This window comes from Malurus melanocephalus, unplaced genomic scaffold (assembly GCF_030028575.1).
Source record: "Malurus melanocephalus ecotype Western Australia unplaced genomic scaffold, MMel_1.1 scaffold_195, whole genome shotgun sequence".
Lineage (NCBI taxonomy): Eukaryota > Metazoa > Chordata > Aves > Passeriformes > Maluridae > Malurus > Malurus melanocephalus.
In genome coordinates, this window is record NW_026623427.1 from 561998 (window position 1) to 634086 (window position 72089).

Below are 72089 nucleotides of genomic sequence, written 5' to 3' on the forward strand. Positions count from 1 at the left end.
ATACAGAATGTGTAAAACTACTAACCTTAAATTTTGACAAAATCTTGAAATCACTAGGAAACTCCTTATAGGCAGCAGAGAACCTGCCAATGCCAGTGAAGATTCTTACCACACATGTAAGTTGTTTCCTCAAGGCAGGCAACCTTCCAGTTTTGCAAAATAATCTGAAACTGTAATTCTAGGCATTTTTGTGTTTGCTTATGCCCTTTTTGCATTATTTTATTACCTGCAAAAGCCTAAAGGGTGGTCTGTAGGAGACCTTTGTCTCTTTTACTGCCATACTTAACATGCAGCTTTACTAATGGCAAGTGCTGTTATTTTTAATTTAGAAAATGCACATTAGACTGTGAACCCCAGTGCAGTAGGAGAATTTCCCTTTCTAGTGTTCCCTGTGTAAATTCCAGCCGTGAGAAAAACATACAGCCAGGATGGTCATCCCTGCTTCAGCCATTTCAACCTGTCYCACTTTCAAGCATTCCCCATGCAAACCTGAGTCCTAATTTTTAACTCCCTGAAAGGCTGTTTTGGTTTTGAAGGGTGCTGAATTCTAAGGCTCTCTGTACTACACCCTAATCATAAGCAGTTCTCTGTTTCTTTCATTAATGAAATTTAGCTTTTCAATACAAAAAAAAAGTCTTCTAAGTCATGAGTTATTTGCCTCTGCAGATTTTCTGAAAAGTGTAAAATSACATTATTAAAGAATCACCCAGGTGTGGAAGTGCTAGATATTGCTTGTATTTTATATCCCTGTCTTAAAACAGAAGATAAGCTTTGAGAAAATTGTCTGCCACCTTATTGTTTTTGTWTGAAATTGTAAGAAGTGGCTTAAATATGTGGGCATATACGGGTGAAGCATTTAAAACACTGAAAATGGGTCTAGGCAAGCTAACTTAATTTGTCTTGCAGTTGTAAAAACTATCAAGTGCTATTAAAAGCAATGATCTAAAAAAAATACAGATATGAGTCAGGAGACAAGACAGTGAAATTGTCTTCTGAAGTAACTTATTTGTGTTCTGATTTCCATTAAGGAAACAGAATTATTATTYCCTTTCTGCTTATTCAGGAGTTGGTAAATGTCTTAACATACTTTTYCCTAGTGCCATGAAAGAATACTCAGTTTCAAAGTGTTTTGTACATACCCTCTTCTATGATTTTTTTTTTTCCTGGACTGATGCTTTTAAGTAGAATTAATCAGAAGTTAAAATGGAAAGTAAAATAGTTCTGCATTGCATTGTTTTAATAACAAGAGTARAAAAAAAAGTTATTTTATTCTACTCTGGATGTGCTGAAAGAAATGTCTAGTTTTAAAATATCTGCATATATTCAGATTATCTGAATATTTTAAAGGCATCTATTTCTTGGAATTGCTTAATAGCTCAGTACAATCAGATGTTTAAAAATAAAAMGTACTGGTGTAAAAATATTTGCATCAGACACAAGGATTAGCAAACTTCTAAAATTGCCTGGAAACATTGTGGTGTCTGCAATTTATTTTTATGTTTGTGGGGCTGTGAGAATCACTTTAGGTCCATGGTTGGACATGTGCCTAAATGTTGTTTCCAGTATTGCTGCTTTCTGATCTGACATATGCAGCACAATCTTTAAAACACTGTGAAGATACATTTCTACATGAGAACACGTTTCATACTTTTGTGCATACCTTGTGAAGGAGATGTATTCTCAGTAAGTTATTCATGAAGGATATGCTTTGCATTGCCACTTGAAATAATCATGTATCTTGTTTGATAGTCATATCCTTCCTGCTGGATTTTTTTTCACCCTTTTGTTCTTGGTATCAAGTATCCAGTGGGATAAAATTAATCCCTCAACTATATGTGTTATGCAGCTCAGAGATCATTATATGATTTTTTTTTTTCAAAGTAACTTTGAWATTTTTTCTTGATATACTCATGATTTAGTTAGCATATGATAGTTGAAGTCCTACCACTTTTCTTTTTGAGTAATTTTAAAAATGATTTCACCCTTCTTATGAYCAAAAATATGAGAGATTCTGAGAGATATTTGAAAATTATTTATTCCTTAGCAGAATTTTTAAGTAATAGCATGAGTTAATTTCACATCTTCAAGATATATTGTTCAAGTGAGTAGCATGATAAAGTCAGCTTTACTGMTGACCTCGATATGTGACTTTTAGCTGAAAGAGGAGCAACCTCTCTCATGTGGATGGCTGAAGCAGTGAAGGCTATGGAATAGGGTGATTGGAGAAAGGGGCACTGTCTGGGTGGTTCAGCACAATATGAACTTATTTCTGTACTTGAAAAAAAAATCATAGAAAATGTAAGTTAATGTCCTGGCCAGGTTGTGCTCTGGTTGTGAGGCCATTAATTTGCCTCCCAGTACAGGAATGAACCCCTGGACCAGGGCAGTTTTTTACCTGCAGATCTCTGCCAGGARTGGATCTCAACCTGCAGGATCTATTACCATCAGCAACAGCTTAACACACTTGTTACTGTTTCCAAGCAGAAGTTGTGCGCCCTTTCCAGCTGCTCTATTTGGAATTACAGGTTTCAAGCTCAGTGCCATCCTCCCTAATTAGGAGGCCCTGAAGATCTCTAGCCTGAGGGTTGTTCAAGCAAAAGCTATTCTCCAGCACAAACATATTTTTATCTCCAATGCCAGTCTGCTTTCGGGGTCYGACTGCAGTTAGTTATTATAGTCATACACATTTGGCTTTGGGCAAGCACTGTGAGCAGCATTTGTATTCAAGACAATAGGCACTCATCAGTGCAAATTCCGGTCTACTATGCAAGGTGCATCTTTTGATCTTTAGAAAGAGCTGGAAAATTGGATGGTATTTGCAAAAGTCTTTCAGCAGACCAATGTCAATAAAATAATCATGTTGAGACCAGTACATGGAATCGACTTCTTGGAGGGGCCACAGGGATGGTTATGGGTGCAGAAATGAATTGTGTAGCTTTTGATTACATGGTCCGAAGTTCATAGATGAGAAATCGTGCAAAGGCTCAGCATCTCCAGGCAGTACCAGTCTCTCATTTGACAAGGCAAATTGAAGTTTTCCCTGCTTTTTTTTTTAAACAATGAATATGGAAACACTTTGTAAATACTTTGCCTTCAGCACACTAGTAAATACATAAAGGCAGCAATGAAATGCAATTGCTCTGCTATGGCTGGTGCATGTTAACAAATGGGAGTAARGGCATACCTTAATTTCTTACTGAAACGTTCTTTCACAGCCTGACTCCCCACAAACACTTTTGCTGTGCAGGGTTTTGCAAATCTGCAATGTTTAATGTATCTCTCTACAGGTCGCTGCTCCCTAGCCACACTACTTCCATAAATAAATAAAATTATTATTATTATTATTATTATTATTATTATTATTATTATTATTATTATTATTATTATTATATTATTATTATTGCATATGTTTGTTATTAATCCATTAACTTGAACACATTGCAATTGTGGTTTTTGGTTGGTTTTTTTTTTTTAATATATCTGGAAGAAGTACTCTAATAAATATTTCCTCCTTCCTAGACATCATTACTTTGAATGCAGCATTATTTATTTATTTTTTTTTTTTAAGAACCCTATAAAGGTGTCAGGAAGTTTGTGCAGAACAAATTCAAGTGCTGTACTCAGGGTGATATTGCAGGATTGCCAGGGTAAGCTGATGGTTCATTAAAGAGCTGGTTTTAATGTAGGAGAGAAGTAATCAAGAAACAGAAATGRGAAAGTAATCCAAATGAAAAAACAGGGCGAGGAAAAAAAAACAAAATTACTTAACATATAAGATCAGTGCTTCCTGTTTAGAAGTGTATCATATGTAGGAATAAGAAAGTGGTAGGTTGGTGAGTCCACTGCTAGAAATACAAAATACGGGTTTTTCTGATATCAAATTAGGATCTTCAATTTTACCGATATGAGTCTTCCTTGTTGTCCCTTGTGTTGACAGTGRCATGTAGGAATTTAAAAGTGCTTACTTAAGCTGTAGAGAAGCTCTTAAAAATAATCCCTGTTTTGTTTGCATGTTATTATATTTGCGTAATTTTCAGTGAAGTATTTTTCAGGAAAAGGCTTCTTGTTCCATGACCACAATGGAGAGAAGCTGATGATGATGCCACAGCTGCTGAACATATTCAAAAAGATCRTATCTAATGCTTGAGACTGATTTTTTTTTTTTCAGTATAGGCTATCTTTTTAGCTATAGGATATACCCATTATCACTTTGAGATTTTCACATGTGAGTTCTAGAATAGAAAAAGTTCATATTTTTATTTTATTTCTGTATGTGTTAGGCAAAGGTAATGATTAAAGAATAGCAAAACCCGGGAGATATATAATTTTACAATGCTTGGAGATTTCAAAAAAAACAAGACAGTATCATAAAAACATATTCAGGTGCATATCAAATTATACCTAATATTCAGACAGTTCATATCTTGATTAAAAGGGGTTAGTAATAGGGTATTGACAACCTAAGGAAGAGTCTAAGCTGAAAGCAACGTCACACAGAATTTTTTCCAGGGCTTCCTGAGCCATAATGATAAGTTTGTAATTAATGATTCGAAACTAAGCTTTTTGTCCATTAATTCTTCCTGTCAGTTTTGAAACATTGTAAAAATTTRCAAGTACTTTCTTACATTAATTTGCTATGTGAGACAAGTTATCTTTGTTTTCCTTCCTTGCTTTTTCTGTGGTTGGGTTTTTTAGTGGTTGGTTGTTTTGGTAGTAACTCATCCCTTTACTTCCTGTATCAGAAAAGAGAATGAACAGTCTATACGAACCTCTGTATGTACCTTCTTCAAACTGCTGAGAATTTAATAGACCTCTATTATATCTCTCTCCTTTATTCATCTCTCATCCAGACTGAAGCATCCTTTGCTGTTTGGTAGTTCCAGATACAGAAAAGCTGTAAAGGAGACTAAAATGTTAGATGAAATTTAATAATCMAAAAAGGCAAAGCTGCATATTTTAAGCAGCTGAATTAAAGAGGTCTCTGTTGGCTTCTAGAGATCTCCCAAGCATTAGCTGATATTGCTCACTGGAAGTTTACTCAATACTTCAGTGCTCATTTAGGAAGTGTGAGYCTGTCCTTAATAGTTTTTCCTAGAAAAATAAATTTGATAATAAGACAGAGCAGATCTCTGTGATTTAAATGTGGTCTTTGTGATAATTCAAAATTGAAAAAAAATCAGAGTCCCTTAACATTTCCCTCTGACATGCACATACCTAAAGTGGGCAAGRTTACCTTGCACTATAAGTACTATATTACAGTGACGTTTATTAACTGGCATGTTGTGCTGACATTAACAGTGACAATTCCAAACTTGATGTTACTGACACGGGCTTTATTACTTAATTCAGTTATTCAGACTTGATTTGTTGGAAACATTTGTCTGATGGTTCGTGTGAAAATGTAGATGGAAATTAACAATCGGAGTAGAAGGACTAAAAAAAACCACCCAATTTTATTGGATTTTAAGGTTTGGGGGTTTTTAACAATACAGAGTAAAGCAGAATTAGGRAGATTACATTTGTTGGCAGATGTCATGCAGGATTTGCCATTTCCCAATTCCTAGCTTTGTGTTGAATCTTGTTAAACAAATACTACTAAGCTCTCAGTTTGCAGTTTTGAGCTGGATTTTAAATACAATGTTGCCTACTCTTTCTAAATATAATCTTACAGTTTGTGGATACTGTGGAAACACGAACTATGGGAAGGTGAGAAACAGAGTTAGTCATTCCGCAGTTCCCCTCTTGCTGTGATTCCTTACTACAACACATCCTTCTTGGGTATTCGGTGGGAGAAAAAATGTTACCACTCTCTCCAGCTCTGTGGAGATTTTAACGATATCCAGGCTTTCTCTGAATGCCTCTGCTTTGATGCTGTGCATTGTGACATGTACCATTGACAGAATACCTGTTTGGAGAAACAAAACAACCAAACTTTGGACCTTGGCATCCTGTTACACTTGTGTTGAGAATGAAATCACSAAAACAGCTGAGCTGGATGGAAATGGGAGTCCTTATAGCAAGACTCTTTGCAATGGTACTGTTAGCTTGGATGACAYTCCCCAAACTACTCTGCTACTGCCTTGTGGTACTACTTGGCAGCCCCAGTACATCCATCGTGGATTTTCAGGAGCCACCTCGAATGGCATGGGAAACATCTTCGAACCATTAGAAAACTTTGTGTGAAAGGCTGTCCTACAGGAACATTTCTGTGTCTGCTGCAAGTTTCTACAGGCTTTTCTCATGTGGCTTGCTTGTATSAGTTTGGATTGATTCCCCAGTAGGATTTGACTGGGACACTGTAGTCAGGRCAGTAATCAAGACATTTAAGTGCACAAATTGAACAAGGCACTGAAGGAACTGCCTGGGGGAATCTCTACATCCCTTTAAAATTCCCACCTGGAATTGGGAGAGCTCACATATCCTCAGTTCCTCAGTCACATAATTAATTGTGACAGAAGGTGCCTTGAAGATCACTCAGTAACTTAGCTTGAAGTCAATCCCTTGTCTCCAGCCAGCCCATTAACTCATCTGGTCTTGGAAGTCCCAGGCTTCTCAGGGAATTTGTTGCAGAGTGTGAATGAAGGCACAGCTGTGRTATCCAGCTGCACCACTATTGCAATTTTGGACAAACTTGGGCTTCATACTTGGAGTTTAACTTCCATAGTTTGTGCCCCAGAARAACAGCAGGTTCAGCAGGAGTGGACATGGAAATACAAAAGCCAGGGCTTTCTGCTCCTCCAAATCTCTTGAAAACTGTTAATATCTGCAATCAAATAGCCAGTCCTCCTGCAAACTAAAATATTTTAGCTTCTTCCATTCCACTCGCTAATGTGACATTGCTTTGATTTTTAGTTGCTGTAAAAAKACTTAATGTCCCACCAAATTCTTTCTTCAGGATCCTGTGGCTTAAGGGAAAATTCTGGATCTTAATCATAGAATGGCCTGGGTTGAAAGGAACCTTAAAGATCATCTAGTTTCAATCTCCCTGCCACGGGAAGGAATACCTTTCCTAAAATTTGTACTGGTATTATTGGAGGTCTACCTTCAGTTTTAGGGGATTAATTATATAATGGCTGGAAGTTCTTTTTGCTAAATTATGTGAGTTTTACCAGGTGTCAGCCTARTGGGTGCAGAAAACTCTGAGTAAAAGAAACAAGATTGAAATCTTTTTAGGCTGTTATGTCACTGAAAGCATGTCTSCTTGTTTGTCTTGTATATCAGCTTTGGAATAAAGTGTCCATTCTTTATGCTGTTTATGCTGGTTTTGGCTGGGGTAGAGTTAAATGTCTTCACAGGAACACAGATATGGGTCTATGTTTTGGATAATGGTTAATGACAAAGGTGTATTTTAGCTGTTCCTGAGCAGCCCTTACACAGAGCCAAAACCTTTTCTGCCTCTCACCCCGAGGAGCTGGGAGGGGACACAGCTGGGACAGCTGACCCCAGCTGACACAAASGATATTCCCTGCCATATGGCATCATGCTCAGAATATAAAGCTGGGGGAARMAGGAGGAAAGATCGGACATTTGGAGTGACAGCCTTTTCTCATCCTAGTCATCTGTTGGATGTGGTGGAACCTGGCTTTCCTGGAGATGGCCAAACACTTGCTGGCCTATGAGAAGTGGTGAATAAATTCCTTGGTTTGCTTTATTTCTGTGTATGGCTTTTGCTTTACCTGTTTAACTGTGTTTTAACTTAACCCATGAGTTTTTTTCAGTTTTACCTTTCCAATTCTCTCTCCCATCCTGACATGATGGTTGCTGGCTGGGGTTAAACYRTGACATTATGTGAGGCAATTGTCTTCCTACTGAAATTTGACCCCCATTTTGTATGGGATTTTATGAAAACCCRTAAGTTACCATTTGCTCAGGGTTGCTGCTTAGAATTGCAGTTCTTTAACTGTTAGACTGGTGACAAGATGCCATTTACAGAGTATTTGTTACCTTAAAAAATGTCTTGCAAGCCTTGTATCCCTCTGGGAATGTGAGCTCCTATTTACCACACTGAGTTTCAGAAACAGGCTGGTAATATGCCACAGCTGAATTATCCTCAGACGCGAATGCTGGTTAAGTGCATGCCTTGCTGTCAACAATTTTAGTTGACACAGTAGCTTTTTTTTTTTTTTAATCAGAACAAAATTTAAGTTTAACATAACCTGGAAAGTTGACCCCTTCCTAATTGGCTGATGTGCCTGGGAAATGCTGTAGCTTGTATGTCAGAGAAAGAACACAAAGACTGCCAATGAATACAAGTTGATAGGAATTACCACACATGTTTGCCTAAATTAAGAGCGTGTCTGTGATAAAGTTAAGCAATTAGCTTTGTCTCTGTTTCTGGTCCAGAGGCCTCTATAATTTTGTACTTTTTGTTTTGGTTTGTTTTCTTTGTGTTGTTTTGTCTGTCCAGTCTCCTTGTAATTTTTTTTAAGATTTTATTTTTAAAAAGATGATCCCAGTCTTGCTGCTGTGTCACTAATTGGTTTTGTTGCTGAAGTAGCATGATCTAAGATAAAACATTCTGTACTTGAAATAAGGAACTCTCACATATGCTTCACTATTACCAGGGACATACTCCCTCACATTTTTAAGACCTGTACAAACCTTTCTTTAATTGCCAAAATGTTTTGAATTACTGCAGAATTTATTCAGTGGTCTGGGAGGCCTTTTTTATGATTGATTTTTTCTGTATAGGTACTTAAAATGACTGGTGTTGTAGCATTATTAAATCYTGGTGGCCCAGTTATGCAACATTTTATACAAAATGTTTCCATAGTGTCCCCCATTTTGTAACTTGGATGATAACTTCTGGTAAGCAGTTTCAAGCTCTGCCTGCAGCCAGAAATCATTGCATTCATTTTTCCTTCCCTTCTCCCCTGTTCTGTATGGTTGGGGCCCTCGTGTGTCACCCCTCTGACTCATCACCAGRTTTTATCCTGCTGAACTGTGGCATCTCCTGATTTCCCACCTCTCCCTCCTCCCTTCCCACCTCTCTCTACCTTGGTATTCCATCACCAAGGCGAGGATCTCTATGTCCATCCTTATCCCCAGTGCTATTTGAGCCCCTTCCCTTCTATTTTCACCCTCCCCACCTCTTTTCAGGGGTCTTCTTTGCTCCCCTCTTGGGATGTCCAAAACCTCAAAGGCGCCTCCATATGATGGCTTTCCCTGACACAGATTCCTGGGTCTGCCTCACTCAGGTGATTGTCTCCTCTTCCCCACCTCCTTCRTGATGGTGACCATGCTGAACAGCCTTTCAATGTTCATTCAGCTAAAGAATTAAAGGTTTTCTTTGGTCAACCCCTTCTTTTCTGACACTCTTGTCCCCATTTTTTTTACTGGGAAGGGGAGACCAAAGTCTATGTTAGTGCCTTCTAGTTTTACTGAAGACACAGTTTACCTTACTGAACAGAATTTTTTTTTTTCTCTAAACAAAGATAATAAAAAAAATTCACATTATGGGCATAAAATTTGAAGTATAACTGATGAATCTGTATAGTAAGTTCTTAGAAGTCATGCAAATTTTGGAAATAGGAGGAAAAATTAAGGTTTTATTTTCTGTCTATGGATATTTTGTTAAGCTGTTTTCACTGAATAACATCATGTGACTAATAAGATTTGAATGAAATTTCAGGGGATTCTTGTAAAGAAATGGAGGAAATCTGGTCTGGATTGAAGAGCCAGAAGAAAACACTGAGTAGATTAAAACTGTATAAGCAGAAATCCATATAGGGCGATAGGAATTGATCTGACACTTATTGCCAGAAACATAAACATGAAAATGCCTCCCACAAACACATCTGTGCTTGCAAATACACCAAAGTAAACTTGTCAGCACACAGAACAGAGGAAACTTTTTTTTTTTTTAATTGATGGTAGGGCAGTTGCTCAGAATATAGATTATCTCAAATGCAATAAAGACATTTTTCCAAGCCTAATCTAATCTTGCATCGACAGCACTGTACAACTGTGCTGCACAATGGTAGCCACTGCAGAAATGCTGAAGCTGGCAACATCTCGCCCCAGCTCTGCAGTCATGGGATGTAACACACAACTAAGTAATTTAAAAGCAATGCCACTGAATTTGTATGATGCCATATCCACCCTGTCTTCCTGCTGAGAARTGTTCAGTCTCAGGTGTAATGTTCCATTTTTGTTAGAACACGTGCACCATGCTGAGCTGCCTCGTGCAGACACAGGAGCTTGGTCAGCATTAGCTTCAGGACCTCAGTGATTTGCAGTGTGGTAGAAGGATGCCCTGTGGAGTCCCTTGCTTATACATCAGAGTGCTTTCTTTGACTCTTAAAAAAATAAAATGTGTTTATCGAGTGTGCCACTGAGMAGTCAGTGTGATAATGACTTCCCTTTACTTTCATGCTTATGATGAATTATAAGTTATCGATATTCTCAACAGTTAATTGCTGTTAAAAGTCTCTGAATCATCTAAATCTGAAAAGAAATTTATTTTCTGTTCTCCAGCAGAAACATTCATCTTTGCTCAACTGCATTTTGACAAGACCTCTGCAGTATTTTTCATTTTCACAGGACAGTGTCCCACTGKGAGATATCCAGCAGCATAAATACTATACTGGGAAAAAAAATAAAGCTAAATTGTTTCTCCTTATGTTGATATTAAGCTTTGCATTTATCTGCTCCCCTCTAACTCTCTAATTGGGATTTCTGTACCTGTCATCAAGCACAGAACATGTACATCAATGTACARGATCTTACATCACAGTGAACTGGTATGTGAATCGAGGCTTTTGTGATGGGACACTGGTTCCTGAAGGACATAGTAATTTGTGCATTCTGTTTGTATGTAATTCTGCTGTGACTAGACAGATGGGTGGCTATAAATGAAGTATCTTMCTATTCCCTCCGAGACGTATGTGGTAATGTCCTTCTTTAGATGTTCTGTCATGGCAGTGCACACAATTAGCTACAGAATATTAGTTACTCTGCAGGATGCAAATCAACATCTTTCTGTGTGCATGGTAAAGGCACAAACCTATCAAGTGGTATCAGCTTGTATTAGTGATTTGGTTGCTCATCAGCTGAGTCAGGGGAAGAGAGTATAACAAATGGACAGTCTTATGTTTGTTTGTAATGAAGCACAATTTAATGTTTTCATCTCCTTGCCCATTTAAATGCAAAAGAGCACATTTCACTTTGCAGTRTACCACACAGACTGATGTACAACTTCAATGAAATATCAATTTCTTTCRAAGCTTCTCATTGAAATGTAATAGCATCACAGTGGAGAATGACATTGTGGTTAAACACCAGTAAGGATCTAAGTCAGAAGTAAACTTTTCTTTAATGTTCTTTATAGGAAGAGAGATACATTGTCCTATTAATTACAATTTTTTTTCAATTCGGAGGATTTCCCTGAATTTCCCTGGGCAGATCGTTCCAACTGAAAAATAGATGAGTTTGATTAAACACCTTAATCTGATATGTGCTTGTAAAGAATGACGTGATCTCTGCCAAAGACCATGAGCAGGCTGTGGATCTGTCACTTTGTTCTCAGACAAGAAGTCTTAACTCATTTTTATGTTGTAAAATCTGAATCTGAATTTCAATTTGAATGCCCAGTGGCATTACACTTCTGAGAATGAAATTCTCTACTGGGACCTGAAACCCCAGGATATGACCTAATTTTGAAAGCACAGAAGGCCTTTGTTAGCCTCTGTAAAATTTCTACTTTTCTCAGTCACTTTGAAAGTTAGCAATTCTGTTCACACTTATTTTATTGTGAGCTGTGTTGTGGAAATATCTAGATTACTCTTCTTGCATTGGTTCTGTTTTCAGCTGTTAAGTCATCTCACATTTCTCAGACAAAATGAAATTAATAACCCTATGGAGAAGCGAGTTTATATGTATTGATTATAAGGTAGCATGGAGATGATAGGCGAGACAAAACTGTCTGCAAGCTTGTATCTATTAGTTTTTAATAACCTTACCCTTGAATGGAGCAAAATCTTTTAATAATAAGAGTCTGTGTCTTCATAATCAACTTYGTGTTAGCATTTCATGCAAAAGAAAAATGTGTTTATGCTAAAGCCTGAGTATGACTTTTGGAAGGACTAAATCACCAACAATATTTAAATCATAATGAAAGTTCTTCACTTCCTTTGTTCAAACATTTTTTTCATTGCATTTGGCAGTGCCTATAGCCCTAAACAGAGCTTCCTCTCACCTACTCCTAGATAAGACTTCTGAATATTTAGTTCTCCTTTAAGCCTTCACCTGATGTGTCACGAAGCATTAAAATTTTCATCTGAATTTTGCAATTCATTGCTTATTAAATACTTAAAAAAACAGACAATATCACATTGTTAACAATCCACTTTTTTTTTCTGATTTCTACAGGAACTTGCTGATGAGTCTTGAAGACATTGTAAAAGTAAGAGGGAGAAAATATATTCCTAGCATTTAAAATGAAAAGGCCTTTGAGAAAATGAATCTTCAGCATGTTATGCCAAGAATGATCTTGAGCATTGACTCAATATTTCTGGAAAAGAAGAAAATGGCTCTCCATATGCAAGTCAGATAGAGACCTTTTATAGCAGTGCAAGCCAAATTTTAACCCACATCAGGGAGTCTAAGAGTGGATTAAGTGGTTAATTTGAAGATCCCTAGTACACTGTCCTGTCTGTGTTGGAAATGTTGGATTGCGTTACTCCTGGTACATTAGAGTCACNAATTTTTAATTTTTTCTTTTAATATTTACTACCAAGTCTCTCAGAGTTGTGAGCTTTTGGTTGGTTGGGTCTGTTTGTTTCTTGCATGGCTATTTTGCAGTTTGCTTACATTTGCTTTGGAAGAACATTCTGTTCTCGGATTGTTGAGACAAGTACCCATGTTCTCTGAGGCAAAAGTGTTCCTTTTAATGATAAATTACTTTTCCTTTGACTTAGGRCAATATCTGTGGTTGTCCAATGGGTCAAGAATTGCAGGGTTAAAGCTTAAGCATTATGCCACTTTGTAACATTAGTGCAAGACTGTAAAATTTCTGTTCAGTCCCTTTTAAGATTCTTCACTCAGGAGAGTTCTTGAAAGGGAATAGAGCTCACCCTGACCCCAAGCTTCTTCCAGCATAGAAAACACTAAAAGCAGTGTATTAACTTAAGCATTACCACACCTTGTGTTGTATTTTCTTCTCAAAAAAAAAAGAAAAAAAGAAAAAAAAAAATTAAGCATTACCACACCTTGTGTTGTATTTTCTTCTCAAAAAAAAAAAAAAAAAAAAAAAAAAAAAAAAAAAAAAAAAAAAAAAAAAGAAAAGAAAAATCCCCATCCTCAAATCTAATCACTGCTTCCTTGTGCTCTTTTTCATCCTCTAGAGCATTTGTTTAACTCTAGAAATGTCTCAAAAGCAGTAATGCTAAAACAGATGCACCTGGAAGAGTTCTCTTCAGGAATGATTTTTTTCTGGTMGTAACAGAAGTGGTTTCTTATGCAGTCTGTGCTAACATTGATATAAGTATGGCAAACTCAAATCTATACTAGTAAGACTAGAAAATGTAAAGCTCTTCATTTCTGCAAGGATCCACAAAATCTAGTCATTGTGTACCACTTCAGTGTTCATTTTTCATGGGTGAAGTCAGTGTGAATCAGTGCTTTGAAASAAATGGTTTCTATTTCCATTCAGTTTGAAGATGGGTAAATAGCCTCAGATAATTTTTAAATATGTTGCTTGTGGTATATAGCTAATGTACTTTTGATTTGTCTAGGCATASTAACCAGGCTAAAAGTAGCAAGTCATCCAGTGTTTCTTCATTTAATTCTTTGAGTGCACATAGTCTGGGAGTGGGTATGCCATGCTGAATTTGTCAGTACAGCCTTTGCATTCATTTMTCTTGCCTGACAGCAGCTTCATTCTCTTTCTTGGTCTTTGGCCAGCTCAAATTAACTGCTTAGACTGAGGCATCTATTACAAGGTTTGTGCCAGTTCTGCATAGTATTGGCAAGTTCTTGGAGACTGCCTTGTGCCCTAGAGGTTGAACATGTTTAGCTGATTAGGAGTGACTGTTAGGAACCCCATTTCTGATCCGTACATCCATTCGTTCTGGCTGTAATTCAAAGAAAGCTCTTCCTCTGGCACAAGAAAAAAAAAAAAAAAAGAAAGAAAAAAAGAATGTTTCAGTTGGAACAGCCTCATGTCTCTTCCTTTGAGTGTCAGTATATTATGAATAGATGTCTTTTATAAATATAAAATCTGTTAAAGAATTATGACAAGGCTCAATTTTGTATCCAGATGACTGRCTTACACTGTATTCATGAAACATGATTTCTGAGCTTTGAAGTTCAAGTTATAGGTCACTTCCATTAGCAAATTCAGAACAAAAGTTTGACTAACATTGGTTACTTCACAGAAAACTTTTAAAGTTATGACARGCAGGCTGCTGGTCACTTCATCGGTTTCTCTGATGCTTTTCGACTGATGCCTTTGATAACAGCTAATCCAACAAAGGTTTAACACTGTTTTTAAAGTCAGCTTCTCTTTTTCTCAGAAACCACCAGATGCTGCTTTGATCCCCTTTTGCACCTCTTGTCTTTCAGTCTTATTTAAAATTACTGTGTGTGTTTTGGAGTTTTTTAAACATGCTGGCATCTGCTCTTTTGTGGTTCATCAGAAAAACCTGCTCACAGTTTTATCTTCTTAAAAATAAATTCCACATCTCCTACCAGCATTTCCCTTTCTTGATGTGAGAAGCTAGCTAGTAATTAGAGTCCTGAGGATCCTTTGTGTTAGAGGAGAAAATGACAATGAGGTTGAATCTCTCTTTGTACTTTCTTTGTGAAATAAATAGGGTTGTGTCAAAGTACYGTTCCCGAAGCACAGTATGGTAAGGAGATGTGCTTTTGTTCGCAGATTCCGTTCTTCCACCTGGCTGCTTTGTTGCCTGCTGCCTCTGCTTCACTCTGCATTTTTTTAATCATCCTCCCTCAGAAATGGACAGGCCTTCATACCATCCAGCACAGCTGTCAAAGCACTGTGCCCATCTCTTCCTGGCACCTGCCTTTGCACAGGGAAGTGGCCTGGGTTTGTTCTGTCCTGAATCTCCTGCTTCAGCATTCCGCTTCCCTGGAACTGCTCAGGGGCTGTCCCAGCTGTCTGGGAAACAGAGCTTTGAGAACAACTCTCCRTTCCCAAGCCATTTCACCAAAGCATAACCTACCTGAGAACCTATTTTGGGATTGGGCAAGATGACCTGAAAAGGTCCTTTTCAACCTTAACCAATCTGTGACTAATTCTGGGACTGTGATCAAACACAGTAGAGCGTTGGCGAATGTAGCCCTTAGCTGTCCTCAGCTATGTGGAACCAGATACCCATCTCCAGACAATGACCTGCTGAAGATCTAATTGCTGTTCAAAAAACACTGCCTTCCTCCTTGTTAACAACAGTGGAAATGTCTCAACTACCTTCCTGTCAGCACTTCATTTAGGTGACATGACTCTCTGTTGATCGCCAGGTATAGATGTAGGTACTGGAGTAGGATACCTGCATGAATTTGAAGGGACATTTGATTTTAACAGAYGTATTTGAAGGATTCCAATTTCACTTGGAAACAATGGACCTGGGAGCTGTCTGTATTAATTCATCTTCTCTTCTGATCTGATGACTAAATAAATATGTCTTCATCCCCTCCTTCATACCCGAACTTTTATCTTTTCTGCTAGAGCATTTGTTTTCTTTTTCTGGTCTTCTGCACATCTTTTGTTATTAGGAAATTGTCTTAATTGGTTTCAAGTACTGGAACAAAATAAAAAGCAAATACTAAATAATATGTAGAACATCAGAATAAAGGTAAGCTCTATCTTTAAAAAWAAACATTTAGAGTATAAACTTATATAGAGTTTAAATGAACRTTCATAGCATGAATTTCTTTTTCATAATACCCTATTTTCATAATTTGAGAATAGAGACCAGATTGTAAGTCATATAAATTTTTCTGTATCTGTAGGCAATATTTAGTTCTTGAAAGCAGAGCAAGGAAGGAAAAAGTTTTGCACTCTTAAGACACTTCCAATATTTCAAAGCTTTTCCACACACTGTACTGGAGTAAAACCAGTRTCTTTGGAATGAAAACAAGAGTATAAAGATGAAGTTATATATCTGAATCAGGGAGAACAGCAGTATCAACCTGTCTCAAACCTTGCATATGARCTGTGTGACCAGCTACTTAGTGGCTGTAGGTCTGTGTGAGCTCCCTTTCACAGGCAATTTGAACTTTGTTAAAAGCAGCACCTCATTTCTTTGTAAAGTTTTGGTTCTGCAAGACAAATGAGAACCAAATTTTGATTGAAAATTCTGACTGCCTTCATCTGCAATATCTTCCTTTGAAAATGCCAGCYTAATTTATCTCAGAAAAGTGGACATCCATGCTTTTATCTTTTGCTGCTTTTAAATGCATTTAACTATCAGTTTCACATGTTACTAACTAAAAGAAAGACAAGCTCCAAAAAGCTTGCTTCTTCAAATTCGCTTTTGTGGCTTGTCCCCAGTCTTTAACTGGTTTTAGTCAGTTGTTCTGTTTCCATGGAGCTGTAAGAATTAGTAGACATCAGGGTAGGGAAACAAGAAAAAAGGTACAAAACCAGAGCACGTATCTTATCTGACATTTTCAGTAGAAAAACACTGTGTTTCCTTTCACTATCGGGAATGTAAAAATGGGCCCATCTTGAGTGTTTTGAAAGTTTCAGTTACTGTTCAGGCAGAAGGATCATTACCGGAGCACTTCAGCACAGCTCTTTTCTCCCCGTTGGATTGTAAGTGCTCAGCAGATTATGGCAGCTGCAAACAGGGTCTAGATTTCATGCCTTTTGTTGAGAGCAAAATAGTTCCCTTTCACTGAAAATAGCATTAGCAATACTTCTCTGTATTTGTGATACTTTTATAATCTTCTTGTTGTTAAGGACACTATTTGTCACACAAGAGTTTCCTTCTCATTCAGGTATGCTGTGGCATGATCACAATGGAAGGTYTCATCAATCAATCAATCAATCAATCAATCAATCAATCAATCAATCAATCCATCTCTATATGCCTATGCAGTAACTCATCAGTTAATCAGTGTGTTTATTTAATTGCTGCTTGCCCCTTGCTGGGTTAGCTGGGTTAGTAAAAATGCAATTGTGGTCCCCATAAATTAAAAATAGTATTGTTCTAATGTAACAGCAGTTGTGATTAATTATTCATAAATTCTTATTTATGTGATTATTCTTTTGGCTGTGATRTAAATGATATTTAAACCATTGGATCTATTTTTGGGAAACTTAATGACAAAGAAAGAACTTCAGTTTTATCTGAGGTGAATTGAATCTCCAGAGAATAAAGAGAGAAAAATAAAAGGAACTATGATCCATTCCTATTCTTTTCTTCAAGTCCATGGACCATTAGATAGTGAAAAGGTTAACAATTTRCCTCCAGAATAACAAGCTTTAGATTGTTCTACTTTAGGAATGCATTTGTTATCTTCTCAAGTGCTGGAAACTACCCAGATGACTTTTATATCCTCAAATAATACAGAGGCCTACACAAAAAGCAAAAGGGTGGGAGTTGTGCCCATTAAAAATAATTCAGGACAGAAATAACTAACTAGAGACGATAAAGTAAGACTGTCTGTGGACTTTTGTGCTTTTCAGTGATTTTCTGCTGATTCTAGTAGGAATATCTCCTGTAGCAATGTAGGGCTCTCCCTGCTACCCTAATGCTTCCAACCCCAATGGAGGATGCAAAGAAACCTAAAGGCATTAATTTATATTATATATTATATATAAAGGAGGTATATACGATCTCTCTGTATTTCTGGGATTTGGAATAATACCATCTGCAGTGCTGGAGGGTACCAAATTTTATGGAGGGTGAAAACTGAGTGGGATCTTTTATTCATGTGGACAATGTGGATCATTTCTTCAGCAGCATTAAGGTGCCTTTCAGCCAGGGCATGTCCCTTTGACCCTGAATCCAGAGCTGTAGTATAAATCTACCTTCAATTCCTTTCTTCTTTTTCTTTATATTCCTTAGGGAAAAATGCTCAAATTTTTACTGAAAAATGCATCAGCTGCTCAAAGTGGCAGATTTAAATTGCACTCACTTCTGTGCTCTCATTAGTTCCTGGAGAATTGTGTCAGAAATCCAGGATGGTGGAAAGCACAAAGTGCTCTGGCAGAAGTGCTGAAATGACGCACACTGTAAAGAAAAGTGGCTACTGGATACAGAAGCCCTAAAAGGAGCTGAACAAAGGAAGATTTCCATCTGCTACTCAAATTTAGTTTTGCCAGCTCTCTTAGGGTTTCTATCCACAGCATTTTCATTACATTTACAGCAGGAAGACCTGAACCCCAGGAATATACTTCTAAGAGCTGGCAAATACTTTAAGTAATATAGTAAAAGTAAATCTCTTCTGTGGGAATTACCAGACCTATAATGGATACATGAATTTTAGGAAGAATCTGCAAAATCTTAGCTGCTTCTCCTGCTTTGGGTTGCTGTGATAAATACACAAAATGCGTTTTTCCTATAATAAATGAGTAATTTAACGATGTTATAGGAAAACCCCAGGATTTCTCTTTTTTATTAAAAGCAAGACCTTGCACTGCCCAAAGTGCAATTGTAGGTCCTTCATACAATCTTCTTTGGGAATAGAAACACTACATCCTTTTCCATTGGCAACATGACAACACTGGAGTTTTGATTTTTCTTCCTATCTGTGTTAAAAAGGACATGGACTCCTTTTGCCCAGCTGGAGTTTAAGAGAAAAAAATTAGGGATGTAATGTAATAACCAGATCTGGAGTCTCATCAAGGGTCTTTRTTTCCCTGAATTCCTCAAAAAAGTGTCCTATGACCATGTAATTACAAGCAACCAAGGCCACAGTTCCACATCTGACATGAAAGGCTCTGCCTCTAGCAACACAGAGAATCAATATGTGCATTTCCTCRGTACTGATTCAAAAATGCCCCCTAATGATTCATATTTTCTGTCAGTTTTGTTCGTTTGAAGTTTTTTTCCTAAATTTTGTGATATACCTAGAGCTTGTCAAAATATCTTAATAACCAACATATGTACATTTTACAACACACTGGTTTACAGTCAGTAAAACGAGATCAGCCAGTAAATATAATCCAGCCAATAGTCCTCAACACCATTAACACCATTAACACCATTAAGGAGTGTACTTATTCCTGAAGTGCAGAAAATTTAGGGCCATATTCTTTGCTTTGTTCATGCGGTTTCATGTGAAAGAAAGTAGGATGGTATTTTAATTGCTGGGTTTTAAAAACATTCATGTATGATAAACAGTTACAAATTCAACAGGAAGGAACTGTAAATTAGAAACAAATGTCTCATCATACTATCCTGGCTATCAAATGTGTCAGAAATAGTGTTTTAAGACATAATGAGAAAAGCTATATCCACACTCCAATGACAAAGCTGATCAGCATCCACCAATGAAAAAGATTGCTCCTGTGGAATTTGAATTTCCCCACAAGGTTGGTATAACAAGCTCTGTTACTCTTGTGCTAAAAGGACTCTCTGATATTTCAAAGAGGAGGGCAATAATATACAAAACAAAACAAAMAAAMAAAAAAAAAAAAAAAAMCTGAAGGAAGTGAAAGAGGAAATTGAGTGGGATTGCTCTCATAGAATTATTTTTATAATGTACATCAAATAGTTGACAAAATAGAATTAATAGGACGTGGTTCATGTGCCAGTTCAATGAAATAACTTTGTAAATGCTTTGAGTTGAGGTGTCTAGGTGGAAGGAAGCATTTATAGGTGAAAATCTTCCCATCCCAAATAATAAACAGCTCTAGTTTTACCCTCAAGAGGGACAACTGGTAATAGAATTTTAATTGCAGAAAGCCTAAAAAATACCTTTATTCTCATACTAAATAACTAATTCAAGGAAAACACAAAATAATTATCTATAACTTATTTATTATAATAGTACTTATAATTGATCTCATTCCYGTTAATATGGAGATGATGTGGAAAAAATCAATGATCTGCATGGGTAAATGAAATCAACATCAACATGCTGACTTTGTCAATGTGAGAACAAAGTCAACATCAGCAAGGCTTAGTGAAAGTTGATTTCTCAAGTTTTCCATTTTAGAAATCATGCAAAGTAGGTTTTCCTTTTCTAAATTTACTGTCAAGCTGTTAACTATATAAAATAGGAAAATCCCAGTTAGTGGATGCCTGGAGGGAAAGAGGTGGGCCTCTCCATTATTTTCCTGTGCCAAGGAGTGTGCATTAGGAGGTTCTTTCTTTATATGAGGAATCTGTAATGATTTTAACCTTGTATTTATTCTACTTCTCTACTATTGACTTCAGTTTAAGTATGGCTGGGTTTTGTGTACAGTAAGTCAGCCTCTATACATGTAAGGCAATAGCAATGTGCATTTGTGTAATAACCATTTTAAACAGGAATTGCATCACTTTTTGGAAACTGGTTTAAGACCGCTGTGGTAAGAATATTGTTGTGTCCAGTGGRATTAGAGGTTATGTGCCTTCAGTATCTCTTGAGTTTTTGTCTGGAGCTCTGCAGTGAGAGCCTTACTGAAGTGATATTGAAGTGCAGTGGACATCAGTAGCCATAAAAACTGGTCACATCATCTTTGACTTCAGAATTTAGGAGGATCAGATCCCCAGCTTACACTCAAAGTCCTTTAAAGAAGCTTGCATATATGAAAATRAAACAGAATAAGATAGTATTTAATCTAAATTTAAGTTATTTTTGGCTGAAATTTATTTTAAAATATGTTTATCCAGGCAAATTCTTGTCTGTTTGCATCAAATAAATTTAGATTATATTCCTCTTTGTGGGGATGTCAAGCTGAAAGCAGATCAGAACATGTATTCACAGATGCAACTCTCAAATTTCCAGGATGTATGTAGGTGGCCTCCTATGAGGGGGACCAAAATTTTAACAAGTTAATAACRGATGAATAAGGAAAGTGGCATTCAGCAGAAATGCAATTATATRTTGTGTCAAAATTTTAATAATCTGGAAGAAGAAGCCTGACAGCATGATGTTACAGGGACAGTTATACCAAGTGCCTCTGTATGTTTAGTTGAAGTAAGGGTTGTTTTTGTTAGTACATTGCTGACTTTTAGACAAACTATAACCTAGTTTTGGAGCATTACTGCAGTGATGCTMCACAGAGTGATTTAAGTGGGATAAAGATATATTAGTGCATTAATTGTTAGTGATTTAGTTGTAGTTGTGAAATGTTACTGCACTGGATGAACAAAAGAAAAGGAGCAGGTAGTGAAAGATGGGCTTTACTGAGAGGATCCACCTCCTCATTTAGTCAGCCAAGGGTTTTTATCCCTTTATTACCCTGTAACTTGAGGACAAGTTCAGTGAACAACYGTGGAGGCCATTAGGAGCTGTCATGGAGAATTTATTTGCCTTTGAATGGAAGCTGGATGCAGTATGGTAGAGGCTGTGTGATTCAAAGTGGGTAATTTTCCTTTTGCAAGCTTTTTAATACTATGTTTATTGTTTCCCAGTRTGTCTCCCTAGACTCTTTTTTGTTGCCTTTGCTCCTCTTGTCAGGAATAAAATKTATAGAAGTGTGGCCCAGGAGAATCAATCTTATTTTGTGTAGTGGCTATGCTAGCAGCCCACAGTGTCTGACTGGAAACTTGCAGAAAACAGTAAAATCCACACCTTGTCAGAAGCTAAAGTTCTGGTGACATTCTGGTCTTTGCTGTAAAATACAGGTAGTTGTGGTAAAATAGACTCTTTCTTCCACTGTTTTAACTCCAAAGCAAATCTCATCAAAGTCTGTAAAATCAAATTAGTCAGCTAAGTTGTTACATCCCAGTTTKACAGTGCAAGCTTCTGACTTTGTAGGAAAGCAGCTACTGCTCTTGCATTTCCAGAAGTGTAACAGACATCTTGAACACGGGAGAAAAATCTGGTCCTTGCTTTGAATAATGCATTATATGAACTTAAAAGGCGTAAGAAGATGTGATAAGTTAGAAAAGAGACTGACAGCAATACATTCATCCAGTTGCAAATGCAGGGGACATTTATCCTGAAATAACCAGTGCCGCTCAAAGAGTGGAAAGAAGAGTTTTGCTCAGTGTTTTGAAGGAAAGCATGGGAGAGAGGGAGATCCTTTTTTAGCAGACACTGTATATTGRATGTGAAAGATATCTGTAAGTAAAGATACAATTTTTAAAGCTCAGGTCACCAGTAATTCACATATCCTGTGGATGTGTTGTGTTACAGAAGTGTTGGAGGAATGTATTTTATTTACTATAATTGAAATCAATCCTTGAATTTTGATCCACTTTATAGGCATGCAATTTCCTTACCAGGAAGTGCAAATGCAAATTTCTCAGAGAAAGAAAATCAAAACCCATAGATGAATATGAAAGTATCTGAAAAAAAAGTTTTCAGATACGAGGCGAGACAGTGGGTTCAAATSGTCATCTAGGACCAGGTCTGAGTGTGGCATTACTCTTTCAGAGTTAGTGTTACTTTAGTTACAACTCAGCATTCTAAATATATGGGATCTTACTGTGACATTGATGCTATTTATAAAAGTAAATATAAATTGACAGTTGTAGTACATTTGTGTGCATTTATATCAACTAACTTACTCATTCTTCCTAATTCTTTATCAAAATGATGATTTTTAAATGAATGTCTGTTCATTCACTGTAAGGTTTACTCTCAGAATTCAAATACTKCTTTYTTTCCTGRAAAGTGCAGTGYTGTTRAAATATTGCTGAAKGAATCTAAATTCTCTAAAAATTCTAGCTAAATAAGTCTCTGATGTCATTCATGTGGAAAAAAAAAATCCAGATACACAAAATAATTCTTGTCCATCGATATATTTCCTGCCCAGAAATGCTCCATAGTTATAACATGGATTCTTAATGAGGTTGATATACTAAATCTTCTAGTCCAGACAGAAGTACACTATCCCAAGTATTTTATTAAATGATCAGCTGTATCCAATGAATTACAAATATTCTGGAACTAAGTTTTTTGGTTTTTTTTTTTTAAATCTTAGTCAGTTTATTAAGAAGAAAGTATTAATATAAACTTTTCAGTTGGATATTTCCACAAGGCATGTACTTACTCCTTTTATAAGTACCTCGACATTATTTAAAATATTTATTTCAAGCACTGGCTTYAAGGCATACATTTCCATTCTGCTTTTCTTCTAGTTTTCCTTTCTTCTTTCATCTGCAGGGTTTTAAACAATTTCTAGAGGCAGCAGCAGAGGTTTCTTGTGATGTTATTGATAGCCTAGAAGGCAGTTTATGGAACTGCWGTAGGAGGTACAGTCAAAGGTAGAATGAGAAATATTTTAAAATTTAAATTACTTGATCTTCCAAAGGACAAGGAACAGCCATTTTCTAGCCATCCGTTGTCAGTGGAAAGATTATTGTGGTGTTCTATCCCAAACTCTGTGTGGCAAACAGCTGCCAAAATGTAGCTCTGTAGTTGTTATCCTCTGAGTTTAGTTCTGGTGAAGAAGAGCAATTCCTCAGTAAACAAGGTGCTCACTTTGTGGCAAATGATCAAATCAGTAATAGGAGAAGGAAAGAAAAACCCCTGCACATATGATCAGGCATTATCTGGCACTCCCAAGTTATCCTGAGTCTGAGCTTACCTTTCACATGTTCCTGATGCGTTCCCAGTTCCTCAAAGGAGGGATGCAGGGTGGTCTGGCCCATGCCAGTCACGGCTGGGCTYCTCTGAAGGGGAGTGATGATATCGCGTGAGACAGCACTTGGCACCACATGGTACCCCGTGATCCTGCTAGCATTACACTTACAAGTTTGCGTGCAAGTGTGTGCATGTGGGAGGCAAAAGCTCTCTTCAGTGTAATTATTTTGCATTAGAGTGTTTTTATAGCAACATATAGAAGGTATGCCATGCTCAAAGCCTGGCAATCCTCTTGTTCCATATGTTGAAAGTAGAATCCAGTTGCTCGTGTGTTGCAGAGGCACTGAATTGCTTTTGTGGTAATTATGTTTTAAAATAAACAGTAGTGGACTGTCACTGCTGGTATTTTTGCTTGTATTGCCCAGGTAGGCTGCTCCTTTACATACCTTACAYGCTCTTATTCCCATATGGCATGATTAAGAACAACAGGAGATGGCAGTTCTTTGGTGACAGTGTGAGCAGRGTTGGAGCTGATGGGGGAAGCTCATTTCCATTATTACTAGAAACCACAATTATCCTATCATGGCACCATTTCCCTGCTGYTGTCCCTGACCTTGGTTGTGAAACCCTCTGCTCCTACTCTCACATTTTACAGAACTGCTGGCACAACAGATGCATTACTTACAACAACTGGTTCCTGCAGCTCCAGTGGAAAACGATGCCTTGGATGTGTTGGCATTGTCAAATAAATCAAATGCTTCTTTGTGAAATGGTAGATATGTTATTTGAATCCTGGGAAATCTAGTGAAGCAAAACAAAGTGTTTCCTCCCTCCAAGGTTTCGTCCTGAGGACAAATCATTCCTCAGCCAGGACCATGCCAGGCTTGGTTTCTCTGCCCTACCCAGTCCTCTGTGCCATCCCAAGGGTCTGTGTCCTTTGAAACGTGCCGTATGTTCCTGTGCCATATCCTTCATTCCCTCAGCAGTGTGCTGTGTACACACCGCTCTGTGCTGACAGATTGCACGACAGCCTTYCTGGTATTTCAGGTATTCAAACTGAAACAACTTCAAGCCCAAGCAATTATTTCTAAGAGGCAGAAAGACGGTTTGAGCAAGTGAGACTGGACTGCAGGCCATTGTACTTCCAGCCCAACCAAGAAGTTTATTCACTGCATGGCCTGGGGCACAGGGATGTTTAGCAGAATAGATGTAGTTTTGTCCTCACCTGGCAGATGCAATTAATCTATCTGCTGCTGGATATTTACTTGCACAGTGCAGCTCTGCTAGCAGAATGATGTGAAAAAGTGTATCATGTATCAGAGGTGGAATAATAGCTTTACAGTGGCTCCTTTTTTTTCAGCTGTCCACATTCCTGAGTAGGTGGCCAGTATTAGAAAGACCTTCTTAGACCTCCTCACCTCCCTTGGATCAGTGTGAAGAAGTAGGGCTTGCAATCAAGACCTGAAAGAGTAGCTGCTTTGAAGTCATGCTCACACATTAYGCCTTTTAATTGCCTGATTTTCACAGAATGGGTTGCTCTTGCATGTCCACAGGGCATACCAGTGTCACTTTATGGTGCATCATAGCTCCATAGTGCACTCTGAGGGAAAACCACTCATTAAAAAGATGAACAGTGCCTGCTTTTCAGCACCTATTACTATCAAGATGTCTGAAATATGCAATGCACATTCTTAATGGGTACTGACAAAGTACTTTAAAGCACATTGATGTTTCAAATGTATATTTAGACTAATGAATAARATGTAGCTGAAGATTAACCTTTTAAGTCTATCAAATCAGTGGTATAGCCCCCCTGCTCCTGAATACCACTGYTTTCTTTCTTAATGTTTTATCCATACAGTGATACGTTAGGGAGATAGCGAGGGTACAGCTCTCCTTGAAACATCCCAGATTATAGAAAGGAAGCATGGTAATTTACCATGGGGTAAAGTAGAACCTGCATAATAATGACATAAAGGACAGATTATTSAAATTGTGATTTTGACCTTGGCAGTGATTTTGCAAGAATGGCATTGTAGACCTCCATATTTAATGTGTCTCCCAGACTTTTCAGCTAAAACTTGCTTAGCTGCAGAGKGAAGAAATCTTACTCTTCTACACCATGCCATCCCTAATGATTCTGCCTCGGCTTCGGTTACTGACTCAGCCCAGCCCAGTTGGTCTCACTCGGGCATCAGCCCCTTATGAACAGTAAGGTTTCTTCTACTTGCCACCCCCACCCATGTGTAACCTTCACCTAGGGGATTATTTTCTGCAGTTCCTGTAAAAGCCCTCTGCAAGGTTATGCTCATGCTCTCACTGTGTTTGATGGATGGATGTCATGGTTTGGCCCTGGCCAAACACCAGGCACCCGTGGTAGCCACTCACTCGCTCTCTCCCCTGCCACAGCTGGGCAGAGGTGAGAAAAAAAAAAAAAAAGTTAAACAAAGGGATAATGAGCTGAGATAAGAACGGGGAAAAAACACTCCAAGGGCAAAACAGGCTCAGCTTAGAGTTAGAAAGTGAATTTATTGCTAACGCAGTCAGAGGAGGATAATGAGAAGTAAAAATAAGACCTTAAAACACTGTTCTTTGCTCTCGCCCCCCCCTCCTTCCCATGGACAGTGCAGGGAACAGGGCATGGGGSGTTTGGTCAGTTCACCACCAGGATCTTCCTCCGCTGCAAAGGGAGAGGAGTCCTTTCCTTTCCCTACTGTKCCRTGGGGTCCCTCCCATGAGCTTCTCGAGGGTGGGTCCATCTCACGAGCAGCAAAACTGCTGTTTCATGGGCCATTCATCCATGGGGTGCAGTCCTCCAAGGCCAGGCTGCTCCAGCCTGGAATCAGGGCCGTCTCTCTCCATGGGTCTCCCACTGGATCACAGCCTCCTCCAGGCACCCACCCCCTCTGGTGTGGGCACCTTCCCACGGGCTGTGGGTGCATCTCTGCATCCTCATGGACCCCATGGACTGCAGGGGGACAGCTGCTCCACCATGGGTATCACCATGGYYTGCAGAGGAMTCCCAGCTCTGGCMCCTTGGAACAYCCCCTCCCSCTCCTTCTCCACTGACCTTGGTGTCTCCATGTTGTTTCCCTCACATGTTCTCACCTCATCCTCCTCTCTGGCTAGAAAAACTGTGTACACCCTTTGTTTTGATTTCTTCTTAAATATGTTCTCWCCAGMCTGTCTGATAGGCCCAGCCTTGGCCAGTGCCATGTCCATCACCTTCAGAGCCATCAGAGATTGGCTCTGCTGGGCATGGTGGAAGCTTCCAGCAGCTTCTCACAGAGGCCATCTTTATGGCCCCCCACTAACCAAAAAACCAGGACAAGCAAAACCAACACAATGGGTATGAGAACACAGGGTTTTAGTCATGCCTTGAGTAGGATAAGCAGGCTCTGGAAACGTGTAGATCGAAGGGCAGGTGATATTGATGGTGACACATGATGTGGGCAACCTGTCTGGGACTTTTCTGTCTGTGTGGGTGAGACACGGCATAATTTGTCTTGCCATGGGACACACATGCACCCTTTTAGTTAGAACAGAGAGCAAAAGTTTGATTGCTTGACGTTAAAAATGAAAAGAGAACCTGTTCTGTCTGAAGTACTGTTTGATGTAGYGGTTCAGTGTAAGATTTCTGTGTTTGAGTCATTTTGTCTAAACGTGTTTGGGGGAAGAATACTCTGCCCTAATTGCTTTCCCCTGTTGAGTGTTCAGTTGCTCCCGCAAATTTCTAGAYCCCGCTTTCTGATAATGTTTACACTTTCCCACACTTCTGTCTGTGAAACGGGCAATGTTGGGACTTCCAGGCAACAGGCTGTCAGTCCTTGGATCACATGTCATAAATGCAAGATTCCATGATGTGGAGGACTGCCTAGATCATCAGTGATACTGGAGTCCAGACTACCTGGAGATAAGCCTTGAAAATATGTCACATGGTTTACTTAGCTTTCTCCTCTATTTGTTGTCTTAATAGCACTTTTTGTCACACCTAGCTTTAGGAATATTCTTGATATTCTCAGATGAAGAGTTTATCTGCCCTAGGCCTCCTTAGTAATAGCTGACATTTTTAACAGACATTTTTAACAGACAGACATTCTGTACTTAAATATAAACAGTAATTTTTATATTTTCTTTATCACTGCAGAGAAAAAAATAGTGTTGTTTTTAGAACAGGGATAATTTAAAACATGTGCCTCGGGGACTCTCACTTTAAGGTGGATCATCTGTGKGTTTGAATTCTCAAAGATACAGAAGTAGAAGTCTTGTGACCTAGCTGGATCCCTCCAATTATTAGTAAAATAATTCACAATGTATTAATAGCTGCTTTAACAGTATGGGATTTTTACTTTTGTTGAGATAATAAACTATGAACATTCTAATTAAGTACCTGAACTCTCATGTAAGTATATATGTGACATTCTTATCTTTTTCCTTTTTTTTAAAAGCAAGGAACAGGAGGGGCTTCAGTAGCATTGCATTCACTGGATGTTTGGAACTTGCATTCACAATATTGGTGTTTATTTCGAATCTCTCACATCCTTAATGAATAGTTTTCCTTTATGAAAATTTTTCTTCTAACCACTTTCTTAATAAAATGTGGAAGACAYACAGGCTTTGATTTCAGTCCCATTTGTGTTATCTTACACTTACATTTTTATATAAAAAGAATCAAAAMAAGCTACAGAGAAAAGAGCCACAGAGTAGGCAAATTTCATTGCAAAAAAATCCTATTGCAGACAATATCAGTGGAAGACTTGTAACTAGTTAAAAATTGAAACAAAAATCATTATGAAATTTGGATCTTTCAAATTCTTCTCTTGCATTTTCAAAAAAAAATAGTGGAAACTAAAATTCCACTGAATTTTTATGGAACAGTCATACCACTACTGCTTAATCCCACAAAATATACTTTTTTTTTAAACTTGCATGTGTTGTTTACTGGCAAGGTTAATGTAATTTCTATATAAATGTCCTATTTTAAAGTAGAAGCATTAGGCATTTTGCTCCTGATACAAATGATCATTTACTTTACCAGAAATTGGTGTTTCTCATTTAGTCTCCAATCTTGTGCAAATCCGTGTGAAGTTATTTACAATCTTCCATACTTCATTAACTGAAATGATTACCTGCAGGCTTCAACTATTTAGTCAACTTTCTCTTGCAGTACACTAATGAATAGATCTCCTTAGCATATTGACATTAACTGTCTCTTTCAGAAGAACAGTCTTCATTACATACAACAGTATTTTAATGATTTCTTTTATTTATTTGATAAGTGATTCTCTCACAAGGTGGTGATTTTTTATAGTCTTTTGCATGCTAAGCCACATTTTGTTTGCATCCTTTTCTAAAAAGAAGCAGACACTCTGCTATTGACTGTAGCCTGCAGAGTCACTGCAGAAGAAAAATAATTTTTTCCTTGTGCTGAGTGTATAGACAAAAAGAATTTTTTCCTTGTGCTGAGTGTATAGACAAAAAGAACTTTCTATGCAATAGGGCCATTAATGCATGATATTTGCACAAGTCAAGAAATATGTTTCTGGTTTGGTTTGTTTTTAGGTTTTTTGCAACTGGAAGTGCAGGGGCTGCTCTAATTTGTCCCARTGCCCTGTCTCGGGAACTATGGACACTTCTTCTTTCTAACGATGTTGCCCTTATGTTCCCTCCATGATTTGTGGCTTCATGGCATAACTGAATATGTAGTGAATAATCTTTTTGCAGAGCTATCCAAGTATCTGATCTGCACTCAATGATTTGCTGCACTTAAGATTCTCCCTAGGGATTTCAGTTTCTAAGGAGCAGTTCCTGAGAAATGTCTTTAAGAGAGCATACAGCTCCTCTCCAGCTGTTGAAAACTGACAGGAAGAAAAAGCCACTGTGCTTGTTAACCATCTTTTTTAAAATAAGTATTTCTTCATTTGAATGTCACTTACTGTATTTTCCCAGGTGTATTTTAACAACYCTCAAACTTACTTTGCCATTAGTTTCCTCTCATTGTTTGTCTTACTAAATGCAGTAATCTATGCCGTCCATTTTCAATGATCTCCATTGCTCTCAATGAATCCATATATCTRGCACAGTTTTACTTTCTCCTTTCTACTCCAGAGTTCATTAAGAATTTCAGTCTGTGCAATAATTTTAAGGTGAAGGAGATAGGAAGAAAGGCCAGTTGTTGCAGTGCTTTGCAGCAATCTCCTTACTAAGCACAGAACAGAGAGAGTAAGGCAAAARCAAGTGTAGTAGTTGCTGTCATCATACTTCCATCTTTCACTTTTTAAGTTATCAGATCATTTTAGAAATAATTTCCCATCATTGGAACAGTATGTTTGCTTAAAATGGGACAATGCTGSATGTGTATGCATTTTATTATCATTGATTTCTGAATGGTCACTCAAAATCAGGCATTCTCAGAAATCTATAGATGGAAATTGCAAGTCCATTGCCCAAATGTTATGAAACAAATTCATGTGTGATTTATATTGTACTCCAATTTTTTTAGTTTACATTTTCTGTTTAATGTGTCCTAGGTGAGATCGATGTAGGAAGGGAGCTGTAAGAAAAATATTGGATAATTAAATGTCTTGATCAGTTCTTTCTTTCTTTACCTCACACCAGTAAATGGCTGATCTGTTCTGATTCACGGCATTTGCATGGGTTGAATCAATAGAAAAAGTGTGGGTTGCACTAATGTTTCTAAGGTGCACTGGGAGAGGAACCTTAAAACCCACCTGGGATCCCACAGGGATGTAGCATATGTAGGGAAGAGGCTGTAGGTTGAACCTTTCCTACCAACTGTGTTTCAGTCTCTTTTGGGGCCTGAATTACTCAGTAAYGGGGCTCCTGTGCCTACGCCTTGCACTTGCTCACTCTGTGAGAGAACTTCTGGCAGAGCTCCTGCTGACAGGGGCCTTTGTTCTGCTGTCTCTGAGATTGAARCCTGCCTATAAACGTGACAAATGTCTCCCAGGCGTCATTCCCCTGGCTTCAATAGAGTTACACAAGGGATGATTTTGGACATTTTCCGCAGTACTTCGTGATTTTAGTACCTGTATGCATACAGTTTGGAGCACGTATTTAATCTGCACAATCAATTTGATAGGTGTCCCAGAAAGATAAGTCACCTTTTGTCAGAATTACTGCTCTGTATATTCTACCATTAAGAGACTATTAAATCATTTGCTCTAAAAGCTTATTATTCTGCAACTTTGAGACTTCTTTCAAGGAAATGTGATGTCTATTCCAGTATATTCAGGATATTGTAATTTTTTTCCCTTTTGTTTTTTAATAAATCCTCAAGGAATCAAATAATTAATATTGCTGTGGTTGGTTTAGGACCTAAGGCAGGCAAATTCAGTATATTTCACATAAATGTGAAAGTTCTTTTTTGTCTTGGAGTGCTGTATTTCAGGGTATTTGTTAGGCTGTTGTCTGATATCCACCAGTCTTGAGATTAAACCAGTTGCTGTATCAAGTCCTCTRTATGCGACCAGAGCCAGGAATGAACTAACAATTAAGCAATTAAATGGGTGTTGAGAGTTCCTGTGATGGAGCTTTCTCCTTGCCCTCTCTTCGTTGGCAATATGAATGTACTCAATTATTCAATCACAAAAGCTTTTAAGCTGTGTCTGGATATGGTCTGCATTTTTAGGTCTATGAAGCCAAATCTCAGGTTCAGAAATCCTATTCTGTCACTGAATATAACTGCCTGAGCTCTGAAAAATAATTTCTGATGCTTCTTGGTCCTCCTTGGGGTTGCAGCCAGGCTTTTGACACTCAGAAAATTCAGCGTGGTTTATTAATGTAAAGATGATAGGCAATAAAGCAAGACTCAGCAAAGACTTATTCACTGGTACTTTACCCCTAAATCATTAGGTATTTTATAGTATCCCATGTCCTTCTGTTTCTGGCCTTCAGTGAGTGTGGTGATTGGAATTTGGGCACAGGAAACCCCTACCCATCCTTGCTTCCACTGACAGCTGTTKGGCAGCCAGCAATGCTTGGACTTGGCTGTACAGAAGATGCCTTTCTTTGTYACCAGCAGCTTTAAATTTGGGAATGCTCCAAGCAAGCCTATTTATAATATTCCTCATGCAGCCATCTATAAGGCAGATGCTTTTTTGTTGTGGGTTTTTTTGGTTTTGTTTTGTTTTGTTTTTTTTTTTTTTTTTTCTTTTTTTTCCCCAGGAAAGTTTTGGTAGGGAAGGAGCAGTAGTAACTTTTAGGCTATTCCATAGCCTTTCCACAAGTGACCAGTGTGATTCCCAGGGTAGAGAAGGTGCTTAATGTGTTTTCAGGTTTGTATAGGCCTGTGGAGTCAGTGTCCCAACACTCCCAAATTCAGAATCACAAGATTGTTATAACACATATGAGGGGATCTATTCTGTAACACTTGTTTCTCTTCCTGTCGGTGTTGCAGCCTGTAAATTAYTGTAGGGTGGCTGAAAAGTGAATGTACTTCATCCAGGTACAGGCTGTGACAAGTCAGAAAATTTATGTTTTATTTTGCTTTTAGTGAATTTTCGTTGGAAAACTGCAACAGGGAATGGTCCTAGAAACATGATAAAGCACTTAATGCACCATAGGCACAGGAAAGCCAAGCTGCTGGAGCAGAAGTAAAGGTTTTGTGAGCATTAGCAGCAGCAACTCTTACTATTCATTAGGATTCTCCAGCTTGCTGGTACGCTGCATGGGAACAGTTTATTTTGYATTCTGGGTTTAATTACCGCATTAGACCTTAGACCTCCCAGCAACCGAAAGCTTCCTGCCATTCTGACAGCTTATTTGAKAGCAGTGATTGTTAACCTTGAAGGCACCTTAAATGACATTTGAATCGTGTTTATGGATTTATGCTGCTCATCGTGCTGCTTGGCTCGCTCTCCATTAAACCAAACGAGACACCTCCAGAAGGCTCTATTGATTCTTGACCACAGATCCTGGCTCTGCAGGATACCAGTCTATTCTTCAGAAAGGTCATGCTCTCTCAGAAGTCTTTTTTTTTTGCAGAAAATACACATTGCACTGCAGCCAGGAGCTATGCAGATGACCACATAACCCGGTTTTAATGAAGGTTACTGTCCTTCTGCTCCTGCTACATCAATAGTGCAACACCTTTTAAAAAATGTATGCATGCAGGATTTTTTCAAATTCAGCTTTATTAGTCTAACAAGTAGCAGACATATTAAACCTATTGTCGTTTTGTACATGCGTCAGTGAGTTCTACCTGAATTTTAGGAATAGAAACATTCTTACTTGATTTAACTTTTTTTTTTTTTTTCTGTTGCCCTTTACCTCTGCCAGGCAATACTTCCTCCTATGTCTGTATTCTTTTCCTGTTTATGTTCTATTTCTTTGCCCTTGAAAGAAAATACTGGGAGAAGCCACTACTCGGGTGACTTTTGACTCACCTTACAAAGGAGAAGTGTACCTTTTTATCTTTTGTGCTTTTGAAAGATTTGAAGCTTTTCTGCATTAAATGTGCCTTATAGACATTTGCACCTAGACTTTCTTTACAATTAGAAGGAACTSCTTGTTCAAGTAAGTGGTTTGTGGAATATATTTTACCAGACAGTAACACATAAAAGCAAACAAGGCTGAAGAAAACAATCATATTAATGAGTATTAATGCAGAAATACCTTTCTGCATTATTTTTGTTTTTTTGTATTCAAACTATGGGCATTTCAGCTTTGTAGCCTCAGCTTTTTTTTTTTTTCGCTGTAAAAGGCACTGCTTTTTACTATGCAATAGCTGTATTTTTAATTATTATATTAATTATAAAACTAAGCTAATGACTTTTGAAACACTTCATTTTCTTACAGAGGTACTAGCAGGTTTTCAACTACTATGCAGCAGTGGGCAACAAGTTTGTCTTCTAAAATTTTCTGAAAATTGTTGCTAAAGCAGTCTCTTGGARAAGCACTTCCATGGATGGTGAGGCTTGTTTAATGTAGCATTTTAGAGCCACCATGGGCATATTGCCATTCTCTACTAGCAATCAGGGACCTCTGTGACCTTTTAGTTGTGTTTATCTAGCTAAGTCCTGGAGTTCTGGTGTAAAGCAGCTTTCAAGAATGAAGGGAATGAACAGAAGTGTGTGGGTGTTGATGCATAAAAAGAAAAAAWTGTCTACTAGGCAAAAAGAAACAGGAAAGCATTTTCTAGAACATGTTCAGGTTAGTTTTCTTATTTTGATGTTGTAGTCAAACAAAAGAACTTTAAAAAAAAAGATGCTTCAAACTCTGAATACACAAGTTCATGCAGTGTGGTGGTACACAAAGCAAGAAAGTAGAAACTTTCTGAAGTTATTTCTTTTAAAAGTTATTCCAAAGAAAATTATTTTTGGATTGCAGTCTTAATCTTTTGCATCTGCCATCTATATAAATATGTGTTCATTTGCTTTGAACCTAATGACATCATTTCCCTACTTGTAGTATCTAATGTGATAAGTCTAGTGAATCATGAATTTTATTTCCCCAAGCTCTGGAGTCCTTTGCATGAAAACTGAAGCAGTTGCTGATATAAACAGAATAATCAAAGCCACTAATCTGAACATCAGGCCTGAATTAAGACCATTAAGTAAAACAATGACATTAGAGAGCTGAACTATAATTTACTTTAAATTAAATTAAATTGAAAATGTTAGCATTATTGTGCTGTGAGAAATTAAATACTTCTACCTTTTAGATATGCACAAATGCTGGTGAATTTTCCTAATTGCTTTTTATTGTTATTGTTTTAGGAAAAAATATAGTGCAACACAGGTTTCAAAAAGCAGGTAGTATAAGTGGCTCCTGACAATTGAATACGACTGTTATAAAAAGATGGAAAAAATGAGGAMTCATAATAGATTGCAAATTGCTTAAATCAAATATTCGTAGAGAAAGATGATTGACTGTGTTCCTTTTCTGCATAGTGCTACTAATTATGGCCTAAAGTTAACCAGATATGGTTAGAAAATTCCCTATTTTCATTTTTTATAAATTGATATTATTTGGAAATTCTGAATTTACCTATGAAAGATAATTGAGAAAAATTAAAAATAAGTTGGTCATTCTTTTGTGCTTTGGTAAGTGAAAATCTTCCCTTTCACCTTTAAACCATAAAAATATAAATTAATCTATTAAATAATTATGGAGCATAGGAAGATATTTCTATTTCCCCTAGTAATTATTTTTCTAACCAAGAATCACAAACATTTTTCAACCACATTTCTCAGAATTTTTAAGGAAGCTTTTGAAATTTTTAGGATTTTTCAGATATTTGTTTGGGTTATTTTAAACCTTGAGGAAGGGATACTTATTAAAACTARTTTTAATATTAGTGACTGGTGATTTGGGGGGGAAAAAAAAGRGAGATTATTTGCATGCAGAATTCAGAAACAGCTGTTTTGCTACTAATCCCTCCCAGGTTGTGCCCAGGGATAATGCCAGTGTAACCAACCTTTTCCACCATCACTTCTGTGTTTAGGGAAAACAGTGTAACCCCTTTGTCAAGAAGATTTATCCTTCTGCTCAGAATTTGTCCATGCTGCAGACAAATTGCTGATGTGAGTTGGGGACAAAACTCTGTGAGGTCATGTGGAGACAAAGGGACTGTTCAGCTGCTCTCACAGCCTGCTTCTGCTTTTCCTGATGATGCAGTTATTTGTTTGAGGCATCCAGTGGTTTATGAAATTYCTTTGGTGTTTCCTTTACTCCTCACAGTCCTTTCCAAAAACATATGCAGACTCATTTACACACTGGAGAGAAGTCTGAGAATTGCAAAAATATCCATATTAAGACAAAGCCACCTCTGTTCATAGCACCTTATATAACACATAAAGAGAAGGCTTGCACATGGTGAAATGACAAGGTAGATTGACAAACAAATGCACAGATTTTTCTTCTGTTGCTACAACTACTGCAGTAGGATAAGTGATGAGAATARTTAATAGAAGTATCCTCTTCTAATAATTAAGTATTCAGGTATTTATTATTATGGTATATTGTGAGTTTCTCAGAAGAAACTGAATTTTTCTGGCCAAATGGAAATTTGTCTTCCAATGGGAAAAAAAACAAACCAAAAAACCCCAAACAAACAGAAAGCCCAAACAAAACAAAACCAAACAAAATCACAAACACACACTCCCYCCTGCCCCTGCCAAATACCACACCTTTTCTCAAAGAATATTTCATCTATTTGTTTATTCATTGGGCTTTTCATTATTTTTTCAGAGAAGAGGTGTGAGCAGGGTCATGATGCTCTGTGCATGCTGCTTCTACACACACCTTGCACATCAAGCAACCCAGAGGCACTGGAGTTCATGTGCAGCACTTTGTGGTCCTGCAGATTCAATCTGAGCATTTAGGAAACTTGCTGGTGACACTTAGGGGATACAGTTCTGGGATTAGCAGCTGGAGGGGTTTGTTCCCTGGGACCTGCACCAGACTTATTTTTGCAAGCAAGTAAATGGAACACTTGATTCATATTGAAGAAAAAGAAAGACTCTTGAGGTCCAGGAGTGTTCAGCTTGTGTCTGACCCTTCTTTGGGCAGGCAGTTGGACAGATATCTGATGTCCCCTTCCAAACTGAATTATCCTGGGATCCTGTGAAAAGAAGTTAAATTTTGCTTTTGCACTGGTTTCTGATTACAGAGTATCTAGGATGGAGATGTTCCTGAGATTTGGGTATTAATGTAGAGTTTAAATTCCTCGAGGAGACTGTCCTTCAGCCTGCCTGTCTTATTTTAGTGCTCATGTTTATGCATAAGTGAAATTAGTAACTCTGAGATTATGCACGGGTTCTACATCACTCATGTCCCCTCTGCTGGGATACTGAAATGAATGGTTTGTGCTTTTCCACTAAGACCAGAATTATATGTTACAGTCCTTCCTGTCTCTGCTGGCAAATCCACTAAGGCACCGCAGAAAAGGCGAGCAAAACCTGCTGCTGGTCAGCTGTAATGGTTTCCTCTCACTTCTGCAGAAACTTATCTCAGATAAACAGCTTGCTAACTCTATTTCTTTTAAGTGCCTAGAGGAGAATTGCAGTCAAACAGCTGAAAAACTTCCTGGAAGGAAACAACAATAAACTGAATTGAACTGTGCTCCTATCGTGAAAACGCAGCCAATACGAGCAGTCAGATATGCTCGGTTAATTAATCACTGCTTGATGAATGGTATCYCTCTGTTCATTTCTTTTTAGCTGAGCAATGACTTGGTCAAGAGTGGATTGATATTTTCAAAAACACACACCTGAATTTTATAATGTCTGTAATTGACTTGTGGCTAAAGTGTAAACTTATTTCTGTTAAAAAAAACCAAAACCCAAAACCTCATATCACTGCAAAATAATTGAGCCAATAAAAGCAGCAAGAATGCTGCAACTGTAAAAAAAATGAAACACGGGATAGTACATTGTTCAAGAAGGCAGTAAAATGTCAGCAGAAACAAATAGTGCATACTTAAGTATTTACAGAGTGGAGACGTTTCACACTCCTGGCCATTTCTGATGTCAGCAATTCTGCCAAGATGTGCGCAGAGGGGCTGGGTAGGGATCGCTGTGCAGAGATCTCTGGAGGCTGAAAGGATCAGCTGGGTCATTTTAATGCTATGCCCACTGTCTTTAGAGATTCCTTCTCATCACTTGAGAATGATGGGTTATGAAATAAGTAGCTACCATTACCATTAAAAAGCAAATTTTAGAATGGTGCTATGAAAATCTGTGTTTGGCTGTTAATTAATTGTATAGGAGTATATCAAGGAAAAAAACCYTCTGAAGTAACTAGTTTTTATATTACAGATAAATACCTTATGGAAAACTTTCTCATAAATTGTGAGGAAATCCTAAAATACCTTTTWAATTAAATTGACTCAGCTTTCAAATATTTTACAGATTAATATTCTTGTTTATCGACACTTGTTATGGGAAGTGTTAAAAGAATTTGTATTTTCATAATGGTGCCAGAACTGCCTGTCCAGGATCATATGGCTRTACTACTGTGAGGTAGAAGTTTAAGATATGAGTGCAAATATCATTCTTGTATAATTTTATTTTCTGTTCCAGGAAAATTCATGCAGGATTTAAGATAGATAAATTCATGAATGACATTCTTACGAAAGTACAGAAAGTTACATGTCTGTTCTAGCAAATGGTGATAGTTATTATTGACACCTTATTATTTATCCGACACTTATTTCAAGCTTTTTTTGTGTTTGTTTTATTCTAACAAGTAAGCATTCTCTTACCATTAGTGATAAAGATATGTCTTTTATTAATTTGAAATTATTAATTGTTAATATGTCTGTTCTCGTGTGCTTTTGGGTTTTGCTATACCATAAAAATATATGGAAATAGAAAACTATTTAGCAAAGGTAAATAATTAATAATGTCTGTAACTAAGCTACACTGGTGAGCAGTGTTCCCCAAGACATATACGCAATGAAATTTAAAAAACTCATTTTCTAAAGACATCTTGAAGTTTCATATTTTTAGCCACTGACAAGTAACTAATTTACTTCATTAAAAATGTTTACACAAAACTTTTTAGGGAAATCAGTCACAAGAGATGCTGATTGGAAATAAAGAATGTGGAAAGGGATTTTAGCCACAAAACTGAAGAAAAAGCTATCCTCATACTGCAGTGCTTGTTTTTTTCTAGTTTTAAATCACAATACTTAATGCATTGAGCTCTTACCCAGAATGTTCAATTAGCAGATCTCAATGCACCTAGAGAAGATTTAATCGTGATTATATGAATTCCACCAAAGACCTCTTAAAATAACCAAGTATTAAAAATCTAAAAACACAAAAGAAATCAAGGAAATCTCTAATGAGACATTAGATCTACCTCCTGAGGGAAATTTCTGCCTGGGACAAATTTTGTGCAGAGGTTTTTTCCGAACTCTAAGAAGCAGGGGAAAAAAAAAACCAACATATCTTATCTTTTTAGAACCTGCTTTTGTCAGCGTCTTCAGGCAAAGGCACAAACATCAAAAGATCTGTGACCAGACATTTGGCCTTTAAGGCACTGATCATAATTACCATATGTAAAAATAACTGACTGTCCACATTGCACTGCTGAACATTGTCTCTTCTTCTCTGTATTCTTTATTTTCCACACTTATTATTCATTCTATTTATCAATTACTCTTGATGCTTGCAAATAAAAGCTATTGTTTATCATACCAGTAATACAGGTATTATGTTTGACTGTGTGATCTCTCAGGAACGCCATTTTGGCAAAGGCAGGAGAGCAAAGTGGGTCTAAGAGTATAACTCATACAAAAGGTAGCTGCAGAGTTACAGAAGCTTGTAAATTATGTTCTACTGTGAGAAGAGTTCAGTTAAGCAAATCTTATTTCTTTGTGTAAATGTTGTTTGTAGAGATCTTTTGTCCAGCTGCCATATGAGGGACAAAACAATTAAATCATGTTCTCTGCTGTCATATTCTGGACTTTGGTAGAGTGTGAAGACTAAGGTGAATTAAGGTAATGGGAAAAATTCAGTTTATGGCTAACATTTMTTTTTCTTTTAAGCCTCTCAAAAACTAACTTACCTTTGTTCWTAAAGCTTTTTCAGAGCTGTATCCACACGAAAATATCCACACTGCACTATTTAGCTATTCAGGATAACTCTCTGATGCAATWACACCTCACTTAGCTAATATGTTCTTTTGTTTCACTACAAACAACAACAAAAAAAATTGCAAAGCAATATCAAGGCAGAAAGTCTTTCACAATATTCTTGGGATAATAGCAACAGCACTTTTTTTTTGTGTGAGGAGCCTCAGATAGCCACCTTCAAAAAATCTAACATTTGTTGCTTCTTTGTAGCAAAATCAYGGTGCGTTTAAGATGATAACCTGATTTAGAGAACCTCTTAAAGGAGGTTAGTGGAGTCACACAATTTTCACACCTGTGTCTGAAGCCCACTTGCTAATTTCCACACGAGTTTAAAGTGTAGCAGAAGCCTCACTGACAAACTCACAAACTTGAGGGGAAGTTCAGTAGTAGACAACAGGGGACAATCCAAAATTTATTACCTTGATTCAATATTCAAGAGAATTGAGCCTGGCAGTGTCTGGCTGTGCACGTTTGCCACCTCCACAGCACACCAGTGGACACAGAGAAGGAGGTAAAGCTTGCTGTGCTGGAGGAGAAAAGGACAAATATTCTGTAGTTCCCAGTGCATGCAAACAACATGTTACTCTTCTGTGCTGTTTTTCCAGATGTATCCCAGAGACTCACCTGGCTCTAGTGTTTATATGGGACATATCCATTGGAATGTTAACTGTTTGATGGGCACAGAGCARTGCCATTGAAGAGTGAAGTGGCAGAAGTTTATTAATCCCGGGGTGGGCAATTCAGGGAGATCARTAGGTTCCTGACCACATAATTGATTGTGGGAGCACCAAAACACTGCTCAGATACTGTTTTTGTTACCATCTGCCAATTTTAACAGCTTATCTGGGTAGTCACCTGAAAGCCTCTTTAAAAATCACGTGCAGTTTACATTCTGCAGGGCTTCCACAGGTGAGCACCAGTTGAAATCGACAGTAAACCCAGAAATATATTTCCTCCAAGTAAAAAAAAAAAAAAAAAAAATCAACCAAACATAATAACCGAAACAAACAAGCAAATAAAAAAAAAAAACTTATGAAGAAATTAGCAAGAAAATAAAAGTCTTTCTTTCACCCTGATCTTTTATATGCAGTAAAAACTGTGGTGTTATTAGGGATGAAACAACTTTTATACACAAATATACCCACAGTTGTTCTGGTAGCTAGTTCATGTTATTTAAGAGAAGTAAGAAGACAATGAAAAAGTGCCTGTGCCTTTGCCACTTATTGGAAATCTACCTATTGTGCTATTCATAAAGCAAGAATTATTGGTGAAAGAGGTGGTTGCAAGTTAGAGAGCTCATAGCCCRAAGACCTGGTGTGGAACTGTAATTAAAGTGAATACTAAATGAAGTTCATTCAGCTTGTTTCATACATGGTGCCAGTGATTGATTTTCACACTCAGGCTAATAGAACAGTTTTCATCAAACCTGCTATTACATTACTATTAGAGCATTCTTAGAATTTTTTTTTCTTCCGGTACTATGGATTTAATAGAATTTCTCACTCTCTTTTGTTGCTTGTAAATTTCAATTTAATTGGATCATGAGATCTCAATATTGAAAATTTAACCTTTTATTCTKTGGAAGTAGAACTGATTTTTGTATTCCCACCTTCTCAACTGATTGGCCTCAAAAGGGTAATAAATGATTTCACAGTGGCAGATATTTCAAAAATAGAAAATGGCTTAAACTCAGTCATATAATTCACTTATGCCTTATGGAGATTAAAAGAAAAAACAACATGTCTCCCTGTCTTTCTAAGTAAGTTTGGAATTCTGCATATTTCTGTCACAATTTATACTGAGAAGGTATTTTGTCATCTTATTTAAATGAACTGCAGACACTAAACAAATAGTATTTGTTTTTAACAGTTCTCTTGAAAGCACACTTTTATTTTTTTTAATAACACACATTAAACTGGTCTCTAACAGAAAGATATGAGTCCAAAGAAAAATAAATTATCTCAAACTGATTAAAAAGTTAGCAATGATATATGAGATGTAGTTGGCTCTGAAAAATCAACAGAGCTGACTGATCAATCATGTTGCATTGTCAGGTACATACAGATGGAGAACCTGCATATTTTTTTTTACTAAAAACATAGCAGGAAAAATTCTGTTGTTACATATCTGTGCTATATATTGTGTTCTTGTTGAGTGTCAGTCAGTGCTGATAGCTTTTAATACAAAGCATTAAAATCAAGACTTCTCAAAATGTTGCACAGTAATTAATTCACTGAAAGAGTATTGAAATAGTATTTCGATTTTTTTCAAAGCATAGACATCATGAAGCAAAGGCAGGTTTAGAGGTGCTATCTGCAATCCAGAGCACAGCTGGCACATCCTGCATGGTAAAAAAAACAGTGTCTCCTTTGGAGTCACTTGATCTCTGTGGTTTATGAACCATGAAAGCCAAGWAAGTGCTGAATGAGAGGGGAATGTGAGTAGGCATTGAAAATAAGCTCTTCAAAGGGAATACAGATTATGGACTGGTTTGTCAAAAAAAGTACAAGTGATCACTGAAAAAATATTTTCATATACTAAAGCAAAAGACTTTTGCGCTTCATTTCATTGACTCTGGAACAAATAAGAAGGTGAAAACAAAACTGAAAAACATCATGGCTTGCATGGTAATTTTTACCAGAGCTGAGATCTGGATCTCACTATGATTTTAAGAAGAATCCATGTAAATACACTGGGAATAGTTTGTATCATGTAGGTTATGTGCCTGGTGCAATAAATTAATAATCAGCTGTACATTTGCCAGAGGAAGTAGCATGCCCTTTTCAAAACATACTTGGTCTGCTCCCCAGCTGCTGAATCTCTCAACACCATCTTCATGTGTATTTTCAGGTTGTATTTGAAGGTGTTTAAAATTACAAACATGATAGCTGTTGGGGCTGTGAAAAAAAATGGACAAAATAGAGAAAAATAAACTTTCAGACTAGAAAGCTAAAAATATATTTAATGCAATGAAGGTTTCTGAGAAAGTTGGTTTGCTAGAAACTAGAAGATGATTGCAACAGGCAATAAGATGAATAGATACAATTAGCCATGGATCTTGGAGACAGTGAAGTGAAGGTACATGTGTAGTTTCCAGAGCACAACAATAAACACAGTAGACTGTCAGGGAGAGTACCTGCTCTAAAAAACATGAACTGAGAMGGGCTGGAAATGACTTTAATTTGCTGCCTCACTAGATGAGCTCCTGCTTTGCTTTTAATATTTCGAGGATATAGCTATAGCTCACTTTAGTTAATACAGGTGTTCAGATAAGTTAATATAGTTACAGTGAAGACTTACTGAAAGAATAATTTAATGCACTTTTGAAGTAGCCATTTATTTGTGTATTAAAAAATATAGATTTTTAAAGAACAAGAGATTGTCCTGTAATTTCAATATAATTATACTTATGCATTTACAAGAAATCATTTTAAAAAAAGAGAGAGAAAGGTGTTTCTGAGAATACAGTTGTGAGTGTAGTGCAGGAAGGCTCTTTGCAAGCAACTCTGCTAATCTAAAAAAAGCTGTATTTTTAATTTTTTTTTCATGTAAAAATCAAAAATGTACATTTGAAATTTAGAAAATGTAGAAAAAGAAAGATGCTCTCAGGCAGTCAGTCAGAGAACCAAATCCGGCTGTAGACTATTTTCTATGCCATCAAGTTAAACTGGTCGTTGAAGCAATTTATCAAAGGTTGTTTTCATGTTTCCATTTTACTTTCTTTTGAGTAATACAATTTAAAATCCMTCTAGATAGTTTTTCTCTGACATCAGAGGAGAAAAGGCTAGGTAAACATTTCATATCCTAGATGCTGGTACCATAAATTACCAGCTTTAGTAAGGTYCAATAAAACCTTCCATATTCAGACCCTGGGTCTGCATCTTCTTTCCAGCACTGCAATGCTGATGAGTTTGGCAAGTGCCTGCCTGAAAAATGCTTAGAAGGTAGTGTATGTGAAATGTCTATTTGTTTTCATATCATATTAAATCCTCTGTCAGTGTCTCCCCAAACCGTGATGTTCAAACTCTGTTTGATGAAGGCTCAGAAGGAGGAAGGTATCTGCTGGGATGCAAAAGATCTCACAGTGCCARTACCTCAAAGTGTAGACATCATCTTTTCCCTCCTACATTTGCTTTGGAGTTGTCATCTCTCTTAAATCTTGGCAGATGAGGTATTTTGGGTGAAAATGTGTTTAGTGTTTTAGGGTAGTTAGTGAGGATTCTTTCCTTGTTCAGAAAGTGTTTGTTCAAATGCTTGTTCAAAAATGTTGTTTTCTGGAAATTACTACCCACAGAAACCCAAAAATCTTCTTTTTTTTCCTTCTTAAAAACCTATTGCCTGACCTCGTTCTGTAAGACTATTTAGTATACTAAATTTGTATCTGTATTTTCATAGTGTTCAATAGCATGAACTGAACATCATGATCCAATTTTATTCGATGCTGTAAAAACACAGCTGGAAAAAGCAGGTCCCCAAAATATGCAAAAGACAACTACCAGATGGACAAATTTCAGTTGTGGAATACAAGGAATGAATTAGCCAATGTARGTGCATATTGCTGGCAGAGGTTTCAGTGTACTCGTGGGTTGGACTTCATATGAAAGTTTCTAATCTGAAAGTGCAGTTGGTAGGGTACTGGTGAATCTAAGAGTTAGACCAGTAAATCTGTATGCAATTTTACTGCTCAAAGATTCTGGATCTGTGCAGTTTTTAAGGTGGTTTTTTTTTTCCTAAGTTTCTGGGCTCTTTCTGTTAAACTGGTTTTCTTGCTCAGGTTTTGTATTCAGTTTATGATGCGTCAAGAATTAGCAGCAAAAAGAAGAAAGGTGCTGGTTGCCTAAGTATTCTGAAGGCAAAATGAAGTAGAAAATTAAAGATATTTATCTCCATTATTCTTTTTTAAACATATTATTAACAAATCTGAAAGTACAAAGAAATTGGTAAGTTATTATTCAGGCTGTGAGAGCAATATATATTTTAATGGGAAGGGAAAAAAGCACCCTGCTGCTTGCATATTGTGATCTTCTCTGTTTTTTTTTTTTCTGGAATAAATGAGATTGCAACTGTTGTGGTGATATCCCTGCCCATTCCAAGCAGTTGCTASATGCTATGATGTGTTTTCATGGCAGACGGTACCAGCTGATGCCAGGAGAGAGGTCAGAAATAACCAAAGTAAATTTCCAGTGACAAGAAAAAATGAATTGCCTCACAGGCTCAAACTATTAATGGTATTAAATCAAGCCATGAATTTTTAAATATCTGTAAATGTTAGATAATTTTTAAAGGAAAAAAAGCAGAGATACTGTAAAAAATTACATTCTTCAATATGCGATGTGTGGGATGACATTCTTACATTCAGTGCTGCTTCCCTTGTAAGCTTCACTCAGTGAAKAGCTTTTTATAATTTGTTTGGCAGCTTTTTCCCTGCCTCAGAAGGAAAGCTGTAGACTGCTTCTCTGCTGTTGGGATGTCTCAGTCATGCGTGCTGGGGAGGTTTACAAACATGCTGTGGCAGCCAGCACGCCAGACTGTGWGCATGTGCTGATTCCTCTGCTGTCCTGGTGGGACCCCCAGAGCTCTGGCAATGCCTCTGGTCCTGCAGGRACCTCAGAGAGAGTTGGGTATTATAAAGGAGTCTCCTGGATATGAAACCAGGTCTCCCAAATCTACTCTYTTTTGTTTCCTGATTCCTGTTAATAACTCAGTATTTGTTTCCTCAGTGATCCCTAGGAAAAAAAAATTAAAAGGATGGTAGTCATGTGGATTAGAAGTACTTTGAGCTCCCTGGGCTCAAAGCCACCCAAAAGTTTTCTGTCTCCTTAGGCTGTACACTGCTCAAAGACCAGAAACATAGACCACTTTTGTTAATAACGGGAAAATAGTGCTATGTTTTACCAGAGCAATGGTACTCGTTTCTCTTCTTTCGGAGAATTAGTAGTAGTTGTGCTTAAAATAAACCTGCTTGTTGTCAATTGATGCCAGCTCAGCTGGCATCTTCTTATCAGTGATCAGTGTCAACTGCCCAGCTGTAAACAACCTTCTTTTGGTCAAAACAGCTGTACGAGTAACCACTGAAAWTTTTTTCAGCTCATGTTGTACTGATTCAATTGTTGCATGTTGTACTTTTAAATTTATTTGTAAATCTCAGTTGTAMTGTTCTATATTGATACTTCAGAATTACTGTGGACAAATTGTTGGTTGTCCAGGAACATTAGACTGTCAGGTAATACTGATGGATTTATGTGTTTGTTATAAGTTTAATGAAGCATATTTTACCTGAAAAGGTTTTAATTAGGAAAGCATCAGAGGTTTGTACAACACAAAACCATTAATCTGAAAATGAAATTATAACAAAACCATATGAACACACCTCAGCAACTAAAATCAAATTTGCTATAATTATAGAAAATTACATAGTCTGTTTAATACATAAATTGCAAGATAATTAAATTAGGGGTCATCTATTTGAGTAACAGTGACTGTTTTGGGAAAAAAAGGACACTAGCATGCATAATGGAGTGGAAAAGGAGTTATGATAAAAGCTTTTCAGATAGTYTCTGCTGATGCACTCTGCAGCTGAAGCTGAAAAAGGAAAACATGATCTTGAGTATTTCAGGAAAGACATTAAATCAGAATAACTGTAGAGTATAYTGCTGTGCTCACAGTATGTTAGATTTAGGAAGTTTTGGTAATTCTAAGATGTTATTTTATGAAAGGTCTCAAGGCTCATATTCTGAAAATAGTTTTGCTTTATTCTCTAAACTTTTTAGGCATAAAATGTACAATAGAAGGGCAAAAATTTCACTAATGGAAGGAGTGACTTAGTGACAAAGTAGCTCTRTAAGTAACTGACTTTCAAAGAGCAAGGCTAACTGTGTTAATGATAACAGTTAAAAGTGTGTCTGTTCTGTAAACTCAATATTGTTTACTTATTTAATGAAAACCATGTCTGTGAATATCCAATTAGATCACAAAATAATCACTGTTATGTATAATCAAGAGAGTTCAAAAGACCTGAGATGATTTGTAGCTTCATATTATCAGGGCGTGACTATTCATTAAATTTGTTTTGTAGCTTCCATACATTTTATAGTGGTTTTGGAAAAGTTGGCATATTTTTCAGTGGCACATAGATCTTCGAAAAGTAGTAACATATTCTGTCATTTTTGTCCAGGTACAATGACCTAGGTAAGAAAAACCATGCAGCAGGTGACCTCATGCAAGGTTTTGGAACTTACCGTGATTCTGATGCAGAGCCAGATTCTGTTTCCTTTCTGCACAACCCCATGGTCAGTGCCMAAGAGCAGATGTTCGACAGCTTTGTGTCTCTACTGCTACCATAAGCAGTATTTTATTTTGGAGGACAAGAGTAAAATATAGTATCTATCCCTGTGGACTAGCTGTTATCAGCATTGTCTAAATTTGGCAGTTTATTGAAAACCTTGGCATAAAGCAAAGGCTTTTGATAGGTTTTGACCACATTCATGACAAATTGTGACTGAAGCTGTGTCAGCAGCTGTAATTCAGCTACACAGTAATGAAATGTGCTACATATTAGAAATTATTAAATCTGTAATACCCACTATCAGATTCATTTTGTAAGTCATGCAGTGAGAGTATAACTAGATACACAAAAAGCAAATCCCTGAAAAGAATGAAAATGTCTTGAAAGGCCAGGACTTCCTTTCATGTTACAGCAGATGGGTGGATCACCTTCCCAAAGTACATGTTGTTCATGAGAAAGGAAAAGAAACAATMGGGTATTTGAATTCGATCTTTATACATAATTTTCCCCACTTTTAAAATGTGTGTATACACACACACATAATGTATATTATATACAGATTCCCTGCCCTTTACATACATATATGTTTACCTACTATTAATTAAGAATTAAAACCCGTTAAGTGGAGAGTGGCATGTTTTGAGATTACAATTCGTTGATCAGAAKAAATATAAGCATGAAATCAAGAGACATTATGAAATAATTGTTCTGAAGTGTGGTTTTAAAGACATCACAGCAGTTACACAAACATAATTGTATTAAAATGCCTTGACACAAAAATGCTACCTCAGCGTATTACTTTCTGAAGACCTCTTGCCTTGTAATATTGTTACAGAACTGCCARTGCAGTAAGTTCTTTGAAAAATCATCTTTCGATATTTTGTATGCTTCAGTGATTCATATGCCAAATGAAATTACCATACATGCTGTAACAGAGCAGCAAATATTTTATTCATTGGACTTTTTATGACAATAGTGAATGGTATTTATTTTAAACCGCTAATTTTTTTGCTTTCCCTTATTCCATCCAAACCAATAATTCAAKCTCATTTAACTTATACAAACTGACAAATGGAAAGGCAAGTAAAAGTGCTGAGGTATATCTATAAAATGTGTGCATATTTTAATACATTTAAAAGGTATTCATTGGTATATCTATAAAAAATACATGTACAATGTATGTGTGTAAGAGATCTCCTCTGAGTATGTTGGTCAGCCACTCAGCTATGCMGGCAGTAGTCTAATGTGCTGTTTTGATTTCTTGGGGCATCATAGCTGATCTCCTGCTGCCAGCCCAGAAATCTTGGTGCTCACATTGTACTTTTGCCATCTCTGTGGCTGGCTCAGGTAMTCCAGGGCCTCTCAAACTGGACTACGTGCCTGTATTTAGGTAGGTGAATCCAGTTCAGCTGAATTGCACCCAGGATGGCATTATTTTGACACACATTGCATTGCTCTTTACCAGGACCAGACCTGTGGTCWGGTTTTCTGCCTCAGTCAGAGATGCAGTTATTTGTTTTTGGGYTGTTTTGTATTGTTTGTGTTGGTTTTATACAGCACAGTTTTTCTAACTGTGATAACCATGGTATAAGAATTTATCAGATAAGGAAAGGGAATAAAGTTGCATCATGTTTGGGAAAACTGAGAATATTGTAAGGTAGCTAAATTACAGAAATATGTATAGACACAACTGCTTTGAAAAGGACTGGGATTTCTTGGTACTGGACACGGTTATGTTTGTTCAGGTTGCCTGCTTTAGGTCTATAGCCTGGTTTAGATCATTTAGTCCTGACGAGCTTCAGTTTTATACCTGAACAGTATAATTTAGTCCTGATGAACTTCAGTTTTATACCTGAAAAGTAATATTGTTTCAATTTTTCTACTAACCACAGCACCTGAGAGACAGATGTTCAGGCCTCAATATCATGATTTGGGAGGAATTTTGATTCTTCCAGTCATTAACAGAAGTATCAAAGAACCCCAAAAACACTGAAAACTGATCCAGAATATCAAGTTGCTGTCTCTTTTTTTTCCTTTGTTCAGGGAAATCATGCACCTTTATATAGTGATTCATTTCTCCTGAGTACCAAAAAATGGGCCATCTAAGGTCATACAGAAGAAGTTTAAACATGTATTGGTAAGGAAGAGAGATAGAAGTGATATTTAAATTATGTGAATTATTATGTGRATGTAAATTATTAAATTTTCTACTAATATTTTTTTTTTCTTCTTATAAGAAAATATCTCCATTTAAAGACAAGTTTAGGAGAAAAACACTCTGGAATGAGTGTTTCCTCTGAAAAAAAGGGTTCCAACAACCCCTTCTTGCCTGGGTTAACAAAAAAAACAAGCTAGCCAAGCAAAAAGCCACAGCACACAGCACACCAGGTGCCWGGGGAGYGAGGCTYTGAAAAAGCCCAAGGCTTCTCCCTYCCACTGGATGCACCTTAAAGATACAGCAATCATTTTAGGGCATAGACCAGGGRATCAGGGAATAGACTAATCATTAAATCACCCCGAGACAGAAATGTCATAAATATTATAAGAAATCTTAAGTGYGGAGAGCTGCTTTAGAACTTCATCACGTGCGTGTTTGTCCCTGATGCCTTCGGGACAAAGTGTTAATCAAGTGTATTAATGTTTATTGCTGCTTTAGTTTTTTTTTTTTTCTTCTCTCATTTGCTTAAGGAGATGTCTGCTGCACACTTATGTAGTCTGGTCCCTCTAGGCTAGTGACACATTAGAGTTGCTGCAGAAGGGTAATAAAACATATGGGTCGACTGCACAGTATTAGACAAATTGATTTCTTTTTTTCCTTTCAAATCAACCAGGGGATATTAATTTCATTATCTTCCCTTAAAAGTTACATAAACAGAGATTTTCAGTCTCAGATCTCCAAGATAGTCTGTCTTTTTTTTTTAACTTACTTTGTTTCAGTCTAGACAGTAATAAAAGAAGTTTATTTACAAAAAATCTGTCTCGCTAGATGGTAATTCTATGTGCCTCATCTTTAAATTAAAAATTTATTTTCTCTTTAGATTAAAAATTTATTTYTTTATTCCAGTGTATTTCTGATGTTAACTTTCCCATTAGAASTAGGATTTTAGGTTAATGTTACAGAGGACGATCTATCATGAATAATTTTAAAACTGTTGGGTCATCTTAGTCGTGTCCTTAGCAATGAAGAGCTTAGCACAGGTTGTAAAACTTGACTGAGAAGCAGATGGACTCTTCACAATGCGCTSTGCGTAATCTTGTGTCATCCTGGCCTGAGCTGAATGCAATTGTGAGMTGCATCTTGGACTGCAAACCATACAGTTACATTTTTATTTTTGCTCTTCCTTTTAATTCTGTTTTCAGCCATCTGTTACTGTGTGTAAATTCATACCCATGCTGAGTTAAAATCTGACAGAAAACATTGACTCTCTTATGAGGAAAGTTTTGTGTACTAGGAGCKGCTCCTCAATTAGCCTTCTGCACTCCAGTTTCCTCCACTAATTCGTTAGGGGTTTGCATATGCAAATGCCAGCATTTGTCTGACAAAAAAGTCTACAAAAAAGCTGTGCAGGGTTCAACCAGGTGTGCATGCTTGGCCTTCCCTGTCAATCAAACACAGATAACTGAAACCTCCGAGTGCTTTGTGGACACCAATGTTTGTTCACACCCTTCTTAMCATGAAGTTTGCATTCACAACTGTAATTGAAAACACGTCCCAGGAACYGCAGCTAGAAAGAGCTGCATATCAAAATAGCAACATTTTAGAGTTTCCTTTCAAACCAGAATATTCCCATGTCTTTACTCTTTTCCAAATGCAGTTCCTACTTTTCCCCTTCATGTTATGACATTTCATGGAGGAGTCAGACAAAAAAAAAGGAGAAAGGAGTCAGAAAAAGTCTACCTTCAAGGTCTTCAAATCTAAACCATTTATGAATCTACAGACAGAAAACTTCATAGTAAATCAAAGGSTCTAAAACACAGAACTGTATAATAATTAATGTAACTGTAACAGATATTACAGAAAGTCAGGAATGTATGGTTCCTTTGAGGTCATTTTAGAGCACACCTTAGAGAAGCTGTCAATTGAGAAAACAGRCTAAACAGCACATTTCTCTGAGCCCTCCAAAATTACACACTATGCACCAAAATGTGATACCTATCATCATTCATGTTGTATTTGTTAATATTGTTATATTCATGGACATGGTTAATAAAAGAGACAGAAAGAGTTTCTATTGACCAAAAAAAAACACATATTTCTTGTTATTTCAGTGAATAAAATAAAAATAACAGGTCTAGCAATCCTTCTAACCTTAAATCTATTCATATCTGCAGTCTTAACATAATGATGTAAAACTCCTTCRCATAATGATGCAAACTTTTTATTTTATAGAGATTTTATACTAAGTACACTGAGWTATTGCCATTAGAGAAATGTAATGTGTGGGAAAATGTCACAGAATGGTTCTGTATAKTATTAAAAGTGAAATAAAAATACTCAGAATGACAGGACATGGCTGAAAGATAGCAAAATGGTGTGCAGCGTGGTACTTAAAAATATGTGAGTTTTCATAAATTTGTTTTTATTTTTCCCCTGATATTTTTCACTTAAGAACTAAGATGCCTGAAGTGCTGTCAAATCTAACTCACAAGATCTGAAATGTTCAACACCTGCTATTTTTTTACTTTATTTCTTGAAGCTTCAGAAAGCTCTATGGATGCCTGTAGACAACCATCATTTAGCCTTTCTGGAAGAGCAGCAAGAGTAGATCACGTGTAGTCACAACGATGCTTTGTTGCCAAAGGAAAGCCTGTAGACAGACTTGGCAGTCTCCTGGATCTCAGCATGATCTATGTCAGGCCTTTCACGCTATCCTCAGTGTTCCAGATGAACTCAGAAGACATTTGGACTTGATGCTTTAACTGGGAGAGGCATTTTTAACATTTTTTTTGCCAGCATTTTATTGAGTTTATTTGTCTGCTCACCTGGGGAAGTTCTCAGACCTGTCACTCGTGAGACTCTACTTGGAAGGCATGATTAGATAGCTCCTAGAAATGAAAGATGTAAACAGTGTCATAAATGATTACTGTCTCTCGAGACATCCTCATTTTGCCAGGGGAGTGGAATGTTGCASCTGGACAAGTGCAGCCTCATTCTTGATTTCAGTTGTGATGACTTGCAAATATAGGAAATAGGTAAACATTCTGTGTCCAGAGGGCATATAAAAATGACCAAGTAAYAATAAGCAGCAAATCTCATGCCCTATACCTCAGAAATAGTTTTTCTTTATCAAAATTCAAGGCGAGATAATAAATGGCAAAATGCCTGTAGCATGCTTAAGGACGATACAGTGTTTTCTGTTTTTTTTTCATTTGCTGTGTGTCCTAACACACTTTTAAATTTACAGATTTKCTGTGTCTTTAGTCAAAATTAGAGATTAGGTGGCCTGGTATCTCTGATAGCTATTAATAGATAAAATATTTTTCTTTTTTTTCTTCATTTCTCAAAATTGTCACTTAAGTAATACTGTACCTTTGTTTTCTGAAATAAATGAAATTTCTGAAGAGAAGTGATAAAATCCTGGCCAACAAAAAGTTGTCTTTGACTGCAGTGTATCTAGGTTTTACATCAAGTTGCTTACTCTTCYATTCAGGACAAAATTGCAGGTTCTAAAGGATTTGATAGATTACTCCTATATGTTAAAATAAAAGGGTTTTTTTCTTATTTTTAGTGGCAAAACTTGATGCAGAGCTGTAGAATGCATCAAAAAGAAAAATCACCCAAACTTTACATTTCTTCAGCTTTATCACTATAGGTCACTTGAAAAATGGAGTTCTTTTTATTTAGAGGGTTTTTTTTTTGTTTGTTTTTAGCCTTTTACTGGAATATATTCAGCACATTTTCAAGGTTCARGGGTCTAGAGCCAGGCCAAAGGTCATGATTAGTGTGGCTTTTGTATTGAGCATCTAAAAGCAAATGTTTTTTATAGAATCACAGATTGTGTTGGAATGGACCTTGAAGATCATCTAGTCCCAGCCTCTCCACCATGGGAGCACCTTCTACTAGACAAGGTTGCTCAAAATCCTATCCAAACTGAACACTTCCAGGGATTAGGCATCCACAACTGCTCTGAGAAGCCTGCTTCAGTGCCTCACCAYCCTTACAGTAAGGAATTTCTGCCTAATGCGTAATCTAAACCTACCTTCTTTCAGTTTAAAGCCATCCCCTCATGTCTTTGTTGAAAAACCCTCTCCAGCTTCYCTGCAGGCACCCTTTGGGAAAAAGAAGGCCCCTATAAGGTCTCTGGGGAGGCTTGTCTTCTCCTGGATGATCAGCCCCAAGTCYCCCAGCCTGTCTTCATAAAACAGGTTCTTCAGCCTTCTGATCATCTTCACGGCTTCCTCAGGACTCATTCCAAGAGGTCCACAAATTTATTGTGTAGGGAGAATTTTAATATGTTCATATAGAATGGGAGCCAGGGCAAATAAATAATTGTCTAATAATATTCCTAGAAAAACTGACAWATCAGAAATGCTGACTAGGGCAGGCAGATTTTGAAAACTCCAGCAAGAAAGATTGTTTAACAGATAGTTTTAGAGAAAATGTCTTTTGGCAAAATATGATTACGGACCAACTTAGTTTTAAATGTCACTAGTTTAATTCTATATTTAAAAAGGTATTTTAAGAATTGATTTTTCACTTTTATGGTTCATCCAAAAGAAACCGTAACTTGATTTCTTGTAGAAATACACCTGAAAAGAAATACAGTGTTGTTCAGATTTTCATAATTTTGGCTTCATAATATGAGGGAAGTGTATGAGTGTGTGAATCAGCACATGCAGGTAGCCAAGGCAACCACCAAGCCAGGGCTAAAATGCAAGTAGATTTATTTCATTACCTTGCTGACAACAACGGGTGGCAGAGACACAGGGGGCACAGGCTCCGTTAGGCTTTGTTCATTCTAGTAGCAAGCAGTGGGCAAAGGGAGACCTTGCTTTCTGCCCCAATACAAAAAAAGGCTTCCATATGTCTGTGAGAGTGTCCTATCTCTCTACAAGAATTCTGCTTCTCTAAACAGGCAGAGGGTAAACCACTCTAGGCGTAATAAATGGGGTTTTTCCACTCTGACATTGTTATTGATAGCAACTTTTAGCATTTTCAGCTGCAAGGTCACTTTGAGCAAAGGTTTTCCCTCCAGCTCATCAGATATTTTAACCCTTTCCTCCCAGCAATGAGGTAGAATACCACAAAACTTTGGAATTTTCTGGTTTTATTTTTAGAATTGTAGTTGAATTTAATGCTTCTGAATCYGATAAATTAATAAATGGCGTGGTCTTGAGGTGGTCTTGTCAGATCTCCCCATCAGCTTTAGGTGTGTTCCCTCTGCTGCTGTTCTGAGCTACTTTGGGCAAAGATTGGTCATTGGAGTGCAGGTTTGTGGTCTGTGAAACATGAAGCAACCAGAGCACCATCACATTCACCTTTAGCTTTTTCATTAGAGTTTAAACTTCAGTGGAAGTGGTATTGTCACTTTGCAAGTCTCAGTTAAAATGTCATGAGGCCATTTAGTGGTGGACACTTCATTTCCACCACCATCCATCTGGATCCTCCTGTGGAAGTTAGAACTTTATACTGGTTTTCCCTCATCCACAGAAATAAACTGGTGTCCCGAGTGAAGGATGGGTAGAAAGAGATCTCAGAGGGTCTGCACACTTGTGCTGTGGATACAAATGTTCTCATGTGACAGTTACAGATGTCAAAAGGTTCTTAAAGTTAAAATTTTAGTGTGTGTTGGGGGAAATCACTGTAAATCCCTTACAGTTGTGTGTAGATGAAGAAACGCCAAAAGAGAGAAGCTGGTCAGTATATAAGACGAAATTTATCCAGAACACCATCAGGACACAAAAATGAGCAAGATGAGGCTATTTATGCTCTGAAGTCAAGCACTAAGTTTTTTATTCAGTAGCTGCCAACCCATCTCTTGAACTGAATCACTCGACAATGTTGTGGGTTGCCATTTATTCTGTCTTCCTTGGTTTTTATTCTCTACTGAGAACAGAGAAGAACTATGGAACCATTATTTTCATGACACTGAACAGTTGATTTTTTGTTCCTTTTTCTATTATATTGACCACTATAGTGATATATAAATAAAAATACTCTCTTGTAGAAACTCCAGAATTTAGGAAAACAGTAAAGACCCTTCGTTCAAATGAATGATGAAAATGTCCTTTTTGTCTGCAATTTTAATGGTAAATCTTCTTTCTCTTCTTCTTTCTCTGTTCTTTGACATTTAGCTGCTAAATTCAATAGTTTTCATTAGGAAGAAGGTACTATTTCTGAAGAAGAATGTGACTCTTACTTTCCTTTTGSCTTAAKATTTGGCACTGGCATTATTTATACYTTTATCCAATAAAGAGAAGCTTTCTGRAAAGTGATTCATGTTCTGTCTGTTTAAGGAATGCAATGGCATATACTCCCCTCAAAGGGAAAAAAAGAAGGATTTTTAGGCCTTTTTTTATATCATGTCTCTCCTCTTTATATCATTTTAATGGTTYCTTCAGCTTTTATGAAATGGAAGCTTTATTGACTAGTCAGACTAAAAGACAGTATTAAATATTAYAGATGAGCTAAATAAGTTGATTGTTATTTTGCCAACTAGATGTCTGAAAAATATGAAACTTCCCATTTTGATCATCTAAGGAGAAAGTTCATTTAGTCTCTGAACAATCTTTAGCAATGTTACTTTTTGGTTTTGTTTGCATTTATTACCAGAGAACAGAAGAAGTAAAAAAAATASGGATGAAAAAGCAGTATTTTAGGAAAATTATTTATTTCTTTGATTGAATTAATAGTTCATTCTTTCCAGTTTGGGATTCTTCTTAGATGGACCTTCCTCCTCTAAAATAAACAATGKGTTGCAGAGGCAAAATCCATTCTTCCTTAATATATATGCTCATGGTACAGCAAGAATTAATATTGGCTGTTTGCATGATGTTTTTCTTTTCCAAAAACAACCATTAAACTTGCTAGTTACTTGAAAATAGTAAGGAAATAACAGAAATAACAGAAGCCTCCAGACACACAACATGCTAAGGCTAATTCTTAATGCTTGAGCTACCATATTTTTAGAGTAACAACTGTAGTTGTCCTTAGGACAGCAAAGCAAGSAAAAGATTTTCCAGCTAAGGAGAGAGAACACATGCTAAAAGGCTAAAGACTACTACTGTGAATAAATTTATTTGTAGATGGAATTTAGGTGCTCCTTATGTGCAGAAAAATGTTTTAAGGTCTCAGTGGAAGAGTTAACTGCATAGTTTCAGTGTTGGTGAAACTGGGCAATTAGTTTCTGTCTCCAGAATCAGAGTACCAGTCAACTAGTACAGCTTTTTAAAAGTTGGACCATTAAGAGAAGTGTTTCCTTTTTAGGCATTTAAAATGCACATTCTCAAGTTTTGTATACAACTGAGTTGATTAATCTTTTCTGCTAAGAAAACTGCAGGGATTATGTAATCGTCTGACTGCAGATGCCAGTGACTCGAAGGAAAACATTAAATACTATAAAACTCCTGATACACTCACTGGAAAGGCTGCCCTACAGCAGAGACTGGGGCCTGAGTTACATCACTGCAAACAGGAATTATCAATCAAAATCATGTCCTGAGCCAGAACATGCCTTATTCTGCTGAAGAAGGAAAATTCACACCTATTTGCATGAGAACAGGAATGGTGAGAAAGAGAAAAAGCCAAAGTTCACATGAATCTGATAAGGTTTTCTATGAAATCACAGGACAAATGAGGTTTGAAGATGCCTCTGGAGATCAACTAGTCCAACGTATTTCTCAAACCAAGGTCTGTTACAGCACATTGCTCATGTTGAATTTTGAGGATCTCTGAAAATGGAGACTCCACAAACTCACTGGACAACGTGTGCCAGTGCTYRGTCACTCTCACAGTGACAAAGTCATTCCTAATGTTCGGAGGGAACCTGCTGTGTTTCAGGCTGTRCCYATTGCCTCTGGTGCCATCACTGAGCACCACTGAGCAGAGCTTGGCTCTTTCCTCTTTACACACTCCCTTCAGGTACATTCCATACATTGATGAGATTCCCCTGAGCCTTCTCTTCYTCAACAGTCCCATCTCTTCTGGCTGAGCAGTCCCATCTCTCACAGTCTTTACTGACATGAGAGATGCTCGAAACCCTTCATCACTTTTGTGGCCATTTTTTGGCCTCACAGCTTTCAGACTGCCAGGTTTTTTTCAAGGATGTCTGTACAAATAATAGTCAAAGCTTACCATAGTAGGAGTAAGGCAAATTACGAACACTTGTTTTTCAGAATCAAACCATATCTTCATTAAGTTTTAATGTACGGATAGACTTCAGATGCTCTTAACCAGTCTCTTGTCACTTGGAAAGCCAAAGGAATGACAGGGTGAAATTGGTCAGAGAATCTTTTGTGGCTGGGAGGAAGCAAAGGAAAAATTATTAATTGATAAAAAATGCGGAGCCCGGACTTAGCCCCTCTGAAGCTGTTTCAAACTATTTCTTAATTGTTTTTCAAGCCACGGTTTTGGAATGAGCTGGAAAGGGTTTATGTATGGAGATGTGTAAGACTCATATCAAGAGAAATGTTCATAGCTTCTTGCATCTTTTAAGGGCCTTGTAAAGCCCCTGTTCTCTCTTAGCAGGTTTATTTATAAGGGGCTTAAGGTACAACTTTTTCCTGAGGTGAGCACAGGGGAGAAACACAACAATGTTCTCAGAAGGCTAAAAAACAAACTTTACTGGCAAACTCTAGAAGGTCAGGAAGCTGGCAAAATTTAAAGCAAACATTCAATCAAAATAAAGCATTTCACAAAGCATTGACTTAGCAAACTCTAACCCATCCAACCTTAAATGACACAGAAGAAGAAATAAGGAGTGGAAAAGACAGAAGCAGAAAAAAAGGAAAGCAAGATATAGCTACTGCTTCTTGGATTCTAGCATGGGTGATGGAAACAGTGCTGGATTGTAGAAAGTAAAGGATTTTTGGATGAAACTTAACCAAATGTTTTTGTGCAAATCCTATGTGCCCCACTAGAATGAATTAACATGAGTGTATATTAAAAGCTTCCAGAAACTCAATAGAAAGTGCTTTGCTCATAGAACCCTTAATAGCAGTGCACTGAATTGCTAATGTGAAAGACAGCCCACAATATACTTACACACACCCAGGAACTATCTGTYATTCACAAAGAGACCATTTGGGGGTAGAAAGCCCCATCTTTTTAAGAGAGAAATGGACAAGTTGATGGATCATTCATAGTAGCAGGTTCCTTGTAGCTAAAACTGTAGTAAGTGTTCAGATGAAGCTTGCAAGTTAGAATCCAGTCAGTATGGAACCTGAGTTCATAACATCTGAGCCAGCAGTTGATTGCCTTCAACACTGGTGGTGTTCATCTGGGGATATGCTTTGTTTTCCTGATAAATGTTGACACTGTTAAACTGCTGATCTGAGCAAATTACCTTATTTATGTGTATGAGTGTACATGCACAYACACACATACAAAAGATGTGCACACCAAACCTGCTGTAGTGTTCATAAAGCCCTCTGCTCTGCCTTTATTCAAGTTTTTTTTCACAGAAATCTAGCTGAAGAAACTTTTGCTGGCACACCTGAAAAAAAAAATCGTGTCCTCAAACAGCTGTTTCTATGTAAAATACATTAATGTAGTTAATTAGTGCTGACCTTTTAGAATATTCATCATGCCATTGCTTTATTATCCTGAAAGTTCACTTTAAAGGAGGTATAGCTGGTCCTGCAGGGAGAGGCTGAAAGAAAGCACAGTTGGGTTTTAATTTTATGCTAAAGTAACCGGTTTCTGCTGGATARCCTTAATTTGCATGATCATTATTCATACCATATTTATTTTGTGCTACTGTAAACTTTCTTGGATTATATTATTCTTTAGATGATTACTTTGGTAGAACACGGAAGTTGCTTGTACTGAAATTGCTTAATAGTCATGCTTTAGAATATTTTCATGCAAAACCAAATGCTTTTATCCAAATAAGCAAAGTAATAAAGATTCCTCAAATACCATCACCTGYCCATTGAAGAATAATCATCAGAAGTACTATTAAGGGTCTTTTAATACCTTATGTGAGTGATTTCTCATGAGTGTTCAGTCCCTTTAGTGAAKTATATAAGGTTATTGTCGTTGCTTACTTGAGTTTCCCCGTTTTCTGTTAATATTTTTCTGAAGCTCTCTTATGCAGGCTTCATCTGCTGTTTTATAAAGAAACTTAAATGTGATGGTCTAATAGTGAGCCTCTCAAAAAAGCTGATGCAGGTCATAGCTGTGGATATTTTTGTATCCCCCGCATTTAGACTTTCCACATGAAAATGAAAAATCTTTGAGATACTGTTTCTATATCCCAGTTACAATCAAAAGGTGTGCACAAATATCTGAAAATCTACTTGTCTTCTTATTTATATATTCTTTTTCAGAGTGSTTCCTAATGCATTGGAGGCTTGTACCTTGCAAATTGTTACTCTGGGTTTCTGCAGTTTTCAAATTAGTAGTGSTATATTGGGGTTATTCCAGTGTATCTTGCATTACGAATTGGTGGCACAACTAGATTTTGCAGTTTACAAGTTACTAACTACCAAAGATRTGTTTTGGGGACAGTCACTCCAAAACAGCCACTCTCTCAGCAGGGTTAATTCAAGAGTTTGAAGGTCTATGAGGTCATGTAGTGAAATACACACATTTGTCTTGTAATCTCCAAGTTACCATAAAAAATGCGTCTGATTTTATAAATGTAAATGGAGTCAGTGAAATTTCTGTCTGACGTTTTTACACAGGCTGGAAAAGGAATTATTCATAAATCAAAAGGCTTGTAGTGGGTCACGCAAGTGCAGGAAGCAACAATGTTCTGCTGCACCAGTGTTTCCATCGCTATTGCAGCAGCAGGACAAACTTCCTTTGGATACGAGGGCTGTGTTAATCACCTCTCCAATCACTCAAAGAGATAAATAAATGTGGGAATTGGGAAGAAGTGAATGTGTATATAATTCCAAGAAAGCGCACAGAGAAATAGTCTGTAAACCCAGTATGTTTAAGTAGGAACAGATGCTCTTTAAGGACATACAATGGGAATGGAGGACACCAGGATTCCTGAGACTGTGTCTGGGAGCTGGATATACAGAGACTTCTGTTAGATTGCAAGTTTACTCTTATAGCTTAAATATAGATTACTACAAACATTTGCAACTGTTTTCTATTTTGTTTTAAAGATTTTTTTATTCTACCTTAACTTAGTTAAAGAAAATGTTGAGGTACATTTGAGAAGCATCAAAATGCTTCTGACTCATTCAGGGAGAAAGAAGTCTTGAATACAAAATCTGGACTGCTGGAGACACTTTGTAACCTGCCTTTGCAACCAGTTATTTTCAGGCTTGACACACAGGCATAACTTGTCTCAGTCTGAAAATTAGCGTCTCAGAAGGCAGGAAAGGGACTTTCTCACTTAGAGGTAGGTGACATTTGGGAAGGTTCTTTTAATGTGAAAGCAAGAGAAAGTTCACATGAATGTCCTGAACTGCAAAGGTCCTTACGGTTTTCATGCTTGAAAATAGATTCAAGACAGCCCTTTACTAAATGTGTTTTCAAAACTTACCACAGAGGGCCACACTTTGCCCCGAGTCTCTGTGTGCTGCTGTTCTGCTTACAAAATCGTTTTGACTGGACCACATGACAGTAGAAGTGGGCAATTTGTGCAGAGCTAGGCAGGTAAATACAAGGCTATTTGGAGATACCCATATTCCCCTGAACTAGTTTGTTCTTCAGCATTTGGTTTAGGTTACAGGATCAGGCATCAAATAAAGCATAATTAAAACTCSTAACCTGATTTTGCCACTGCTGTTGTTCCTGCTGCTGCCATTTATACTGGCAAAGGACAACTAATGCCATTAGCCAAATGAAAAGTAGTTTTTATGGGGATGCAAATTCAATGCATCTTACTCAGCATTTGGGCTGTCATAAAGGTGAGCAATCTCTGRCTGTATGCGAAGACTTTACACTTCCCATGGGCAGTAAAGCAGTGAATTTTTAACCAGTGTCATGCTTCTTTCTATACCTGATGATTAATGTGCTGGTAAAAACTTCATGCACACTTAATCATTCATAACCAAATATAACTGATTCTGTGCTGCTAAAAGCTTCGKCATTTATAATTAAATGACAACAGTGGAAAGAAACCAGAAAAATCTGGAAGTAGGCAGTTTGAAGGCTTAATAATAATGTTTAAATCTTCCTCCATATTACACAGTGGCATTTAAGGGGATTTCTTGATGGGTTTAATAAGTAGGGAGGGACAGCTCCTTCACAGTATTTTCCAGGGTACCCTCTGTTTTCTTTACTGGCGAGGAACAAAAATGGAGCAGCACAAGAGCCACCTAACCATCTTTACAGAARTATATATTACAAAGTTTGTTTGAAGCCATGGGCAGGAATTTTCAGCATGTAAGTTTGATGAAAATGCTCAAGAAGACATCTTGTTAGCTGTGAAGATTGTAAAGGTGAGAGGCAGTCTTGAGATTCTGCTTTCTCATCTAGGAACTCTCTTTTACTAAATTAGGATGCTCATCAGAAATAAACTATTGCCAACATTACAACACAGTCCTATCAGTTGTTCCTTCATCTGCCTCACCTTAAAAGAGAAGGAAATTTAATCTCCCAGCATGTGAGAGGGGGCTTCAGCCTCTGAAGGAAAGGATGGAAGCATGTGCATCTTCTCAGGACACGGCCTGAGTGCAAGCTATGATTAGAAAACAGACAGCTCATGAATTTTGGCTAAGTTTMGATTGACCTGTTGTTTCTCATAAATTCAAGAATGTCAACTCATTATTTTTCAAATTCTTCCTTCCTATAGCTTTTATGACTTAGCATAACTCATCAAAAGTTGTTTATCTTAGATAAAAAGCTGAGTATTACCCAAAACATATATATGTATTTAAGACAATTTGCCTATGGATATAATTTTCTGGGAATGTTTGGAATTATGCTTTTAGTGTTTTCATGTAATCCATAAAGAAACAAATAAACCCACTTTTAAATCCGTGTTTTAAACAGACTTTTTACTGTTTCATTCAGCTGGGAAGATGTCAAGCGTAGTAGAGGGGAATAAATTACAAGATATTTGCACCCTGTGGGTTTTTTTCCCCCTTTTTTTATGTTCCCCCCAAAGCAGGTGTAATAGATGGATCAGTGGTCTAATTTATTAATTCCCTGAAGCTTGAAAGAGATATCTTAGGGCAAAAGAATGTGGAAGCTATCTGAAGCAATGCAGTATTCAATTATTTATTTGCCTCTGTSCTTAAAAACTGCTCCAGTTCCAGATCTTCCCATTTCTCTTATATAATTAATGGGAGTATAAAATACAGCTCAGAGAAACTTRGCTGGATTTGAAAGCACGTGTGCTTTCTGTTCACCATAGAAAGTACACAGGATATGCACACCAGCTTCTGCTTATTTGGTCAGCAAATACTTGACATTTGTCACATGTTTCACTGTGTCCTGAAAATGAAGACACCTCTTTTGCCAGGCACATTAACTGTGAGTGTGATTTGTAGGAACATATCTGCATAGATGGATTAAATATATGTATAATTTGCATCTGGGTGTATTTATCATGTATTTTTTAGGCCTAAAGTGTTATTTTAACTCAGTTGCACTGAGATAGACCTCAGAAAGTGACATATTCATATCAGTTTAGTCACCATAGGCAGTGTTTTGCAACAGGAACAGAAATCTTCACTCTAAAATACAGAATGGACGATGGCATGTTGTTGAAAAGAAAAGCTTTAAGTATATTCTTCTGGCTGGAGAGAGTGTTGAACCCAGATTTTCCCTTTAATGGATAGACTGTAAGGTGAGAACCACCACTGCATTCTTTAGGTGTTTCTTTGCTTCTCTTGAAAATAATTAGGAAATCAACTGATTGCCTCAAATAGAATGTGTAAAAYCATTGCTGTGTCATTGCAGAAATTCCAAGTTGTTCATCCCACCACTTCATAAATCTCCAAATAGATTCCAGATCCCATCTCTCTTCTGCTTTTGGGGTTTTTTTTTTAGCTTGTCATAATCAACTATCTACAGATTCCTAGACATTCTCTTTTCCTCATCAGTGGGAAAGCCCAGATGGGAATAGGTAGCTRTAAACTCGCACAACCCATGCTCTGAACCAACTTGGCATCAGACTTGTGAAAGTAAAACTCTGAAAATCAGTGGATAGACTTCTGTAAGTAATTATGTGCCAAGGATTATTCTAAATATCAGGCTTTGTACAGCTGAGGAGACAAAACTCCACCATTTGATACCTGTGGAATTTAGACTCCTAAAGACACAGCGGACTTTGAAAGACATTAACCTGTGCATCCATTCACTGCAGTAAATTGTAGATATTTCATAAGTTATCATGTAAGTAAGCCTGGTGTCAAGTAAGATTTTAAAAACATAGCAAAAGTTTGTGTATTTTGGGTTTTTAAAAGAAACCTGACGTTGGAGATATAAATGTGATTAAGAATATTTAGAAAGAATATTGTTATTAGGTTAGTCATGGGTGTCACAKGTATTATTACTGATAATAATACTGAGAAAAAGTATGTGTATGTTAATGMAATTAATTAACTGATTTGTAGGCTAAGAGTTATCCAAGAAATATAAAAAAAAAAACCTAAGTTATATGGTTGAACACAGAATGTACTTTATATTATGATTCCCTGTGTATTTTAAGATAAGTAAAATGCAGTAAACATAGCATTTCACTACTGATGAAGTCTTCTGTTTCTAGAAATTACCCAATTCCAGTAACTGAAGACCAAGCAGTCCAGCTGGGGACACTTGTATACACTGTTTTCTGCAACAAATATTTTTAAATGTAGCTCAGGTTTTTTTCTTCTATCTAGAAACCTGTGATATAAGAAAATGTGCCTGTGGATAAATGCATTCTCTTTTCAGAGCAGCCCTCTCCCAGGCTTGCTAGACTGATCTGCATAACTCACAAGATTCTCTGCAAGGAGACAAATGTTCCATTGAGGTTGCAAGGACTACTGCTTTCTTAAAATTCAGGTCCTGTTTTACACTCTGATGTACTAATCTGAGCCTTTCAACAGGAGAAAACGGATGCAAAAATCATACTATTAAGTATGGTAAATAYAGTCATTTATAGAATTCAGCCCTTGCAAATTTCCTATACAGAGGTTAACAGAATTATTTATTTCTCTGTGTCTGGAGCTGATTTAGTACCAGMAATGCCAAAGTAAATAGAGTTTGCCCTTGAAAAACCCTATAGTTTAGGAATGTAAGGCAGTGTCTTTATTTTGAAAACTGCGTGAGCTCTGTGGATAACAGGTTTCTCAATTTGCACACATTAAGTAGACCTTTCATGTTGTTTTTAATGTTTAGTTACAGTAACCCAGGTCATGATGTGTGACTCTGGAAGCAGAGTGAATGAAAGCACAACTTTTCCTTCCCGTTTGTGAGAAACGAAAGAGCGGGGAGGMGGGTAAGTGTCTTAGCAGCTGTCATTGCCAAAGATTATTTAAAAGCTGTAAAAGCCTTCATTTGCCTTCAGGAGTTGTGACATATGGTCAGAAATGGTTTGAAGATTTATTGTCATCTTTGTTGGATGAGATTCAAAGTGTTCTCTAACAAGGATCTTGTCCCTCATCATCCTTGGAAAAATCCTTCAGAAATTGTAAAAGCATACAGAAAGCAGACAGAGCATCAGAGTTTTTAATGATTTTTTTTTTTTTTAAGTAAGGATTAAGCAGGGCTTCCAGATGAAAGAGAGGAAATATTCATGGTAAAAGCGAACCTTATTTTGCACTTGCAATCAATTTTTTTTTAATGTGAGACCATTTCAGCACATGCATTAATGACAGTTTTTTCCTTACCCAGTTAATTAAAATTTCAGGTGCAAACTGCACGCCACACATCACAAAGCCATCCAGTTGTGATTTGAAGGCATAAAGCTTCTCCGTGCAATTACAGCTATCCGTTTTGCCTGGACCTCCCTCCCCCAATAGTTAGCAGATGTGGATTTCACATTTTGAAAGCTTGATGAGACCTTTCTGCCCATAAMAGCCCATCAAAACTTGTGAGGCCAAGAAAGCAACAGGAAGGTATGACAAATGACAGGCTGCCTGATCAAGCAGAGTAAAGGCTAATAGCAAAGGGAAGACAATTGCCTGAGCACAGAAATACTTAGAGCCAAAAATAGCCCCAATTGCAGGTCTGCAAATGGTAATGGACAAATCTTCTCTAACTTAATTTTTCAAGCTCTAGGTATGTGGAACAGTACTGTACCTGCTCTTGCTCCCACTGCTTGCTGCACCTGTGGGAATTTAGAATAAAGCCCAACACAATGAATATTGAAAGGCACATTGATCTCAAGGTATATGAGGTACCAGTGAGATATGGCAAAGGGCACCTTTCTCATCCCTCTCAAATTTTGCATARGTCAGACTGATTTAAGCTTTAGCTGAATAAAATCCCCCAATCTTAGCAGGCTCGACAAGAATTTATTGTGTTCCAGCAAGAAAATAACGTGAAAACATAATACTCCAATCATATTTTTTAAAGGTAMCTTCACAGTATAAAGTTACAGCGCTTGCATGGTAGAATTATAGTTACTTTCAGATTCGGTGTCCTTGGCTGCTTTCTGAACAACAATAATATATCACATAAGCAGGAAGTGACTGTTTACATATGTAAAAATTCTCACTGTCTCTTAAATCCAAAGTGCTGCCACGTTACTGCTCATGGTGGGAGGAGGTGAAAGGCACTGCACAAGCCTTTCACACGTTCATGATGACTGTGTGAGAAACCCGAGGAAAGTGATCTGCTGGTAGTGACAGGCAGAGAAGCTGAGTAAATGCATTTTCAGGGTTTCTTGGAGCACATGGAAAAATGAAGATCAGTAAGGGGAATACAGACTTGATCTGACTCTTGGATAGGGAATTTTATCACTTTCTTGATTTTGTTGCTGTTGCCACTGAAGTTTTCTTGTCATTTTGGTAGGATGGAGAGTGCCTGAATAACTTCTTGTCAAGCTCTTTGCTGTGTTTCCAGGTCGAATGAAATCCCAGTCAGGATTACATAAAAATAAAACTACTCATTCCAACATCCATTTTCCATCCAGGACAAAAGAAAAAAGCTATGTTTGAATAGAAACTGTTTCATCTAATCTGTGAGGTTCTGGCTACATAAGTGATGACAAATTAGGTGTGTACAGGCTGACCTCTGTCAGGGGGGCCATCACACCTCTATATTCAGTTCTCTACCTCGAGTTGTTGCTTCATGCAACATGCCCATGGATGCAGTGGCTGCCACGACTATTAACTCTATTTTTTCCATACATGCCACTGCAGAAAGAATAGTCCTGCTTTAGGGTTCTTCTGTGTTTTTACCTGTTTTATTCTTTCTTCAAGTGGCCCCAAACTTTCAACAGAGTTTCATTCTTCCTGGCAGGAGCTATATTTTCCTGGAAGTAAGACCTTCCTAACCCTGAGACTGTATTTTTTTAGTCTCGATTTGCATAAATTTGCAGAAACCCACCAATATAGGGCTTCCCATCTGCTTGCGCTGTTATCACTGAGTGGTAGGAATAACACAAATGTTTGAAGCAGAGCTGCCAGACCTGCCTGAGATGCTCTCCTCTCTCATGCAGCAGGTCACAACCAAACTTCCAAGCATGAATGCCACTTGCCACTGTGAAAACGCCCCCTACCAGTCCATCCAAAGATTCAGACTGATAAATGTGTTATCAGAGGAGCACAAATGCAGAGGGAGTGTCACCATTGAGGAGAAGTCAAGCAGTATAGGTTCTCAAAGAGTGTCTGGTACTCCTGATTGTGCTGGCAGGGAAATCCCTGCTGTCAGAGAGGTGTGGCTGTGCCAAACCCCTGATTGGCAAGGGCACTGCTGAGCCCCTGGAGAGGGCTCTGTTCCTGGTGCCCATCTCCACATCAGAACTGTGGAATGGAAATCAGGAAGGAGTGCATAGTAACAGAGATGTTTGCTGCAGAGTGGGAGGGGAACCAGCCTTGGTAAGGAGCAAAATAAATCCTTTTCTTTCCACACCTACATCTTGAATAACTAGGATGAGTTATCCAAGGTGATGGTGAAGCAGCCTTGTTCCATGAAAGATGAATCAATGCAGGCCCATGWATGGTGCCTCAGAAATTGCTCCAGCAGGATATGCCTCACAGTTTCTGAGATGCAGAACTAAGCCCTAAAAATTTTCTGGATCACTTGAGATTTTTTCCTTATTAATGTTAATTTAAATTTTCTCAAGAACTTTGGTAGCAAGTCTGTCACAGGCAGAAAGTAATCCTTTTTATTTTTAAGGATGGAAAGATTATACTTGGAAGAAAATCTTAGTCCTTTTCATTTGATTTTTACATGAATCACTCAGGTACCACTCCATGATTTAAATTAACCGTGTTGCTACAGTAACATAGATATTCATGCTCTCTGATGGCTTTTAATTCCTCGTCTATCTTCAAACACCTGTTTTTGAACACGGAGCTGAGGCATCTATATGACATACCAGCTGAAATATATTGCTGGGAACTTCTAATAACCTGTCCCATGGATACTTATTGTCTCATTAAATAACTTATGAAAAGGAGTTTGAATTATCCACATTAAATGATAGCTAGGAGACCGGCATAATGAATTTATAAGTTTATCCTAATCAAATGCTGTTTTCCAGATATAATTTCTTGGCTGAGCCTTGGGCTAAGGACAGCTCAGTAGGGGTCTAATTATAGTGATGCTTCTAGTATGAGAAATAGTTGCTTTCCCTTCTGGGAAAGTTTCTGTAGACTACTAGGTCAAGATAATGAAGCACTGTTTGAAAGTCTGGAAAACTGCAAGTAATAGCTGCTTTTCTTAGAAGTTGATGTAGATGGTTTTGAGGAAGTTTTTGAAATACTGTGAAATACTTGTCATTGCWTCCAGAAAGTAATTCCAGTGATTAGGATGAATAGGTTACTGTACTTTATTTAATATACTGCATTAGAAATGTCAGCATGCATGAGAATAACAGATCATGTGGGTGAAGAAACTATTGCTTCTAAAAGAAAATCAATATATAACCATTAAAATAAAGCCTCTTTTCAGTATAATGGGTGACAACATTTTCAAAGAGCCTATAATATGCCTACAAAGAACGTTCACTCCAAGAATAGGTGCTATAATGGATCTTACCATTCATGCACCATAAAACACTTTTGTCTCTCATATTTTGGGTTTACACAGTGAGCTGAAAGCCTGCAAATACAAAGGAAAGTGTTTTTTTGGGGTTTTTTTTTTTGGTAACTGTACAAAATTAGTAATTAATTCTATTGTTGTGCGTACATTTTAAGAAATGAGCAGAAAAACAGGGTTGGGATCACTGGATCCATGGCATTAAGCACTTTGAAGAAAGCTGAATTATATGGTTGCAGAACATTAGGACAATCAGGCTTTTGACTTAGCCCTTAACTGCTGCACAGCTATTAATGTGTTGCATACCAAGGTCAGGGAGGATTTTTTCTTCTTTGGTGTGAAGACCACACACAATTTTTAAGAATTGATACTGTCACTCCTTGCTGGATTTGAATGCCAGTAAGAGCAGTGGTGACTTAGCATTTGACAGTGGAGTTTAAAGAAATTTGAAGGTAATAAGTGTATTTTTTTTTCTCCTTGATGTCCAGGCATAACTGTGATGAGCTTTGAAGCAAATCCATTTTCTTTCAAAAGTATGAAAAACAAACTGATGTGTAAGTCTCTACAGTATAGGCAAGGTATGAGTAACCCTGTCAGATTTACTCTTTCAGCATTCAGCAGACTACTTAAGGAAAGATATTAATTCATTTTTAATGTTAGGAAAATACAGTCATTAAAAAGTAGATAACATAAAATGCCAGAAATGCTTTTAACATTACACGAAGTGCACTACTTGCCTAAATAGCTTGCTACTTTTGGAGATCTAGATATGCTGAGGTATTAAATATTAAAATAGAGGTTGCTTTTTAAAATGCAGTGTTTCTTATCAGAAAAACAGTTTGAACAAGCAGTGCTGTTGTATAATGCATGATGTTGCTAATAAGAGAGTCTTGGAAAATAATTTCTCATGCTCTAGGAGTGACTAGTGTTCTGAATAAGAAAGATTCTTTCTCTATTCATGTTCTCTTAASACACATATATAACAGTGCTGTCAAGCTGCATGCAATTATAAATTTACAACATGTCTGAGGCACAAGAGGTCCATTCTAGGCTTTTATCCTATTTTTGTTTATTTACTGGTTATCAGCTCTGTTATCAGGCTATACATAACCTTGATTGGAAAGTCATTCTCAATGAGTTGTTATCAGCACTTCAGTGGTGGTTTATATGAATGTGTTAGAAGCATTCTGCAGCGTCTGTACTGTGTCTGGTGTTATTTAATATTCATGGTATTGATTTGGATGAGACTATAGGAACAATACTTATTCAGTTTTCTAATGATACTAACCTGTGCACAGTTGAACCTTCAGCATCAAAGGAAAAGATTCTGAAATGGTTGCAGAAACCATTGGGGAGAAAACAGGGGGAATATAAATGAAAAAAGTTAGTCTAGGAGAAACAAAAGTGTAAGTACAAGCTAGGGAAAGGTTGATCATGTAACATTTTAAAGACAAATATTTTTGTATAACCACAAGGCATTACAAAATCACCAAAAGTCAAAAATTGGCATGATGTTGCCAATGCAAATCCCAAAGTATATCGTGAGAAGCACTTTTGGAAAGATATATGTRTATGTGTGTATACATATATAAATCCCTTGTGCTRTGATGCAGAGGCATTTTGTCCAGACTTGAACACAGCTGAGAAAGAGCAATTGCTGATAGTCCATACAGAGCAATAAGAATTACGACACCTCTGAGAAAAGGTAAGGGAAACTGAAGTTTCTCAGTAAAGAGAAAGTCTTATAATACAAAAAAAGTATTTATTAAATTCAAATAATTTCTCAAAATTCAAAAGAAAATAGGCATTAAACATTACAATTTTTCTAACACTGGGGCAGTTGAAACATTGAAATTAGAATTAATGAGCAGAATAGACAAAAATCTTTCAATGAAGGCAGACACACTGAGAAATGGAAGATGGATGGAAGTTGTGTATTTGGTTCTGAGGGAGAATTCATTGTCACAAAGAGCACTTCTTGTCTACCCCAGACACCATTCTTCTTGCAAAAGACAGTAAGCCACAGTCTCACTTCAGGATGGACTTGGGATTGATTAGAGTGCCCAAACCTTTGACCTTATAAATCAGTGATATTTAAACTTTACTGTGATTGTTTCATGGTAGAAGTATGTGTTGATGAGAACTAAATAATGTAGCTGTGTGGACTTATAAACTGTGACTTTGCATTTGTATTCAAATGGAGAGACAAACACACTTCTTATCTATTCAAGTATTCTTTTAAGCAAATTCCCAAGGCATTGGAAAATTTTCAGACAAAATAATAAGGCATGTGAAGCAGATGGGAATAATGCATTTGTTACTGTGAAAGTCGATGTGAAAGTTTGTTTTTTATTTGTGTGGTTTGGTTTGTCTTGGTGAYGGCACAGTGAAATGGCTTGAGAAGTACAGTAGCATTTTTGCTCCACATTAACGAATAAAAGATCACTATCACAAAAAAACAGAGAGGCTTCAAATGGGTCATATGATAACATGGAGCTAAATTACTTGAGAGGAAGGGACATCAGACTGAAAGGATCTGAATTTTTCATTTTGCCCTTGACTTGTCACTGACTTTGAGTAAATTTTTTTGCCTAGGCTRTATCTTTAGAAAGGAGTGCAGTGAGTGCATCTCACTACATGTTTAACAACATGACCACCCTTGTTCCAGTGGGTACTTTAGGGAACTATTATTATTTAATAACAACAACAATGTAAGGCAGAAAAGGAAAGGTTGTAAGGTTCATATTCACAGTACACATGTAGTSTGGTTGAACAGGAGGTCTTGCAGTGAAAGATTAGTTCTATTCATCCAGAATCTGCTTTGTTGCWTATTCCCTTTAAAATATTAATATTCTCTCCTCACATTGTTATGCACAGCAACAATAATAAAAAGGAACTGGATAAGACATTTTCATATACTGACTCTAGTAGTCTGCATCTATTTCTTGTGTAATTCCAGTCCTGTTACCTTTCATTTCTACTTTTTCAGTAAGTACTTCAGTTGGGATGCAAACTTAATGCTTTAACTGTTAATAATGGATATTGTGTGATAGCACAAAGAAGGCAGACATTGTCCCCAGACCATTTTATGCATACAGGTTTATATTTACATTTTGAATGCATTTTTGCTATGAATCAGAAAGGTTGATATGGTAGTTTTATAACCTGTTGATTTTGAAGTCTACAATTCACAGAAAACATAAACTTTCCAGTCATCCATTTTTTTGCTAACACTGTAAGTGAAAATTTGCCTGTCCATGAAAGTGATTAAATCCCTTGAGACAATTTTTGGCTAACAGTTCCTTCAGTGTCATGTAGAGTAGCTTTTCTGAATCATTTCAGTAGACTAATGTTCCCAACCTAATCAGTTTTGCTGATTTAAGTGGCTCACTTGGGAGCCTATTGTGAGTCACAGTCAGGATTTTCAGATAGGACAATATGTAGGACTTTATAGGAATCAAAAATATTCWGGATACTGGTACATTCTTGGTCAGTATCTTAACTATAAAGCATTAGAATTAACTATTCAAGAAGAACATTAAAGCTTATAAGAGTGTATGAACCCTCTGTGAAAAGAATTGGATCTGAACTATAATAAAAATCATTAAATAAATATCTTGGCTTTTCTATAGTATGTAGCATTTGGAGGAGAGAAAAGGARTTCCAGAAGAATAMATTGYAATTATTCAGTCTGTTTTCATTTGYTTCTTTCCAAAAATTAGGGATATTGATGCATGGGATRGGGATGAATGGAAAGCCTGASATCTTTACTAAAACTYGGTTTAATGTTTACTACTGCTATTACATCAGCACAGGGAGATCTAAAAMCCTACCCAGCCCAGTTTCCTGCTGCATCTTCAGTCTGCTCACCATTTTTCATGAAGAAGATAGGGGCTGACCTGCAAGTTCAATTTCAGCCTTCAACCTTTTTTAATTGAATGAAAAAAACAGTGACTGAGGAAAACTGGACTTGGCCTCACTGAGACTCTGAGGAGTCGTGTATTCTCTGAGCAGGTCCATTGACAYTGCATTCAGTGGGAATACAGCAAAGTGGTAATGAAGCAATAAGGCTTGCAGATCATACTCAGACTAAAATCTTCAAAAACTGACAGATTCTTGGGGGAAATTATATTTCCTTTTTAACATTTGAATACTGCTTTTGAAATTTGGATGATACTGATGCAAGGTTTTTGTGCTACAGACTCACTGTTTTAGCCATTTATAATTTAAATTGCTCTCAAACTTTTTAATATATAATACAATTTCTCTCAAGATTAATGTTTACTTTCTGT